Raw genomic sequence first — 72,089 nt, forward strand, 5'->3', positions numbered from 1 at the left:
TTAAAAAAATACATAATAATATTAAATATTTTATCAACAATGCTATATATATCATTTAATTAAACAACTGAAATTGTATTCGCGCCTCAAATCATAACTAGAAGAAGTATATCTACAATAAATTTGACTTTATACATATTAAATATACAATTTTTATAAATTATTTGATTTTATTAATTAAAAATCAAGTGATTTAATAAAATAAGTATACTGATTGAATTTAAAAATACAAATAATAATTCATTGAAAACTAAATATCTTGTTGTTAAAAAATAAAAAATAAAAAAAAATATATTATACTGATATTAATTAACCATTAAAATTATTTTTGACACCAAATAACATACATAGACGAAACTCTAATGTAACTTCCGCTTGTCATTTCATTATCATTTTCTTTTCTTTTATTATTTTGGTGGTAATAATCTTTAATTCCAGTATTTTAGAAAGTTAAATTTTTTTTGTTTTTATTCCTATTATAACTTCTATGGTTATAATTATTTCAGTATTTTGGAAAGTTGAAATTCGTTATTTTAGAAAGTTAATTTTTTTCTTTTTTAGAATTTCTGTTATATGCGTCTTTCTCTTCACATGCTTTATTATTATTTTTTATAATTTATATTTTCTTCTCAAATTAAAAATTCTAATATATCTAGACACGGTAGAGATAACCCTAAACCCTTCGAATGGAAATCTCAGCAAAGATATGACTTTGTCTTTCAAGAGAAACTACGAGGAGAATCTTTTTGAGAGATATTTCTGTGGATAAAGTATAATATAGAACATTGAGAAATTCTAGGAGATGGTTTGTTGGTCTCTATGAAAAATAAGACATTCTATTTTTGAGTTATTTTAAAAAGAAACTCATTTGAAGACTAAAAAAAATATTTTACAAATTAAAAAAAATGACATATAAGAACTAATAAACCGATGAATAATTAGAATATTTTTTAACAGTACGTTATTAGTTCTTTTATGGTTTTTTTTACTTATTATATAATTTGTTTATAAAAAGTAAAAAAATTTCTTGAATAATTATTAAAATTATTATATCAAAATGTATAAAATTATAAAATTATATTTATATTATTAATCAGTAATAATTCTGTTATGGCTGGCCCAAACCACTAGCGGGCCGGCCCGACCCGAGCACCATCCAACTCGAACGGTCAGGAGCGAGGTGTTCAGTCGCCGACCCGGATACGCGTCCCTGACAGCTATGCTACAGCTGTGTGAAGGAAGCATCAAGGAAGGTGAGCCTGTCCTTGATGGGCCTACCTCTGACACGGTATATATGGGGAAGGTCCTACCCTTCTCCCAAGATACGTCACATATCAATCAACTCTTTTTCGCCTGCACACTTTGCTGACTAGAGCGTCGGAGTATCTTTGCAGGTGACACCCCCCCTTTCTCCACACGAAGAGCTCGGGACGTCGACTGCACTCCCTTCAACCCAGCAACCCGGAACTAGGCGATTCCCCTCTCATCAATCGAAGTACCAACCCGAACCGTCCGGTACCCGACCTACCGAACATTGGCACCGTCTGTGGGAACTATCGTCTGAATGGATGTTGTACTGGGCCCAGGAGGAACAAGCCGCGAGACCGAGCGCAGAGGGGAAGCCTCCGCGGCTTCTCCCTGGCAACGCACGAGGTCCCCTCCAAGACGAACCACACGATCTCCCGAAAGGCGCCCCTTCAGGGGAACTGGCGACAACAGCACCAGAATAATGCAAGAACTACGCCACAGGATGCAAGACCTAGAGCGCCGGTTGGCAGACCGAGAACATCGTCAACAAACTCCCGAATCAAGCTACTCCCGCTCCATCTTGAGAAGCCGCTCCCGACGAACAGCTAGCCCACAATCTGAGCCCGAAAATGCCAGGGAGGGAGGACGCGCGAGAAGATGCCGTGACCCCCTCATATACGCCAGGCACGACAGGCGTACCACAGAGCGGAACCGCGAGGACACTCATCAGGAGGACGACGAGGGAAGAACAACCAGAACGCGGGGACCAGTGATAATGGGCGCAACCCCATTCCATCGTTCCATCCTCGAGGTCCGGCTGCCGAAACACTTTGACAAGCCAACGGACATGAGGTACGACGGAACCCAAGACCCGCAGGAGCACCTTACGGCTTTCGAAGCCAGAATGAACCTGGAGGGAGTGGGAGACGAGGTAAGGTGCCATGCTTTCCCGATCACCTTAGCAGGACCTGCAATACGGTGGTTCAATAACCTCCCGCAGGGCTCGGTGACCAGGTTCTCGGACATCAGCCGCGCCTTCCTAGCCCAATTCACAACCAGAATCGCAAAGGCAAAACACCCAATCAATCTACTTGGAGTGACCTATAGATCCGGCGAGCCGACCAGGAAATACCTAGACCGATTCAACGATGAGTGCTTGGAAATCGACGGGTTGACGGATTCGGTTGCAAGCTTATGCCTGACGAATGGACTTCTAAACGAGGACTTCAGAAAGTACCTCACCAAAAAGCCGGTGTGGACAATGCACGAGATCCAGTGTGTAGTCAGGGAGTACATCAACGATGAGGAAGTCAGCCAAGTCGTGGCTGCCAACAAACGGCAGCCCTCTTACAATCAAAACCGGCACCACAGGAGCGGAGAAAGACAGAAGGAACACACCAGGGACGGCGGTCTGAGCAAGGCACCCAGGCCGTTTCCTCGAGTCGGGAAGTTCACTAATTACACTCCCTTCACCGCACCAATCATGGAAGTTTACCAACAAATAGCCGAGAAGGGGATCTTGTCGAAGCCCCGACCATTGAAGGAACGAACAAGGGGGAACCGGAGCCTCTGCTGTGATTACCACAAGGGCTACGGGCACAAGACACAGGACTGCTTCGACCTGAAGGACGCACTAGAGTAAGCGATCAGGGATGGAAAGCTAGCCGAGTTCTCCCACCTCATTAGGGAGCCGAGGAGACGGAACCGTGACCACGAGGGCGAAGACAAGACCCGGGCAGCAAAGCGATGCCAAGAGCCGGAAGACAACGACCACGGCCTTACCATAGTGAACGTGGTAACGGCGAGAAACGTGGCGCCTAGGTCCAAGTTGGCACATAAGAAAGACGCTAAAGTCCTGGCGGTTTCCACATCCTCTGCGCGAAGCCCCAAGAAACTTCCATCCATTTCTTTCGGTCCGGAGGACCAGTGGTTCGACAAGGTCGCGGAAAGCCCTCCCATGGTCATTACGGCCAGAGTGGGAACCGGCCTCATCAAGCGAATCCTTGTAGTTACGGGGGCAGATTCGAACATCATGTTCCGCAATGTGTTCGACGCCTTGGGTCTAAGGGACGCCGACTTAAAGACTCACCAGCACGGCGTTGTAGGGCTCGGCGACCACTTCATCAAGCCGGACGGGATAATCTCCCTGCCGACCTCCGTGGGACAAGGCCAAGGGAGAAGAACGGTAATGGTAGAGTTCGTGATCCTACGAGACTCTACGGCCTACAACATCATCCTAGGGAGGAAGACCATCAACGACGTAGGGGCAGTCATCAGCACAAGGATGCTGATAATGAAGTTCATAACTGAAGAAGGATTAGTAGGGTCTGTAAGGGGAGACCTGGAAACGGCAGTCGCTTGCGACAACGCCAGTCTCTCGTTAAGAAAGAAATCCAAAAAAGCATCAGGAGTTTTCCTCGCCGACTTGGACGCGAGAGTCAGCGACAAGTCGAGACCCGAACCAGAAGGGAACCTGGAGAAGTTTAGAGTCGGCGACACGGAGGAGAAGTTCACCTTCGTGAATAGAAATCTCCCTCACGAGCTGAAAGAACCTTTAATGGAAATGATCAAGGCCAATGGTGACCTATTTGCCTGGACACCGGCCGACATGCCGAGGATAGACCCCCAACTCATGTCACACCATTTGGCCGTCAAGCCAGAAGCCAGACCGGTGGCCCAGAGGAGGAGGAAGATGTCACAGGAAAGAGCAGAAAAGGTGGCCAAGCAGACGGCCAGCCTCCTCGAAGCAGGATTCATCTGGGAACTTGACTACTCGACCTGGCTGTTGAACGTAGTCTTAGTAAGAAAGCATAATGGGAAATTGAGGATGTCCGTGGATTATTCTGATCTCAACAAAGCATGCCCCAAGGATTGCTACCCCCTACCCAACATTGATGCACTCGTCGACGCGGCGGCGGGGTACCGGTATCTGAGCTTTATGGATGCTTATTCCGGCTACAATCAGATACCGATGCACCGGCCAGACGAAGAAAAAACGGCATTCATAACGCCAGGAGGAATCTATTGCTACAAGGTAATGCCCTTCGGCCTAAAGAACGCAGGGGCCACATACCAAAGGTTGATGAACAAGATATTCGGCGACATCATTGGCAAAACGGTGGAAGTCTACGTGGACGACATCCTTGCCAAGACCGCCCGACCCGAAGACCTTCTAAGCGACCTGGGAAACGTGTTCATGGCCCTTCGACGACATGGCATGAGGCTCAACCCTCTCAAGTGCGCCTTTGCCATGGAGGCCGGGAAGTTCCTAGGATTCATGATAACCAAAAGGGGGTGGAAGCCAATCCTGAAAAATTCCAAGCAATACTCCAAATGAAGAGCCCAGGCTGCGTCAAAGACGTCCAGAGACTGGCGGGAAGGCTCACTGCGCTATCTCGCTTCCTCGGGGCGTCGGCAGCAAAGGCCCTACCTTTCTTCAACCTAATGAGAAAGGGAATAGCATTTGAATGGATCCCAGCATGCGAAGAAGCATTCAACCATTTCAAAAAGATACTTGCAACACCACCTGTGCTTGGTAAACCCGTGGTCGGAGAACCGCTTTACCTGTACCTAGTTGTAACGGAGGAAGCACTGGCGGCGGTCTTGGTGCGGGAAGAAGCGAAAGTTCAACAACCAATTTACTTTGTGAGTAAAGCGCTGCAAGGAGCAGAACTTAGGTACAGCAAATTGGAGAAACTGGCACTAGCGCTCCTAACCTCTTCCCGCAGGCTACGGCAATACTTCCAAGGTCACCAAGTGGTCAACGGACCAGGAAATTCGTCAAGTGCTCCAGAAACCCGACCTAGCGGGAAGGATGATGACCTGGGCCATCGAGCTATCCCAATATGATTTAAGATATGAGCCTCGACATACAATTAAGGCGCAAGCAATGGCGGACTTCCTGGTGGAAGTAACCAGAGACCCAACCGAGGACACGGGCACACGGTGGAAGCTCCATGTAGACGGAGCCTCTAACCAGACGTCCGGAGGCGTCGGGATCATCTTAGAAAGCCCAACCGGGGTCATCTACGAACAATCAGTCAAGTTTGAGTTTCCCGTATCGAACAACCAAGCAGAATATGAAGCCCTTCTAGGCGGCTTGATCTTAGCCCGGGAAGTCGGGGCTACGAGGCTAGAAGTATGCAACGACTCACAGATCGTCACGTCGCAAGTGAATGGAAGCTACCAAGCCATAGATTCGCTGTTGCAGAAGTACTTGGAGAGGGTCAAAGAACTGAGCAAACAGTTTGAGGAGGTCACGGTCCAACAAGTTCTGAGAGAGAGGAACACACGGGCAAATCTCCTATCCAAGCTAGCGAGCACGAAACCTGGAACCGGCAACCGATCCCTCATTCAAGGCATCACAAAAGAACCAGCGGTTGCCCTCCACCTGACCAAGATAAGCCCCTCCTGGATGGACTCCATCACCGATTTCTTGCAAAACGGCAAACTCCCTGGAGGTGAGAAGGAAGCTAAAGCGTTGAGAAGGGAGGCTGCCAAATACACGGTCATATAGGGCCAACTATTCAAAAAGGGACTTAGCCAACCCTTGCTGAAGTGCTTACACCCCGACCAGACGGACTACGTGCTCAGAGAAGTCCACGAGGGGTGTTGTGGTCACCACATCGGGGGCAAAGCCCTAGTGAGGAAGCTCATCCGAGCTGGATATTACTGGCTGTCAATGATGGAAGACTCCAAGGAGTTCGTGAAAAAATGTGTTAAGTACCAAGAGAACGCTAACTTCCACAGAGCACCGGCCACCGAGCTGAGCCTGATGACGTCCTCCCGACCCTTCGCACAGTGGGGAGTCGACCTCTTGGGACCTTTCCCGGTTGCCCAGGGCAAGTCAAATATCTCATAGTTGCCGTCGACTATTACACCAAATGGATAGAGGTTGAGCCACTGGCCACCATCTCCTCGTCCAATTGTAGAAAGTTCATGTGGAGGCAGGTGATAACTCAGTTCGGCATCCCGGAGGTCGTCATCTCAGACAACGGGACGCAATTCACCAATAAGAAGTTTGTAGAGTTCCTCGCCGGCTTGGGCATCAAACAGAAATTCTCCTCGGTAGAGCACCCCCAGACAAACGGACAAGGCGAGTTCGCAAATAAGGTCATCTTGCTGGGCCTCAAGAAGCGACTAGACAACAAGAAAGGGGCATGGGCTGATGAGCTCGTCTTGGTCCTCTAGTCCTACCGTACAACCGAGCAGTCCACCACGGGAGAAACCCCCTTTCGCCTGACGTACGGGATAGACGCAATGATATCCGTAGAGATCGGCAAACCGAGCCCACGATTACTTCTCAAGGGGGTGGAAGAAGCTGTAGAGAAGGACCTAGTAGACGAGACCAGGGAGAAGGCCCACCTGTCAGAAGTAGAACTAAAGCAAAGAATGGCCCTGTGCTACAACACCAAAGTGCTCAAGAGGGATTTCGAGCAAAATGACCTCGTCCTACGACGCAATGACATTGGCCTACCGACCTAGAGAGAAGGCAAGATGGCGGCAAACTAGGAAGGCCCCTACAGGGTCAAAGAAGTGATTGGCAAGGGCGCCTACAAATTGGAGAAGCTCAATGGAAGGGAGGTCCCGAGAACCTGGAATGCGGGTAACCTGAGAAGGTTTTACCCCTAGCTCAAGCATGCCGGCCAGGCGATCTAGCGAACTTGATCACTTACCTTTGTATTCGTCATGGTAACAAACTCGTTTAATTACCGGTTAATGTTTGCTTGTCATTTCTACCAATTTTACTTCTATTATATTTTCTTTTTCTACCTACACATCACACGACAACAAGTTCCACGACGCGTTAAACGGAACCTCGATACGGCACCCCGGGACTGATCACCCCGGGAGCCATCTAAATTGAAGCCATAACAAACGGCTACAACGATAACAAGAGGCCATGACCTGGCTTCGCCAAATTACCAACACAACAGTAAATAAACACGGGCGGAAAGCTCATACCGACAAAATGTTAACAAAACAAAACGAAAACGCTAGAGGCAAAAGACAATAATCACAAGTCGACCAAGCGACTCTTAACGTATAACGAAGAAAGCTTCAAAAGTTCTACAACAAAACTGCAAATCCATACAAAAACATAAGGTACAAGAGCTCATTTTTTGGGCATGTCAACAATCTTACCATCCTTGATCGACTTGAAAACTCCAACTGCCGACGTATCGAAATCGGGAGCCACGATCTTCACCTGGGCCTTAAGGGCCTCCTCAGTCATGAAGATCGTGTTCTTTCCCTACTCTCTGGTCACCTTATGCTTCTTCTTAAGCTCCTCAACCGCAGCTTGAGCGGCTTTAGCCGACGAGACGGCCACGTCACGCTCTTTCTCAAAAGCCACCACCCGACCTTGCGCGGCATTAAGTTGGCTTTCCAGAGTCATCTCCTGCTCGGTTAAACGGGACACGGTGTCGTCGGAGGCCTTCAGCTTCTCCTCGGTGGATGCAGTTTTCTCCTCAGCATCCTTAAGCTTTTTCCCCGCCTCAGACAACTGCTCCTGAAGCGTTTCAACTTGAGCTTTGAATTCATTGTTGGCCTTGGCAGCAGTTTCGAGCTTTCTGCGCAGTGACTGCATCCCCGACAACTTGAACTCAGCCTTCCGAGCTATGACAGCTCCGCGGAGGAGCGTTCGGTACATCCACCTCGCTTGCCGCAAGTTCTGTACCGAGGAAGTGATCTTCCGTGCCAGGGATCAGTTGAGAGTCTATGAAAGCCCCAGCGTCGAAGTTCCTCTCCATCACGGTGAGAGCTCCTTCCGGATTGGAGGATGCCCTCTGCCTTTTGGGGGGTGGGGATAAGCTTCAAATCGTCATCCTCTTGCTGAGCAGAGGTCGAGTGCTCGGGGCCGACCGTCTCCTCACAGATTGGAGAAACGCGCGCCCCATCAGAATTCTTATCCGTCATCTCGGTGTCACGGGGTGACGGCGTTGCCTGATCTTTATCCTCAGAAGGGCCCTCCAGTTTCCCGTCAACCTTCTCTGTTTCCTCCTCATCGTTGTCCGCCAAGAAAGTCTTGAACAAGTCCTCAAGCCCTGTCACGGAAGCAGACATCTCCACTGAAACAAACAAGTTAATCGTGAAACCAACACAACCAAGCGAATGAATAAAAACGCAAAAACACAAGGCAAAGCAACTCGCAACTCACAAATATAATTCCTGGCGACCTCCCGTTCACCCATCAAGAGGTGGGGATTCACATGATTCTTCCCAAAAACTGCCAACAACACGTCGGCGACCCTTTTGTCCACAGCGGACATCCCCTTATAAGACACCTTAATGAACGTGTTGGATCCCGCCCCAAAGCTCCAATACGTCGGAATGAGGCGCTCCCCTTCTAACGACAACCAAAAGGGGTGACAACCTTTGACCGGACGCTCCTTAAAATATTTATCTTTAAACCCGTGATAAGAGTCCTCTAACAACCCGAAGATCCTCCTACCCTGGGTAGATCGGAAGGACATGAACCCTTTCCTCGCCTTTCCCTCCTTAGAAGGATTCGTGAGGTTGAAGAAAAAAAGGAAGACATCAACAGATATCGGCAGCTCCAGATATTCGCACACCATCTCGAAACAGCGGATAGAAGCCCAACTGTTCAGATGCAGTTGCGACGGCGCCATGGAGATCCGGTTAAGAAGCGCCATTTGAAAAGGAGAAAACGGGATACGAACCCCCACCTGGGTGAACATGTATTTATAAAACCAGATCCAGTCGGCGACCCGAGGAGAATGGAAGTTAAGCTCATATAGCCGTTCATTGGGGGCAGGAACGAAGACGTCATAATTGGCTTCCTCGTCTGTCCCTCCGCACAAGTACTCGCCTTGACGGAACTCCGTTAGCTCCCCCTTGTCCATTTGATTTGGCGAGTCCTTCACGTCGGAAGTCACCCAGGCATAGGGGTCGTAATTCACGGCGGAGGAGAAGCCCGAGAAACGATGCAAGGCATACCTACAGTGGGGGTACCACTCCGTTAGTCTATGAGGTCAGGAGTCCGGAAAAAGTCCAGAAACTATATTTATCTTATTCAACAGCTAAGATCAAGCATGGCTAAGAGCTAAATCCAAACAAAGCCTACCCTGGAATGGTAACCCCCCTAACGCACCTACTTGACACTAAAAAGCCATCTATTATACAAAATCAAGCAAACAGCATGCAAAACCAGGCAAACAGCATGCACACAGAAGACCGAACAATAAACATGAAGCAAAGGACGAAAAGAATGCTTACCTGAACTAATTATGAAGATTCGAAGGAAGAGGAGGAAGAGCGAATACGCAAGAATGCAAAAATAACACTCCGGGAATTCAGAAGGAGAAGATGATGGAAATGGTTGGAGTAAGGATATGAGAAGAGAACGAAATACGAAACTATTTAAAACTGCCACTCAAGAAGCGCGAAAGGCCTGGGGGCAAAATAGTCTTTGCGCACAAGGTTTTCCAACCCATTATGAGCATTTAATGCTTCGCATGAGGAACGAGGCAACAAACGGTCACCTCAGCAACAAACAGACACGCGCGCAAGAGGCACGTCCCCTCCACGGGCGGCCAACCTGGCAACAACACACGGAATAAGAGATAACACGCTACCAACCACCTTCACGATCATTGTTGGCGCGTTGGGGACACTGTTACGGCCTGGACCAAACCACTAGCGGGCCGGCCCGACCCGAGCACCACTCGACCCGAACGGTCAGGAGCGAGGCGCTCAGTCGCCGACCCGGACACGCGTCCCTGACAGCTATGCTACAGCTGTATGAAGGAAGCATCAAGGAAGGTGGGCCTGTCCTTGATGGGCCCACCTCTGACACGGTATATATGGGGAAGGTCCTACCCTTCCCCCAAGGTACGTCATACCAATCAACCCTTTTTCGCCTGCACACTTTGCTGACTAGAGCGTCGAAGTGTCTTTGCAGGTGACACCCCCCTTTCTCCACACGAAGAGCTCGGGACGTCGGCTGCACTCCCTTCAACCCAGCAACCCGGAACTAAGCGATTCCCCTCTCATCAATCGAAGTACCAACCCGAACCGTCCGGTACCCGACCTACCAAACAAATTCATTTGTGATATATGAAACTAAAACTTATTTCGATATAACGTCTACTTGAAACAAGGATGGAATGATAGACAAAGAATTTCAATGCAAACAATATATATGAATTTAACAACAATATATTTGGAGTTTTGAAACAATGTTATGTTAGAATTTTATTCTAATTGTGATCCAATTTGTTAATATAGAAATTTCTTTGGGTGGTGTTGTAATTATTAATTAATTATATTAGGAGTCGGTCTATTCTTTGATAGAAAGAACACCACTGTTTATAAACTTTATAAAATTTGGGTCTCCAAGTTTGATCTCAACAACAAAAACAAACACATTTTGATTCCATCTGGCTGTGATTCAAGAATTGGAAGTTTCAAATTAAATCAAAGAATTTAGAGGCAATGGCTAGAGGTATGTAAATTACTGGTTTTATAAAATATCTAACATGTGGTATCAGAGCAAAATTGTCTCTGCCTTACCATTTTAAAATTTAATTACTGTGCATTATTTTGATTAATTGTTTCCTAAGGAAAAATGCATAGTATGAATTTTGAAATAAGTAAGAAAAACCATTGAAATTAAAATTGACATACTATAAGAAGAGGGAATAATAAATAATACTTCCAAAAGGAATCTTCTAAATTTGTGTCGTAGTTGTTCTTCATAATAGTATAATTTTTCGTAATTCCCATAAGTTTTCTTATTCTTGAATAAAAAAAAAGGGAAAAGGGAAGAGCGAAGACCGAAAGAACTTGTTTCAATGGATGAATTTTGTTTGTTATATAATATTGAATGCTTGCTACCTTCACGTTGAAGTTGTTGGATTTTAAAAGTTAAATTTGTTATAAAAAATTCAAACTTTGATAGGAGTGAGGTTTGAACTTGAATCTTCTAAATATTGCCAAAGTATTTGTCCACTAGATCATTTTCACTTTTGATATTATTTATGTCATTGAATTTATTTATTTGATGATTATATTTGCATGCAATATAAATTCTTCCGCTGCATATCATATTGTGATTAATATATAGTTTATTGAGGAGTAGCCACAACATTCTTGATAATAATTACATTTAAAGAAATTACATAAATATTAATATGATATATTTGTAATTGTTGTGAATTATATAATAAACTTACCCACAGAAATTTATTATGTTATTCACATATAATTAGGTTAAAATAGAAAATATTTTTACTTCTTAATTAGCCTACAGGTATTAAGAAGCAGCATTTTACTTTCTAGTTTTAATACTTTAGTTAATATAGTGAATATTATGTGTGTTAAAATCTTTGTCCCTAGATAGATTTTAATGACACTATGATTCATATTTATTTTTATATGACTTGCATTGGCATGTATTATCATATGTTATGGATTTTGATGTGCCTATTTAAAGTTGAGTAATGTTAGCATGATTTATTATTTGCAGCAATAATGATATCTGAAACTGTATCTGAAGTTCATTTGTTAAGTGGTGACAACTATAAATAATGGAAAGATAAGGTTCTCTTTCACTTAGGGTGTGCAGACCTTGACCATGCTCTTCGTAGGGAAGAGCCTCCGACACCTACTGATGCTAGTTCTCAAGTTGAGGTAGCATTATACGAACGATGCGAGAAATCTAACCGTTTAAGTATGATGTTTATTAAATCTCGTATCTCAACTAGTATCCGAGGTTCAATTCCTGATTGCGAGAATGTCAAGGATTACATGAAGGCTATTGATGAACAGTTTGAGTCTTCTAGTAAGGCACTTGCAAGCACCCTAATGGCACAATTGTCATCCATGAGACTTACCGGCCTAAGAGGTGTGCGTGAACACATTATGATGTTGAGAGACATTGCAGCAAAACTGAAAGCTTTAGAGGTTGAAATCTCTGACTCATTTCTGGTGCATCTTATTCTAAATTCTCTTCCTGCCCAGTACGGACCATTTAAGATTTTTTATAAGACACATAAGGAAAAATGGTCCATTAATAAATTACTGGTGATGTGTGTGCAAGAGGAAGGAAGGCTAATTCAAAAATTTGGTGAAAGTGCACTATTATGACAAATGAAGGTGGTAAAAAGCAAGCTCATAAGAAGAAAGAAAAGGGTATTGCATCCTATCCTATGAAGAAAGAAGGTGCACGATGTTTCTTTTGTAAAAAGAAAGGACACATGAAGTGAAATAATTTCTCTCTAGACATTTTGATATGAAAGATATGGGTGATGCATCTTATGTCATTGGCATAAAGATTCATAGATATAAACATAAAGGAATTTTAGGTTTATCTCAAGAAGCCTATATTAATAAAGTTCTTGAAAGGTTTAAAATGCAAATTGTTCACCGAGTGTTGCACCTATTGTGAAAGGTGACAAATTCTGCTTAGATCAATGTCCCAAAAATGAACTTGAAAAGGATCAGATACAAAATATTCCTTATGCTTCAGCCGTTGGAAGCCTAATGTATGCTTAGGTCTGTACAAGACTTGACATTGCTTTTACTGTTAGCATGTTAGGAAGATATCAAAGTAATCCAGGAATTATCCATTGGAGAGCTAAAAAGAAGGTCTTAAGGTACCTTCAAGGGACCAAGGACTTCATGCTTACATATAGACGAACTGACAATTTGAAAATTGTTGGATACTCAGATTCAGACTTAGCAGGATATATTGATTCTAGCAAGTCAACGTCAGGATACATCTTTATGCTTGCTGATAGAGTAGTATCTTAGAAGAGTGCAAAACAATCACTTGTAGCCACTTCTACCATGGAAGCCGAATTTATTGCTTGTTTTGAGGCTACATCACAAGGTGTTTGGTTAAAGAATTTCATATCTGGGCTTAAGATTATGGATTGTATCTCTAGGCCATTGAGAATATATTGTGACAATTCAGCTGCTGTATTTATGGCTAAGAATAATAGAAGTAGTAGTCGAAGTAAGTACATCGATATTAAGTACTTAGCCATTAAGGATCGAGTTAGGTCTAATGAGGTACAGATAGAGCATATTAGTACTAAACAGATGATAGCTGATCCTTTGACAAAAGGCATGCCACCAGGATTGTTTAAGGATCATGTTACTAGTATGGGTTTATGTTCTGTAACGTCACTTATATGACTTATGTTATATTATATGACATATTTGGATATGAAATTCTTATTATTGTTTGTTTCTCATTTGGTTAGTATATATGCGCATACATGATTGAGAATGACAAATAAAATTCAGTGAAGGACTTAGAATAAGTATGGGGCTTATTCCTACAGAAATACCACATAAAGGGCTTATTCAATTAGGAGATGTTACATTGTAATATATAGAAGGTAATACTCGATTAATGAGAACCTACCGCTATGATTCGTGTAATTTGTCTTAATTGTTTAAGCATAGCATGTAATTACAAACTATACGTAACAAATGTTGGACCAAGTGGGAGAATGTTAGAATTTTTATTCTAATTATGGTCCAATTTGTTAATATAAAAATTAGTTTGGGTGGTGTTGTAATTATTAATTAATTATATTGGGAGTTTGTCTGTTCTTTGATGGAAAGAACACGGCTGTTCATAAACTTTATAAAGTTTGGTCTCCAATTCTGATCACAACAACAAAAACAAACACATTTTGATTCCATCTGGCTTTGTGATTCAATAATTGAAAGTTCTAAATTAAATCAAAGAATTTATAGGCAATGACTGGAGATAAGTAAATTACTAGTTTTATAAAATATCTAACATGTTAAGAAACGACAAAAAAGCACCTATAATTGTTGATGTTTATTAATCAGTATATTTTTAAAAGAATGTATCTACGATAGTTGCTTTTTTGAGATAGTGCTTCACAGGAAAAAAAATTTTCTCTTAAAAATTATATAATAAAAAAATAATTGGTAAAAAATGAGATTTTTTTAATATATATGACTTTTTATAATGATAAGATAAAATAATTTGATATTTATCCTACCGAACCTTAACCCGACAAAACAAAGAGAATTGTTTCCCACCAGTTTGTAGAAAAAGACACCTATTCCCTATCCATTAAGGCTCGCCACTTCTGTCGTATCACTCCGCCGAGGACCACTCTGACAGGCCACTGCAATGTCAGGTGCTTCTGAAAAAAAAAAAGATAAAAGCAAATCTCAAACCCAAAACTCTTACTCTTTTCTTCTTCCTTCCTAAAAAAAAAAAAAGCAAAATTAGAAAAAAAAGAATTAAACTAAATAAAAGCAAAATTGGAATTTAGATTCCAAATTCCACATATTCCCCAAATCCAGTTCACCTTCATTTTTATTTCCATTTCAATTTTAATTTAATTTAATTTTCCGTTCAGATTGAGCTGAATTTGTTCTCCATCGTCGTTTTGTTTCGCACCGAAATTGCATGAATCTGCTATTCTAATAGCAGAGAGCTAACAACCAACCACCATGGCCAGAACCTCCACGACGCCGGAGAAGTTGGCAACGGCGATGGCGCTGATGTCTCCGACGACCTCGCTGTCGGTGACGCAGGCGGTGAACAGCTCACATAAGTTTGTGATCCAGGTTACTCTTTGGCGAAGGGTATGGGAATCAGAAAATGAATAATAAATTTGGTTGAATATTGGTGACTATTAAGTTGCTGGTAAACAGGTATATAATGATGTATAATAATTTTTAGATGTTTTCTTTTTTGTATGAATAGGGTACGAGAGATTAAATTAAGGTCCATGAAAAGCAAAGTAATTTTTTAGTGTATGTGAATAATTAAATATATTTTAGTTTTGATTTTTAAATTTTTAAAATTTAAAAATATAAATTAAAATTAATTGAATTTTAACTAAATTAAAAGGATTAGAGTAGTTTTTGTTTAATATAAAAAATATTTAATTTTTTATAAAATTAAATAAAAAATATTTTTTATTTTTATTAAAGTATAAAAGTAGTTTAGTTAAAGTATTGATATAATATATATTTAAAAAAAGAAAAATTAATTATTGACGTAAAAAATATAATCCACGTGTCATGTTTAATTTGTCCATATTTTTATCGTATCGGTACGTATAAATTTATCATCAAAGTAAACACTTTCTTTTATTGAATTAGGAAACATATTGTGGTGCCCCTTATGTGGTTTAACCGTTGAGTTAATACTCAAAATGGCCCTTGAAATTTGACTTCGGATTCAATTTAGTCCTTGGATTTTTAATTGACCCAAATTGTACCCTGAAATTTTAACGTGTGCCTCAAATTGGCCCTTCTCTCCATTTCCGTCACCGAAAAGCTGACCTGGCACAATTAAACGACGTCATTTTACTATTTATTCCAAAACGACGTCGTTTGACTCTCCTTCTTCTTCTTCCTCCTCCTCCTCAAGCAGCCATGGCTTGGGTACTGCTTCAAGTTTCAGAAACCTCAAGTATGATCTCATCCTCAACTTTAGACTCATCTCTTCTTCTTTGTTCATTCTCCCTCTGTATAGCCGTTAAATCCATCACTCGCACTCTTTCCTTTTCTCCATGGCTTCTCTTCAACCCAATTTCAGTGATCAAGTAATTATCATCACCTTCATCTACACACGCCTGAGCAACTGCTTCATTCATAACAACAACCACAACCACAACCTCTTCTACATCCTCCATTTCACTTCAAACTAATTCTTAATTATCATTATTATTGAAAAAAATACAGAATGGGCTAGGGTTCCAGTGCAACACTACAACCTCAATTCACCTTCTTCCTTCATCGAGAGTCCCTCCACATTCTTAAAGTCGTCGACGCCAGAACCATTGCCCCCTGCCCCGTTATTCTAGAAGCTTTTCATGTTATTGAAGTAGCTGATTCAAAGGCTAATTATTCTGGCCAAGGCAAAATGGATAAGAGAAAGAATAGGAAGATACAGTATAAAAAGGAGGAGGAGAAGGAGGGGCCGACGAACGGTGCACATCGGTGCAGTGGCCAAGGTTGCACAACCAAGGAAGAGGTGGCAACGATTAGGAATACGGCGGTGGTGGAAGGATGTAGCCGGAGCTTCTTGTTGGTTTGTTTGGATTTGGCACCATAGAAATTTGACCCCCCATTTCAGTGATGAAGGAACAAGGAATTGGGATTTTAAAAAATGACGTCGTTTTTCTTGTGCCACTGCCTGGACGAAAGGATCAATTTGAGGTACGCGTTAAAATTTTAGAGTACAATTTGAGTCAATTAAAAATTCGAGGATTAAATTAAATCGGAGATCGAATTTCAGGGGCCATTTTGAGTATTAACTCTTTAATCGTTTAACTTCGTCGAGTTCCACCATGTGGACAAGATATATAATGTGTTAGTTAGGTGACCACTATTTTTTCTTATTTTTGTCTTACGTTTAAACGGTCAATGGTGCACGAAATTGTGATCACACTTTTCACAACTCCGCACAACTAACCAGCAAGTGCACTAGGTCGTCCAAGTAATACCTTACATAAGTAAGGGTAGATCCCACGGAGATTGTCGGCTTGAAACAAGCTATGGTCATCCTGTAAATCTTAGTCAGGCAGATTCAAATGGTTATGAGGTTTTGATAATTAAAAGATAAATAAAACATAAAATAAAATAAAGATACTTATGTAATTCATTGGTGGGAATTTCAGATAAGCGTTTGGAGATGCTTTGTTGCTTCTGAACCTCTGCTTTTCTATTGTCTTCATCCAATCATGTGTGCTTCCTTCCATAGCAAGTTGTATGTTCCTCTCGGATGAAAAATACTAGGTACGGTTTCTGCACGGCTAATCAACTGTCGGATTTCTCATCTCGAATGAAAAATACCAGGCACAGCTACCGCACGACTAATCATCTGTCAGTTCTCACTAGCATCGGAATAGGATCTCTCTATCCTTTTGCACACTGTCACTGCGCCCAACATTTGTGAGTTTGAAGCTCGTCACAGTAATCCCTTCCCAGATCCTACTCGGAATACCACAGACAAGGTTTAGACTTTCCGGATCTCAGGAATGCTGCCAATTGGTTCTAGCCTATACCATGAAGGTTCTAACCTCATAGACTCGGTCCATGGATTAGAGACCCAAGAGACTATACTCCGGCTGTCGTCCAATGACTACGTTGAACATCATGTAGACTGCTTGTGGTTGTCAGGCACGCGGATCTTGGCTAAGCGAGTAACGAAGATAGTGGGTGATTGTTATGGGTCACCCCTTCATTCTGACTTAACTGAATTAAGTACGAGAGTATATCTTGGAGAAGAAGTAAGCGAGAATTGAAAGAGAGATAATAGTACTTGCATTAATTCATGAAGAACAGCAGAGCTCCGCACCTTAATCTATGAGGTGTAGAAACTCCACCGTAGAAAATACATAAGAGAAAAAGGTCTAGGCATGGCTGAATGGCCAGCCTCCCCAAATGTGAATAATGGCATAAGCTCCTGAATACAATAGTAAAAAGTGTTATTTATACTAAACTAGTTACTAGGGATTACAGAAAATAAGTAACTAAGTGCAGATAGTGCAGAAATCCACTTTCGGGGCCCACTTGGTGTGTGCTTGGGCTGATCATTGATATTTACACGTGCATAGGCCATTTCTAGAGTTAAATGCCAGTTTGGATGCCAGTTTGGGCGTTTAACTCCAGTTTTGGTGCCAATTCTGGCGTTTTACGCCAGAAAAGGGTCTCTGGCTGGCGTTTAACGCCAGTTTGGGCTATCAAATCTCAGACCTATTGGACTATTATATATTGATGGAAAGCCCAAGATGTCTACTTTCCAACGCAATTGAGAGCGCGCCAATTGGGCTTCTATAGCTCCAGAAAATCCACTTCGAGTGAAGGAGGGTCAAAATCCAACAGCATCTGCAGTCCTTTCTCAGCCTCTGAATCAGACTTTTGCTCAGATCCCTCAATTTCAGCCAGAAAATACCTGAAATTACAGAAAAATACACGAACTCATAGTAAAGTTCAGAAATGTGATTTTTGCATAAAAACTAATAAAAATATAATAAAAAGTAACTAAAACATACTAAAAACTATATAAAAATAATGCCAAAAAGGGTATAAAATATCCGCTCATCTCAACACTAAACTTGAATTGTTGCTTGTCCCCAAGCAACTAAAAACAAAATAGGATAAAAAGAAGAGAATATACAATAAATTTCAAAATATCAATGAAGCTTAGTTCCAATTAGATGAGCGGGACTAGTAGCTTTTTTGCTTCTGAACAGTTTTGGCATCTCACTTTATCCTTTGAAGTTCAGAATGATTGGCATCCATAGGAACTCAGAATTCAGATAGTGTTATTGATTCTCCTAGTTTAGTATGTTGATTCTTGAACACAGCTACTTTATGAGTCTTGGCCATGACCCTAAGCATCTTGTTTTCCAGTATTACCACCAGATACATAAATGCCACATACACATAACTGGGTGAACCGTGTCAGATTGTGACTCAACTTTGCTAGAGTCCCAGTTAGAGGTGCCCAGAGTTCTTAAGCATACTCTTTTTGCTTTGGATCACGACTTTAACCACTCAGTCTCAAGCTTTTCACTTGGACCTTCATGACACAAGCACATGGTTAGGGACAGCTTGATTTAGCCGCTTAGGCCAGGATTTTATTCCTTTGGGCTCTCCTATCCATTAATGCTCAAAGCCTTGGATCCTTTCTACCCTTGCCTTTTAGTTTAAAGGGTTATTGGCTTTTTGCTCTTGCCTTTTGGTTTAAAGAGCTATTGGCTTTTTCTGCTTGCTTTTTCTTTTTTCTTTCTTTTTCTTTTCTTTTTTATTTTTTTCCACAAGCTTTGTGTTTTTCACTGCTTTTTCTTGCTTCAAGAATCAATTTTATGATTTTTCAGATTATCAATAACATTTCTCTTTTTTCATTATTCTTTCAAGAGCCAACAATTTTAACATTCATAAACTTCACTATAAAAAATATGCACTGTTCAAGCATTCATTCAGAAAACAAAAAGTATTGCCACCACATCAAAATAATTAAACTATTTTCAAGATAGATTTCGAAATTATGCACTTCTTATTCTTTTACAAATAAAAACATTTTTCATTTAAGAAAGGTGAGAGATTCATGGAATCATTCATAGCTTTAAGACATAGACTCTAAATACTAATGATCATGTAATGAAGACACAAACATAGTCAAAATATAAAGCATAAAAACCAAAAACAGAAAAGAAAATAAACAAGGAGATTAAAGAACGGGTCCACCTTAGTGATGGTGGCTTCTTCTTCCTCTTGAAGAACCAATGGAGTTCTTAAGCTCCTCTATGTCTCTTTCTTGCCTTTGTTGCTCCTCTCTCATGGCCTTTTGGTGCCATTAATGGTTATGGAAAGCAAAAAGCTGAGCTTTTCCACACCAAACTTAAAAGCTTTGCTCATCCTCGAGCAAAATAAGATAGAAGGGAGTAGAAGAAGAATGATGCAATTAATTTTGAAAACTTATTACTGTATGCAAGAAAAATTAAAAAGAGTTGAAAAAGAATTTGAAAAGACCTGTAAGTTTGAAAACGTTTTGGAAGAAATTGAAAAGAATTGAAAAAGAATTAAAAAGAATTGGAAAGATTATTAATTTTTTGAAAATAGAAATTGAAAGATGAACGTTTAAAATATGTTTGATGCAAAAAAAAATTATGAATTAAAACATGAAAAATTAAAAAAAAAATCGAATTGGAAACAAAATTACCTCCCTTGTGTCATCCTGGCGTTAAACGCCCAAAATGCTATCTGTTCTGGCGTTTAACGCCCATTTGACTACCTCTTTGGGCATTTAACGCCCAGCCAGAGTAAACGCCAGGAATCCTTCTTTACTGGGCTTTTTTCTGAACACCCAGAATGTTGTCATTTCTGGCGTTAAACGCCCATTTTGCTATCCTTACTGGCGTTTAAACGCCAGTAAGCCTGTCCTCCAGGGTGTGCTATTTTGATACTATTTTTTTGTTCCGCTTTAATTCTGTAGCTATTTTTATGACTCCACATGATCATCAACCTAAAGAAAACATAAAATAATAATGGAAAACAAATAAATATAATTAAATAAAATTGGGTTGCTTTCCAATAAGTGCATCTTTAATGTCAATAGCTTGACAGTGAGCTCTTAGAGAGTTTCACAGAGACTCGGAGCATGATGGTGGCCTCCCAACACCAAATTTAGAGTTTAAATGTGGGGGCTCTGCTTGACTCTGTATTGAGAGAAGCTTTTCATGCTTCCTCTCCATGGTTACAGAGGAAGATCCTTGAACCTTAAACACAAGGTAGTCCTCATTCAGTTGTAGGACTAACTCTCCTCTGTCCACATCAATCACAGCTCTTGCTGTGGGTAGGAAGGGCCTTCCAAGGATGATGCATTCATCCTCATTCTTCCCAGTGTCTAGGATTACGAAGTCAGCAGGGATGTAAAGGCCTTCAACCTTCACTAAGACATCCTCTACAAAGTCCATAAGCCTTTTTCATTGATTTGTCTGCCATCTTGGTGCACGAAATTGTGATCATCAACAATGGCACCAAATACTTGGAGCTCTCAAACTTGAATCGTACTTTGTCACAATTCCACACAACTAACCAGCAAGTGCACTGGGTCGTCCAAGTAATAAACCTTACGTGAGTAAGGGTCGATCCCACGGAGACTATCAGCTTGAAGCAAGCTATGGTCATCTTGTAAATCTCAGTCAGGCATATTTAAATGGTTATGGAGGATTGATAATTAAAGATAAATAAAACATAAAATAAAGATAGAGATAGAGATACTTATGTAATTCATTGGTAGGAATTTCAGATAAGCGTATGAAGATGCTTTGTTCCTCCTGAACCTCTGCTTTCCTATTGCCTTCTTCCAATCATTCATACTCCTTTCCATGGCAAGCTTTATGTTGGGCATCACCGTTGTCAATGGCTACTTCCCGTCCTCTTAGTGAAAATGTTCTACGCATGCTGTCACCGCATGGCTAATCATCTGTCGGTTCTCGATCATGTTGGAATAGGATCCATTGATCCTTTTGCATCTGTCACACGCCCAACACTCGCGAGTTTGAAGCTCGTCACAGTCATCCCTTCTCAGATCCTACTCAGAATACCACAGACAAGGTTTAGACGTTCCGGATCTCAGGAATGGCCGCCAATAATTCTAGCCTATACCACGAAGGTTCTAATCTTAGATTAGAAACCCAAGAGATACACATTCAAGCTTGTTTGCATGTAGAACGGAAGTGGTTGTCAGGCACGCGTTCATAGGTGAGAATGGTGATGAGTGTCACATAATCATCACATTCATCATGTTCTTGGGTGCGAATGAATATCTTGGAGAAGAAATAGACTTGATTTGAATAGAAAAATAATAGTACTTTGCATTAATTCATGAAGAACAGTAGAGCTCCACACCTTAATCTATGGGGTGTAGAAACTCCACCGTTGAGAATACATAAGAACAAAAGGGTCTAGGCATGGCCATGAGGCCAGCCCCCAAACGTGAAAAGGTCTATCAAAGTCTATGAAAAAGTATTTGAAAAAGTCTATGAAAAAGTATGAAAATATAATAGCAAAAGGTCGTATTTATAGAAAACTAGTAGCCTAGGGTTACAGAAATAGGTAATTAATGCAGAAATCTTTTTTCGGGCCCCTTGGTGTGTGCTTGGGCTGAGTATTGAAGCTTTAATGTGTAGAGACTTTTCTTGGAGTTAAACTCCAGCTTTTGTGCCAGTTTGGGCGTTTAACTCCAGCTTTTGTGCCAGTTCTGGCGTTTTGACGCTAGAATTCTTAAGCTGACTTTGAACACCAGTTTGGGCCATCAAATCTTGAGCAAAGTATGGACTATTATATATTTCTGGAAAGCCCAGGATGTTTACTTTCCAACGCAATTGAGAGAGCACCAATTGGGCTTCTGTGGCTCCAGAAAATCCACTTCGAGTGCAGGGAGGTCAGAATCCAACAGCATCTGTAGTCCTTTTTCAGCCTCTGAATCAGATTTTTGCTCAAGTCCCTCAATTTCAGCCAGAAAATACCTGAAATCACAGAAAAACATACAAACTCATAGTAAAGTCCAGAAATGTAATTTTTATTTAAAAACTAATAAAAACATAATAAAAACTAACTAAAATATACTAAAAACATACTAAAAACAATGCCAAAAAGCGTATAAATTATCCGCTCATCACAACACCAAACTTAAATTGTTGCTTGTCCCCAAGCAACTAAAAATCAAATAGGATAAAAAGAAGAGAATATACAATGAATTCCAAAAACATCTATGAAGATCAGTATGAATTAGATGAGCGGGGCTTTTAGCATTTTGCTTCTGAACAGTTTTGGCATCTCACTTTATCCTTTGAAGTTCAGAATGATTGGCTTCTATAGGAACTCAGAATCTAGATAGTGTTATTGATTCTCCTAGTTAAGTATGTTGATTCTTGAACACAGCTACTTTATGAGTCTTGGCCGTGACCCAAAGCATTTTGTTTTCTAGTATTACCACCGGATACATAAATGCCACAGACACATAACTGGGTGAACCTTTTTAGATTGTGACTCAGCTTTGCTAGAGTCCCCAATTAGAGGTGTCCAGAGCTCTTAAGCACACTCTTTTTGCTTTTGGACCACGACTTTAACCGCTCAGTCTCAAGTTTTCACTTGACACCTTCACGCCACAAGCACATGGTTAGGGACAGTTTGGTTTAGCCGCTTAGGCTAGGATTTTATTCCTGTGGGCCCTCCTATCCACTAATGCTCAAAGCCTTTGATCCTTTTTATTTTACCCTTGCCTTTTTGGTTTAAAGGGCTATTGGCTTTTTCTGCTTGCTTTTTCTTTCTCTTTTTTTCTCTCTTTCTTTTTCGCATTTTTTTCTGCAAGCTTTTTTATTCACTGCTTTTTCTTGCTTCAAGAATCATTTTTATGATTTTTCAGATTATCAAATAACATTTTTCCTTTTCCATCATTCTTTCAAGAGCCAACAGTTTTAACATTCATGAATAATCAAATTCAAAAATATGCACTGTTCAAGCATTCATTCAGAAAGACAAAAGTATTGCCACCACATCAAAATAACTAAACTGTTTTAAAATTCGAAATTCATGCACTTCTTTTTCTTTTTCAATTAAAAACATTTTTCATTTAAGAAAGGTGATGGATTCATTTTCATAGCTTTAAGGCATAGACACTAAGACACTAATGATCATGTAACAAAGACACAAACATAAATAAACATAAAGCATAAAAATTCAAAAAACAGAAAATAAAGAACAAGGAAATTAAAGAACGGGTCCACCTTAGTGATGGCGGCTTGTTCTTCCTCTTGAAGATCTTATGGAGTGCTTGAGCTCCTCAATGTCTCTTCCTTGCCTTTGTTGCTCCTCTCTCATGGTTCTTTGGTCTTCTCTAATTTCATAGAGGAGGATTGAATGCTCTTGGTGCTCCACCCTTAGTTGTCCCATATTGGAACTCAATTCTCCTAGGGAGGTGTTGATTTGCTCCCAATAGTTTTGTGGAGGAAAATGCATCCCTTGAGGCATCTCAGGGATTTCATGATGAGGATTTTCCTCATGCTCTTGTCCATGAGTGGGATCTCTTGTTTGCTCCATCCTTTTCTTAGTGATGGGCTTGTCCTCATCAATGAGGATGTCTTCCTCTATGTCAATTCCAGCCGAATTGCAAAGGTGACAAATGAGATGAGGGAAGGCTAACCTTGCCAAAGTGGAGGACTTGTCCGCCACCTTGTAGAGTTCTTGGGATATAACCTCATGAACTTCTACTTCCTCTCCAATCATGATGCTATGGATCATGATCGCCCGGTCTATAGTAACTTCAGACCGGTTGCTAGTGGGAATGATTGAGCGTTGGATGAACTCCAACCATCCCCTAGCCACGGGCTTGAGGTCATGCCTTCTTAGTTGAACCGGCTTCCCTCTTGAATCTCTCTTACATTGAGCGCCCTCTTCACAAATGTCTATGAGGATTTGGTCCAACCTTTGATCAAAGTTGACCCTTCTAGTGTAAGGGTGTGCATCTCCTTGCATCATGGGCAAGTTGAATGCCACCCTTACATTCTCCGGACTAAAATCTAAGCATTTCCCCCGAACTATTGTAAGCCAATTCTTTGGGTCCGGGTTCACACTTTGATCATGGTTCTTGGTGATCCATGCATTGGCATAGAACTCTTGAACCATTAAGATTCTGACTTGTTGAATGGGGTTGGTGAGAACTTCCCAACCTCTTCTTCGAATCTCATGTCGGATCTCCGGATATTCACCCTTTTTGAGTTTGAAAGGGACCTCGGGGATCACCTTCTTCTTGGCCACGACTTCATAGAAGTGGTCTTGATACACCCTTGAGATGAATCTCTCCATCTCCCATGACTCGGAGGTGGAAGCTTTTGCCTTCCCTTTCCTCTTTCTAGAGGTTTCTCCAGCCTTAGGTGCCATAAATGGTTATGGAAAAACAAAAAGCAATGCTTTTACCACACCAAACTTAGAAGGTTTGCTCATCCTCGAGCAAAAGAAGAAAGAAAAGAGTAGAAGAAGAAGAAATAGAGGAGATGGAGGGGGCTCAGTGTTTCAGCCAAGGGGGAGAAGTAGTGTTTATGTTGTGTGAAAATGAAGGGGTGAAGATGGGTTTATATAGGGGTGGAGAGAGGGGTAGGGTTCGGTCATGTATGGGTGGGTTTGGGAGGGAAAGTGGTTTGAATTTGAATGGTGAGGTAGGTGGGGTTTATGATGGATGGATCTGGATTGGTGAAGGGTTTATGGAGAAGAGGGTAAGATTTGATAGGTGAGGGGTTTTTGGGAAAGAGGTATTGAGTTGATTGGTGAAGGATATTTGGGGAAGAAGATTATAAAAAGGTGTGAAGAAGAGAGAGAGTGAGTTAAGGTTGGTGGGGATCCTGTGGGGTCCACAGATCCTGAGGTGTCAAGGATTTTTCATCCCTGCACCACTTAGGCATGCAAAACGCTTTCTACTGCCAATCCTGGCGTTAAACGCCAGGTTGCTGCCCATTTTTGGCAATTAACACCAGTTTCTTACCCTTTTCTGGCGTTAAACACCAGTCTGGTGCCCATTTCTGGCATTAAATGCCCAGAATGGTGCCAGACTGGGCGTTTAACGCCCATCCTGCTGCCCTTACTGGCGTTTAAACGCCAGTAGTCTTCTCCTCCAGGGTGTGCTGTTTTTCATTCTGTTTTTCAGTTTGTTTTTGCTTTTTCAATTATTTTTGTGACTTCATATGATCATCAACCTACAGAAAACATAAAATAGAAATTTAACATAGATAAGTAAAATTGGGTTGCCTCCCAACAAGCACTTCTTTAATGTCAGTAGCTTGACAATGGGATCTCATGGAGCCTCACAGATACTCAGAGCATGATGATGGCCTCTCAACACCAAACTTAGAGTTTGAATGTGGGGATTTTGTTTGACTCTGCATTGAGAGAAGCTTTTCATGCTTCTTCTCCATGATTACAGAGGGAAATCCTTGAGATTTAAACACAAAGGAGTCCTCATTCACTTGAAGGACCAATTCTCCTCTGTCAACATCAATCACAGCTTTTGCTGTGGCTAGGAAGGGTTTGCCAAGGATGATGAATTCATCCATACACTTTCCAGTCTCTAAGATTATGAAATCAGCAGGGATGTAATGGTCTTCAACCTTTACCAAGACATCCTCTACAAGTCCATAAGCTTGTATCCTTGAATTGTCTGCCATCTCTAATGAGATTCTTGCAGCTTGCACCTCAAAAATTCCTAGTTTCTCCATTACAGAGAGAGGCATAAGGTTTATGCTTGACCCTAGGTCACACAGAGCCTTTTTAAAGGTCATGGTGCCTATGGTGCAAGGTATTGAGAACTTTCCAGGATCTTGTCTCTTTTGGGGTAATCTCTGCCTAGTCAAGTCATCCAGTTCTTTGGTGAGCAAGGGGGGTTCATCCTCCCAAGTCTCATTACCAAATAACTTGGCATTTAGTTTCATGATTGCTCCAAGGTACTTAGCAACTTGTTCTTCAGTAATATCTTCATCCTCTTCAGAGGAAGAATACTCATCAGAGCTCATGAATGGCAGAAGTAAATTCAATGGAATCTCTATGGTCTCAGTGTGAGCCTCAGATTCCCATGGTTCCTCATGAGGGAACTCCTTGGAGGCCAGTGGACGTCCAGTGAGATCTTCCTTAGTGGAGATCACTGCCTCTTCCTCCTCTCCAGATTCGGCCGTGTGGGTCATGGTGATGGCCTTGCACTCTCCTTTTGGATTCTCTTTTGTATTGCTTGGAAGAGCACTAGGAGGGAGTTCAGTAACTTTCTTGCTCAGCTGACCTACTTGTGCCTCCAAATTTCTAATGGATGACCTTGTTTCAGTCATGAAACTTTGAGTGGTTTTAATTAGATCAGAGACTACAGTTGCTAATTCAGAGTGGCTCTGCTTAGAATTCTCTGTCTGTTGCTGAGAAGATGATGGAAAAGGTTTGTCATTGCTAAACCTGTTTCTTCCACCATTATTGTTATTGAAGCCTTGTTGAGGCCTCTGTTGGTCCTTCCATGAGAGATTTGGATGATTTCTCCATGAAGGATTATAGGTGTTTCCATAGGGTTCTCCCATGTAATTCACCTCTTCCATTGCTGGGTTCTCAGGATCATAAGCTTCTTCTTCAGATAAAGCTTCCTTAGTACTGCCTGGTGCAGCTTGCATTCCAGACAGACTTTGAGAAATCATATTGACTTTCTGAGTCAATATTTTATTCTGAGCCAGTATGGCATTTAGAGTATCAATCTCAAGAACTCCTTTCTTCTGATTTGTCCCATTATTCACAGGATTCCTTTCAGAGGTGTACATGAATTGGTTATTTGCAACCATGTCAATGAGTTCCTGAGCTTTTGCAGGCGTCTTCTTCAGATGAAGAGATCCTCCAGCAGAGCTGTCCAATGACATTTTGGACAATTCAGACAGACCATCATAGAAGATACCTATGATGCTTCATTCTGAAAGCATGTCAGAAGGACACTTTCTGATCAATTGCTTGTATCTTTCCCAAGCTTCATAGAGGGATTCACCTTCCTTCTGTCTGAAGGTTTGGACTTCCACTCTAAGCTTGCTCAATTTTTGAGGTGGAAAGAACTTTGCCAAGAAGGCATTAACTAGCTTTTTCCAAGAGTTCAGGCTTTCTTTAGGTTGTGAATCCAACCATGTTCTAGCTCTGTCTCTTACAGCAAAGGGAAAAAGCATAAGCTTGTAGACCTCGGGATCAACCCCATTGGTCTTGACAGTGTCACAGATTTGCAAGAATTCAGCTAAGAACTGATGAGGATCTTCCAATGGAAGTCCATGAAACTTGCAATTCTGTTGCATCAGAGAAACTAATTGAGGCTTAAGCTCAAAGTTGTTTGCTCCAATGGCAGGGATTGAGATGCTTCTCCCATAGAAATCAGGAGTAGGTGCAGTAAAGTCACCAAGCACCTTCCTTGCATTGTTGGCATTGTTGTTGTTTTCGGCTGCCATGGCTTCTTCTTGTTTGAGAATTTCTGTTAGGTCCTCTATAGAGAGTTGTACTTTAGCTTCTCTTAACTTTCTCTTCAAGGTCCTTTCAGGTTCAGGATTAGCTTCAACAAGAATGCCCTTGTCCTTGCTCCTGCTCATATGAAAAGATAGAAGAAGAAAATATAAAATCCTCTATGTCACAGTATAGAGATTCCTTGAGGTGTCAGAGGAAATAAGAATAGAAGGATGAGGTAGAGAAGAGAGAATTCGAACTTATCAAGAGAGATAGAGTTCGAATTGTACATTGAGGAGGAGTGTTAGTCCATAAATAGAAGGATGTGAGAAGAGGGGAAGAATTTTCGAAAATAAATTAAAAATATTTTGAAATAAAGAGAAATTTGAAAATTTTGGTAAATGATTTTCGAAAATTAAGATTGGGAAAGAAATTAAGTGATTTTTGAAAAAAAAATTTTGAAATTAGAAACAAAAAAGATATGATTGAAAATTAATTTTGAAAAAGATGTGATTGAAAAGATATGATTGAGAAGATATGATTGAGAATCAAATTTAAAAGAAGAAAGTTTTTAAAATTTAAGTTAATTACTTGACCAACAAGAAATTAAAAGATATGATTCTAGAATTAAAACTTTTGATCCTTTCTTAATAGGCAAGTAACAACTTGAAAATTTTGAATTAAATCACTAATTGTAGCAAGGATTTTCGAAAATAGTAATAAATAAAAAAAATGGAAAGAAATTGATTTTGAAAAGATATGATTGAAAAGATATGATTTGAAAAAAAAATTTGATTTTGAAAAATTATGAAAATTTGAAAAAGATTTGAATTAAAAACAAAATCTTTCCTCTAGTGTCCTCCTGGCGTTAAACACCCAGAATGGCATCCATTCTGGCATTTAACCCCCAAAATGCTACCTTTTTGGGCGTTTAACGCCCAGCCAGGTACCCTGGCTGGCGTTTAAACGCCATTTTTCCTTCTTCACTGGGCGTTTTGAACGCCCAGCTTTTTCTGTGTAATTCCTCTGCTGCATGTTCTGAATCTTCAATTCTCTGTATTATTGACTTGAAAAGACATAATTTTGAAAAAAATTTGGATTTTTAATGATGAGGAACAATCAAAATGCAATTAAACATGGAAAACTAAGATCAAATACATAATGCATACAAGGCACCAAACTTAAAAGTTTGTATACTAAGGACTATAACAATTTGAAAAATGCATGTGAGAAACAACTAAACACACAAAACAAGAGAATTTAAAGATCAGAGCAAGGAAATCATCAAGAACATCTTGAAGATCAATGACAAACATAATGCATGTAAATTTTCAAAAATTAGAAGAATAAAGACATGCAATTGACACCAAACTTAAAATTAGACATTAGACTTAAACAAGAAACATAGAATATTTTTTATTTTTATGGTTTTATAAAATTTTTTTGTGATTTTTCGAAAATTGAGTGGAAAAGAAAATAAAGGGATTCAAAATTTTTAATAAGAATTCCAGGAATCATTGCAATGCTAGTCTAAGACTCTGGTCCAGGAATTAGACATGGTTTACTAGCCAGCCAAGCTTTCAAAGAAAGCTCCGGTCCAAAACACTAGACATAGCCAATGGCCAGCCAAGCTTTAGCAGATCATTACTTTCAACAGCAAAATTGATAGAAATCAACAAGCTCTTGTGATGATAAGTTGAAACCTCGGTCCAAAAGATTAGACATGGCCTCACAGCCAGCCAGACTTCAACAAATCATCATGAAACTCTAGAATTCATTCTTAAAAACTCTGAAGAACAAAATAGAAAATTTTTTTGTATTTTTGAAAAAAAAAATTTCGAAAATAAAAAGTAAAAAGCTTAAACATAAAATAAAATTACCTAATCTAAGCAACAAGATGAGCCGTCAGTTGTCCAAACTCGAACAATCCCCAGCAACGGTGCCAAAAACTTGGTGCACAAAATTGTGATTATCAACAATGGCGCCAAAGACTTGGAGCTCTCAAACGTGAATCACACTTTGTCACAATTCCGCACAACTAACCAGCAAGTGCACTGGGTCGTCCAAGTAATAAACCTTACATGAGTAAGGGTCGATCCCACGGAGACTGTCGGCTTGAAGCAAGCTATGGTCATCTTGTAAATCTTAGTCAGGCAGATTTAAATGGTTATGGAGGATTGATAATTAAAGATAAATAAAACATAAAATAAAGATAGAGATAGAGATACTTATGTAATTCATTGGTAGGAATTTCAGATAAGCGTATGAAGATGCTATGTTCCTCCTGAACCTCTGCTTTCCTATTGCCTTCTTCCAATCATTCATACTCCTTTCCATGGCAAGCTTTATGTTGGGCATCACCGTTGTCAATGGCTACTTCCCGTCCTCTCAGTGAAAATGTTCTACGCACGCTGTCACCGCATGGCTAATCATCTGTCACTGCGCCCAACATTCGCGAGTTTGAAGCTCGTCATAGTCATCCCTTCCTAAATCCTACTCAGAATACCACAGACAAGGTTTAGACGTTCCGGATCTCAGGAATGGCCGCCAATAATTCTAGCCTATACCACGAAGGTTCTAATCTTAGATTAGAAATCCAAGAGATACACATTCAAGCTTGTTTGCATGTAGAACAGAAGTGGTTGTCAGGCACGCGTTCATAGGTGAGAATGGTGATGAGTGTCACATAATCATCACATTCATCATGTTCTTAGGTACGAATGAGTATCTTGGAGAATAAATAGACTTGAGTTGAATAGAAAAACAATAGTACTTTGCATTAATTCATGAAGAACAGCAGAGCTCCACACCTTAATCTATGGGGTGTAGAAACTCCACCGTTGAGAATACAAAAGAACAAAAGGGTCTAGGCATGGCCGTGAGGCCAGCCCCCAAACGTGAAAAGGTCTATCAAAGTCTATGAAAAAGTATTTGAAAAAGTCTATGAAAAAGTATATGAAAAAGTATGAAAATACAATAGCAAAAGGTCCTATTTATAGAAAACTAGTAGCCTAGGGTTACAGAAATAGGTAATTAATGCAGAAATCTTTTTTCGGGCCCACTTGGTATGTGCTTGGGCTGAGCATTGAAGCTTTCATGTGTAGAGATTTTTCTTGGAGTTAAACGCCAGCTTTTGTGCCAGTTTAGGCGTTTAACTCCAGCTTTTGTGCCAGTTCTGGCGTTTTGACGCCAGAATTCTTAAGCTGACTTGGAACGTCGGTTTAGGCCATCAAATCTTGGGCAAAGTATGGACTATTATATATTGCTGGAAATCTCAGGATGTCTACTTTCCAACGCAATTGAGAGTCTGCCAATTGGGCTTCTATAACTCCAGAAAATCCACTTCGAGTGCAGGGAGTTCAGAATCTAACAGCATCTGCAGTCCTTTTTCAGCCTATGAATCAGATTTTTTCTCAGGTCCCTCAATTTCAGCCAGAAAATATCCTAAATCATAGAAAAACACACAAACTCATAGTAAAGTCCATAAATGTGATTTTTATTTAAAAACTAATAAAAACATAAAAACTAACTAAAATATACTAAAAATAATGCGAAAAAGCGTATAAATTATCCGCTCATCACATCTCTAGTGAGATTCTTGCAGCTTGCACCTCAAAGATCCCTAGTTTCTCCATTACAGAGAGTGGCATGAGGTTTATACCTGACCCCAGATCACACAGAGCCTTCTCAAAGGTCATGGTGCCTATGGTACAAGGTAGTAAGAACCTTCCGGGATTCGGTTTCTTCTGAGGTAATTCCTACTGAACCAAGGCATTCAGTTCATTGATGAGCAATGGAGGTTCATCCTCCCAAGTCTCATTACCAAATAGCTTGGCATTCAGCTTCATGATTGCTCCAAGATACCAAGCAACTTGCTCTTCAACAAGAGCTTCATCCTCATCAGAGGAAGAATCTTCATCAAAGCTCATGAACTACAGCAGTAAGTTCAGTGGAATCTCTATGGTCTCTGTAGGAGCCTCAGATTCCTTTGGTTCCTCATTTGGAAACTCCTTAGTGGTCAGTGGACGTCGATTGAGGTCTTCCTCACTGGAAATCACTGCCTTTCCCCCCTCTGTGCATTCGGCCACTTTGGGTATATTGATGGCCTTGCACTCTCTCTTTGGATTCTCTTCTGTATTGCTTGGGAGAGTACTAGGAGGGATTTCAGTAACTCTTTTACTCATTTGACCCACTTGTGCCTCCAAATTTCTGATGGAGGACCTTATTTCAGTTATGAAACTGATAGTGGTCTTAGATAGATCAGAGACTATGGTTGCTAAGTCAGAAAGGCTCTGCTTAAAATTATCTGTCTGTTGCTGAGAAGATGATGGAAAAGCTTGCTATTGCCAAACTTATTTCTCCCACCATTATTATTATTAAAGCCTTATTGAGGCTTCTGTTGATCCTTCCATGAGAAATTTGGATGATTTCTCCATGAAGGATTATAGGTATTTCCATGGGATTCTTCCATGTAATTCATCTCTTCCATTGCAGGATTCTTAGGGTCATAAGCTTCTCCTTCAGAGGAGGCTTCTTTAGCACTGCCGGATGCAGCTTGCAATCCAGTCAGATTCTGAGAAATCATATTGACTTGCTGAGTCAATATTTTGTTCTGAGCCAATATGGCATTCAGAGTATCAATCTCAAGAACTCCTTTCTTCTGAGTCATCCCATTATTCACAGGATTTCTTATAGAAGTATACATGAACTGGTTATTTGCAACCATCTCAATGAGTTCCTGGGCTTCTGTAGGGGTTTTCTTCAGATGAAGAGATCCACCAGCAGAGTGGTCAAATGATATCTTGGACAATTCAGACAGACCATCATAGAATATACCTAAGATGTTCCATTCTGAAAGTATGTCAGAAGGACACCTTCTGATCAATTGCTTGTATCTTTCCCAAGCTTCATAGAGGGATTCACCTTCCTTTTTCTGAAGGTTTGGACTTCCACTCTAAGCTTACTCATCTTTTGAGGTGGAAAGAATTTGGCCAAGAAAGCATTGACCAACTTTTCCCAAAAGTTCATGCTTTCTCTAGGTTGTGACAGTGTCACAGATTTGCAAGAATTCAGCTAAGAACTGATGAGGATCTTCTAATGGAAGTTCATGAAACTTGCAATTCTGCTGCATTAGAGAAACTAATTGAGGCTTAAGCTCAAAGTTGTTTGCTCCAATTCCAGAAATTGATATGCTTCTTCCATAGAAGTTGGAAGTTGGTGCAGTAAAGTCACCAAGCATCTTCCTTGCATCTCTAACATTGTTGTTGGGTTCGGCTGCCATATCTACTTCTTTTTCAAAATTTTCTGTTAGGTCCTCTCCAGAGTGTTGTGCTTTAGCTTCTCTTAGCTTCCTCTTCAGAGTCCTTTCAGGTTCAGGATCAGCTTCAACAAGAATGTCTTTATCCCTGTTCCTACTCATATGAAAAAGAAGAGAACAGAAAAGAAGATGAATCCTCTATGTCACAGTATAGAGATTCCTTTATGTGTCAAAGGAAAAGAAGAATAGAATGAAGAAGGAAGAAGAAGAAATTCGAACACAGAGAGAGAGAGAGAGAGGGTTCGAATGTTAATTAAAAGAAAAGAAAAATATTTTTGTTTTTATTTTAATTATTGGTTAGTATTCGAAACTTAAGAAAGGAAATAAAAGCAAATTGAAAACTAAATAAATTAATTAATTAAAAAGATTTTTGAAAAAATTTGTTAGTTAGTTTTCGAAAATTAGAAAGAGAGAGAAAAGTAGTTAGGTGGTTTCGAAAAAGATAAGAAATAGTAAACTTTTAAAATCAAACAAAAAGTCAAGTAGTTAATTGAAAAAGATTTGAAAATAAATTTTGAAAAGATAAGAAGTTAGAAAAAGATCTTGAAATTAAAATTTTAAAAAGATATGATTGAAATTTATTTTGAAAAAGATTTGAAAAAGATCTTAAAAGGATTTGATTTTTGAAATTAAAGTTGATGACTTGACTAACAAGAAACTAAAAGATATGATTCTAGAAATTAAAGATTGAACCTTTCTTAACAAGAAAGTAACAAACTTGAAATTTTTGAATCAAAACATTAAATGTTAGCAATAATTTCAAAAATTATGAAATAAAAGTAAGAAAAAGATTTTGAAAATCAATTTTAAAATTTTTGAAAATATTAAGAAGAAAAATGAAAAAGATTTAATTTTTGAAAAAGATTTGAAAAGATAGAATTTTTAAATTGAAATTTTAACTTGACTAACAAGAAACAACTAAATTTTAAAAATCTTTGACTAAGTCAACCCAAAATTTCAAATTTATGAGTGAAATAAGGAAAAGATATTTTTTTTTGGATTACTGAAAAAAGAGAAAAACAACAAAATGACACAAGACATAAAAATTTAAGATCAAAACAAATAATGCATGCAAGAACACTTTGAATGTCAAGATGAACACCAAAAACACTTTGAAGATCATGATGAACATCAAGAACATATTTTTGAAAATTTTTAAGAAAAGAAAGTCATGCAAGACACCAAACTTAGAAATTTTTAATGTTTAGACACTATTAATTCGAAAATGCATATGAAAAACAAGAAAAGACACAAAACAAGAAAAATTAAAGATCAAACAAGGAAAATCATCAAGAACAACTTGAAGGTCAAAGAAGAACACATGATGAATTTTTGAAAATTTAAGAAAAATTAAAAACATGCAATTGATACCAAACTTAAAATCTGACACAAGACTCAAACAAGAAACACAAATTTTTTTTTGTTTTATGATTTTATTAAATTTTTTGTATACTTTTTTTCGAAAATAAAAATAAAAAGCTTAAACATAAAATAAAATTACCCAATCTAAGCAACAAGATGAACTGCCAGTTGTTCAAACTCGAACAATCCCCGGCAATGGTGCCAAAAACTTGGTGCACGAAATTGTGATCACACTTTTCACAACTCCGCACAACTAACCAGCAAGTACACTGGGTCGTCCAAGTAATACCTTACGTGAGTAAGGGTAGATCCCACGGAGAATGTTGACTTGAAGCAAGCTATGGTCATCCTATAAATCTTAGTCAGGCGGATTCAAATGGTTATGAGGTTTTGATAATTAAAAGATAAATAAAACATAAAATAAAATAAAGATACTTATGTAATTCATTGGTGGGAATTTCAGATAAGCGTTTGGAGATGCTTTGTTGCTTCTGAACCTCTGCTTTTCTATTGTCTTCATCCAATCATGTGTGCTTCCTTCCATGGCAAGATGTATGATCCTCTTGGATGAAAAATACCAGGTATGGTTTCTGCACGGCTAATCAACTGTCGAATTTCTCGTCTCGTATGAAAAATACCAGGCACAGCTACCGCACGACTAATCATCTGTCGGTTCTCACTAGCGTCGGAATAGGATCTTTCTATCCTTTTGCACACTGTCACTGCGCCCAACATTCGCGAGTTTGAAGCTCGTCACAGTCATCCCTTCCCAGATCCTACTCGAAATACCACAGACAAGGTTTAGACGTTCCGGATCTCAGAAATGCTGCCAATTGGTTCTAGCCTATACCACGAAGGTTCTAACCTCACGGACTCGGTCCGTGGATTAGAGACCCAAGAGACTATACTCCGGCTGTCGTCCAATGACTACATTGAACATCATGTAGACCGCTTGTGCTTGTCAGGCACGCGGATCTTGGCTAAGCGAGTAACGAAGATAGTGTTCACCACTTCATTCTGATTTAACTGAATTAAGTACGACAGTATATCTTGGAGAAGAAGTAAGCGTGAATTGAAAGAGAAACAATAGTACTTGCAATAATTCATGAAGAATAGTAGAGCTCCGCACCTTAATCTATGAGGTGTAGAAACTCCACCGTAGAAAATACATAAGAGAAAAAGGTCTAGGCATGGCTGAATGGCCAGCCTCCCCAAATGTGAATAATGGTATAAGCTCCTGAATACAATAGTAAAAAGTGCTATTTATACTAAACTAGTTACTAAGGATTACAGAAAATAAGTAACTAAGTGCAGATAGTGCAGAAATCTACTTACGGGGCCCACTTGGTGTGTGCTTATGTTGAGCATTGAGCTTACACGTGCATAGGCCATTTTTAGAGTTAAACGCCAGCTTGGATGTCAGTTTGGGCGTTTAACTCCAGTTTTGGTGCCAGTTCTGGCATTTTACGCCAGAAAAGGGTCTCTGGCTGGCGTTTAACGCCAGTTTGGGCCATCAAATCTCGGGCAAAGTATGGACTATTATATATTTCTGGAAAGGCCAAGATTTTTACTTTCCAATGCAATTAAGAGCGCGCCAATTGGGCTTCTGTAGCTCCAAAAAACTCACTTAGAGTGCAGGAGGGTCAGAATCCAACAGCATCTGCAGTCCTTTCTCAGCCTCTGAATCAGACTTTTGCTCAGATCCTTCAATTTCAGCCAGAAAATAGCTGAAATTACAGAAAAACACAAAAACTCATAGTAAAGTCCAGAAATGTAATTTTTGCATAAAAACTAATAAAAATATAATAAAAAGTAACTAAAACATACTAAAAACTATATAAAAACAATGCCAAAAAGGGTATAAAATATTCGCTCATCAGTCAACTCTCCACTTTTTTAATAAAAGTATTGTCATGCTAGCATTTTTAATAAGCTTAAAGACTTTGTTTGAATTTGACTCCTACATTTTTGAACTCATTAGTGGTTTTTTTTATTTAACGAATATTACTCATAATGGACAATTCTTAAAATATAATATTTTTTAAGGTGGACTAAATTATCATTTCAGCTCAATAAAAATTTATACATTGAAAAAATTAATCATAATAGATTAATTTTATTCTAATTTTTACAAAAGGTAAAATTTGTTTGATGAAACTGATTCGTTTGATGGTGGTGGAGGAGATGCTTCTCCTTATGTAAGATCAATAATTTCAGGAGGCACCATTTTGGTAAAGAGAGAAAGAAAAGAGTAGTACTATAATGAGAAAGGGTGAGAGAGAGTGGGCAGAAAACACAGAAAGGGGTAGACATAGGAAACAAGACAGAGATCTAAGAGTTTAGAATCGAGAAGAGTGTCGAAGACTTGAGAATGAGTCTTTTTCAATCTTTGTGGATAACCTTCCTAAAGATATATCGAAGAGAGAACTGTTTCAACTGTTCAACGGGACGGGAAGTACAAATGATATATATTTATCACGAAAACAAAAAAGTGATAATATATATTTTTGCATTCATACGTTACACCATGAAGGGAGGGGCCTTAAAGGCTATAAGGAATATGAATCAGATGAGGCTAAGAGGTAAAGTGATTTTCGTGGGGGAAGAAAAATACAAGAGAACGTTGGGTACGAATGAATTGAAGAGAAATCAGAGCGCAAGGAGGTCCAGGTAGAAGCCCAGAGGAATACAACCGAACCAAGAAAAGAGATGAAGACCTAGTTCCACATGGAAACGGATTGACAAAAAAGGTGGAAGTAGCTGTGGAAAAGAAAATTTTGGATTGGTTACAGAGAAGCCTCGTGGGAGGGACAACAACTGCTATTAATTTTAACTCATTGAAAGATCATATTGGGAAAAATTTGCCTCAAGTTACCCAGGTTCGAGAACTGGACACATACAAAGTCTTACTGACCTTCGATAGTGTATTGAGAACTGAAGAGACATACACTTTTAAAATGAACAGTCTGCTACAATTTTTCCATTGTGTGTGGATATGGGAGGAGTCGAAATGAAGTGAAACCAGAAGAGTGTGGTTAGAATGCTTTGGAGTGCCGTTGCATGCCTGGTCCATTGACACATTAAAAACCTTAGGAGGACAATGGGGTGAAGTAGTTGGATGTGATACGATGACAGAATCGTGCAATTACTTCAGTGTTGGATGAGTGCAAATTGATACCTGTGTTATGGACGTGATCAACGAATGAATTCATATTACAATAGGCATTAGCGGGTTTGATGTTTTGGTGAAAAAGGTGGGGCACGAAACATACGGAAGAGATGAAAAAGTACTACAGGGAAGTGTTCAGAGGTGGCTGTCAGATTGGTGGGGCGAACAAATTTACCGGATTGCGTAGACCATGCGGTAGAACTGATGATGGTGGTGACGCGGGGTAGCGAGGAAGATAAGGATAGAATGGTAATTTCAAAAAATATTTTGAACGAGTGGTTAATGAAAATTTAAAATAAAATCATGTTAATTTGGTAACCTACAAATCAAATAATGATGTTAATGAAGGGAGTGCTAATTTTGTGGGGAAATTATTATGAGAAATAGAGAAGATTCAGATGAAAATATGTCATGGAATTTTCGCAAATTGAAATGTGGGCTTCAGGGGAAACTCATAAGGAGAAGAAGAATACACACTCGCAATAAGAAAACAAGGCCCATGTATGCTAGTCATTCTAATATGGGCCACACATTGCAGACAGACAAATTCAGGTGCCAGTGCGGGTCTTGTGGAACCAGGTCTTGGGGAGCTCAATACCCTAACGCTGAGCCAACCCGTCCATAGTACATCAATGAGACGAAGGAAGGTTAGGGGAGGGGGCGCTGATTGGTCCCAAGACGCACGATCACGACCATCTGGAAAAGCGTGGAGAGGACTACACTGTAGGAGTCATGGCTTCAATAACTGTGTGGTAGTCACTATTAGTGGCACTGCGTTAGAGCCGATGACGAATGCTGGGTGTGGGGACGCAGTGGTGGTTGGGGATGTCGACGAAGCGGTGATCCGGGCGGAGGGGGACGATGGAAGCTTCAGAGGGTTTGAGGGGACTGAAAACGTGGGATTCGGGACAGATAGAAGTTATGGAGATGACGGTGTTGTCAGTGATAAAAATGGTGGCAGTGGGAAAGCGTGGAGATGAAGGGAACTTTAGGGATGTCGACGGGAATAACGATTAAATGGGGAGAACAACACTGTCAGTAAAGCTGATGATCAAAACTGGGCAAATAATGAAAGAGAGGTCTTTGATGCTAAAGGGACGTGGTGGATCAAAGGCATGTCAGAGAATGATGGTGCAAGGAGGGGATAGAGTTGGAGATACTCAAAGGGAGAAAGGCAGAGATGAAAATGATGAAGATATCGGTGATAACTAGAGTGCAACATCGGAAGAGCAAATGCTGGAAAATAAGAGGGCATGGAAAATAGCAGCGGAGTCCGGTGCAGTGTTGTACAACGAAGAAGATGATATCATGGCTATCCTTCAAGCTCAAAATGAAGAGATTGCTTAGAAAAGAAGACTAGCGAAACAAAAGGCGAAGGCTAGACGATGTAGACCTAAGAATAAAAATAAGGTGTGTAACAATCTTTTAAAATGATCTTTAGCTCATGGAATGTTAGGGGGTTGAGGGGGGATGGTAAGTTGAGAATGGTTAAGGACTTAAAGCAAAAATTTAGGCTGAATATGTTGGGTTTGATTGAGACTAAAAAATATGTAGTGACAAAATTTGATGTAGCTAGAATCTGGGGGTGTGATAGTGCAGGCAGGGACGGATCCAAAAATGTTATTATGGAGGGGGGACAATAACACATATAATATTAAAAATTATGTAAAAAATTATATAATATAAGATGTATTATAAAAATATACCGATAGAGAATATATTTTAAAGTACAAAAAAATATGTGTGTACTTTTTCTAACGAAGTGATCGATTCTTTGTAACATAAAATTCATCGATAATAGAATTTGTGTCAAAATTTTCAACAATTTTCTTTTCAATATAAATTAAAGACAATTAACAAGAAATTCATCTTTTATTTTGTTTCTGAAATATTTTTTACAATATTCATAGTTAAAAAAGATTTCTTAGTTATAGTAGTTGAAATAGAGAGAATTAATACTAAATGAAAAAAAACGGTCACAAGAAGAAAAAGAATTCACTTTATGAGATTTAAAAATTTTTATTTAATTAAAAAATATTAATAATAATACCTTTTTCAAATTTTTTTAATATTGTTATTTACTTTTTAGATATTAAAAATCATTAATATTTAAATTGAACTGAACTTTTATTTATACTAGACTAAATACTAAATAATTTTTTAAAAAAATTAAATTATACATAATAACTTATTACTATTAATTTTTTAAAAAAAAAAAAAGCTGGGGAGGCCGAGGCCTCCACTCGCCTCCCCTTGGGTCCGTCCCTAAGTGCAGGGTGGGAATATGTTGAATCTCACAGTGCATCGGGTGGATTGCTGATAATATGGGATGAAATATTTTTTTAAAATGAGTAATTGCTATAAAGGGGAGAGGTGGTTGTATGTGGAAGGGGCCATATTGAAGAATAATTTCAACTGTGCTTTTTTTCTGGTATATGGTGCTCATACTAGAGATGAAAACTTGTTGTGTGGGAGAAATTGAGCTATATACCAGGATTATGCCAGGTTCCTTGTTGCTTCATGGGAGACTTTAATGAGATTGTTCAAGTGGAGGAAAGAAAAGGTACTAATAGCTTAACAGCATCTGCTGAAGATTTCAAGAATTAAATCCAAGATATGCACTTAGAAGACTTGCCGCTTAATGACCGCAAGTTTACTTGGTTCAGAGGCCATTCCTGCAATCAGATTGATAGAGTTCTGCTCAGTCTAGAATGGGTTGATGAGTTCCCAGATATTTGCTTAAGAGGAGGACCAAGTGGGCTGTCAGACCATTGCCCGATGATAGTGGAAGATACAAGGTTGAGATTTGGACCGAGACCGTTCTGAAGCCTTGACTCGTGGTTCACACATGAAGGTTTTCTTAGAATGGTTAAAGAGGAATGGAAGGGGCTAGGGGAGATACAATTCACAGATAAATTGAAGGCCTTGACCGTTCCCTTGGGGAGATGGCACAAAGACAACTTTGGCGATATGGATAAGAAAATTATGAATTTTGAAGAAAAGATCAAGAAGATAGATAACATGGTTATCAATGGGGTGTATGACGGAATGATGGGGGCAAGAAGGAAGGCGTTAGTGACTTGTTGTCAGAAGTGGTATGTGAGAAAGGAAGTGTATTGGAAACAGATGTCACGGTCCTGACTCGCCAAGGACATGGACAAAAATACCATGTACTTCCATAACATAGCTTCAACAAGAAGGAGGCATAATAGTATTGATGCACTGGTAATTAATGGTAGATTAGTAAGAAATCAATCTAGAATAAAAGTAGCTATCAGAGAGTTTTACAAGAAATTATATCATCAGAATGACTCTTCTTTGATAGGCTTTAGGGATGGATTGGTAGATACGATAACTGAAGAGGAAGCTGCGACTCTAGAGGTATTGCCGTCGGTTGAAGAGATCAGAGATGTAGTGTGGGACTGTGAATCCTCTAGAGGACCTAGAAGTAATGGGTACAACATGAATTTCATTAAGAAGTGCTGGGATGAGATTGGAGCTGAGTTCACGGTAGCCATGCTGGGATTCTTTCAGACATCCAGGTTATTGACAGATTCAAATATCACATGGGTTGCATTAGCACCAAAGTTCATTGGCGCTAAGGAGATTAAGGACCTTCGACCAATTAGCATGGTTGCTTGTGTATATAAGGTGATTTCTAAGGTATTGGTCAAGAGGATGAGATCAGTTATGCCAGGCCTAGTTGGAGAGACTCGGAGTGCATTTGTCAAAGGTCAGAAAATACATGATGGGACTCTTATTGCATGTGAAACTATATATTGGCTTAAAATGAGGAAAAGGAAAGCGGCAATAATCAAACTGGACTTTCAAAAGGCATATGATAGGGTCAAGTGGAGCTTCGTGGACATTGTCTTGTAGAAAATGGGTTTTGGGCAAAGGTGGAAAGAGTGGGTTATGGAGTGCGTAAGCACAACTTCTATGTCGATTTTGATAAATGGTTCACCAACAAAGCCGCTCAAGATAGAAAGAGGTATGAAACAAGGTGATCCCCTATCTCTATTCCTGTTTGTACTTGTTGTTGATGTACTACATAGAATGATTGGAGAGGCAGTTAGAAATGGCCGGATATCTCATTTATTTGTTGGGAGAGATAATATAGAATTGTCACATCTCCAGTTTGCCGATGACACTGTCTTGTTCTGTCCGACAGAGGAGGAGACTATTAAGAACTACAAGAGGCTCCTACAATGTTTCGAGTTGATGTCGGGGTTAAGCATCAATTTTGATAAATCCAGCTTGATCCCAATCAATTGTGAACATCAGTGGATTCTAAGCATGTGCATCTTGTTAGGGTGTAAGGAAGCTTCTTTGCCGGTTAGATACCTTGGAATTCCTTTAGGAGCTAACCCGAGGTTGATCAAGACTTGGAAGTCAGTTATAGACAAAGTGGAGGAGAAGCTCAGCTTATGAAAATCGAAGGTTCTAAACAAAGCGGGAAAGTTGGTGCTCATCAAAGCAGTATTAAACAGCTTGCTGGTTTATTATTTAAGCTTATATAAGATGCCGAAAGCCGTGGCGGAGAAACTGATTTCATTACAGAGAAGGTTCTTGTAGAGTAAGGAGGATGGAAGGAAGGGTATGGCTTTGGTTAGATGGGGAGTGGTCGAAGCTCCGAAGAAGCTAGGGGGCTAGGAGTCAGAGATGCGATGATTCGTAAAGCCGCACTCTTGTTTAAGTTGTGGTGGAGGTTCTCAAAGGAATAGTCTCCGTTGTGGAAGAAGGTGGTATGCTCTTGTAATAATCTGTCCCTAATGAGCTGTTGTCCACCCAGGCCTTACCTACTAGAGGGGGTCTATAGAAGGACATATGCCAACTACAGATTAAGGAGTAACATATAAGAGAAAATATCATAATTGGTTTGTCCATGGAGGTTGGTGATGGGAGAATAACTCATTTTTGGGAAGATGTCTGGTTAAGTTGTGGTCCTCTAAAGGATAGGTTTCCAAGGCTCTTCTCGGTTTCAATTCAAAAAGGCTCTGTCATAGGGGCTTATGGGTTCTGGGATGGGTTATAGTGGATATGAAACTTTCAATGGAGGCGTGAGCTATTCCAATGGGAGTTGGAACTTGTGAATCAATTACACAACACCTTGAGACCGGTTAAATTAGCCTTTGATAAAGAGGATAGAGTTGTTTGGAAGTTTGACAGGCAAGGTGTTTTTTCTACTAACTCCTTTGCGCAGGTGTTATAGGCGGAAACGCTTCCAGATGACGTAACAAGCTATAGCTTTACGAAGACTCTTTGGAAAGGATTAGTGATAAACCCCGATTTCGTGGTTTATTTTGTGCTTATTTTGGGGGATTTATCCACCTTTTCCCACATTTATTCAATGGAATAGCATGATTTTGTAATTCTCCCTTGAATTATGCTTAAATGTAAAAACATACTTTTTAGGCCCTAATTTGGTGATTTTAGATCCACCTTAATTCCATTCGATGCCTTGATGTGTTTGCTAAGTAATTTCAGGTTCATAAGGCAAGTATTGGATAGAAGAAATGAGAAGAAAAGCATACAAAGAGGAGAATGCATGAAGAAACAAAGAATTAGAATGTACCAACGGACGCGCACGCGTACAAGGCGCGCACGCGCAGAAGTGGTTTTCCACAAGGACGCGCCCGTGTACATGCCGCTTCCGCGCAGATTAGGAATTTGCCAGCGACGCGCACGCCCACATAGCGCACGCGCGCCGATACTCTTACTTGGCCCACTTAATGGCAAAATGCTGGGGGCGATTTCTGAGCTGCCCAGGCCCAAATCCAACTTGTTTCTGAGTGTATTTCATGCACAATTGAAGTCCAAGCAAGGGGAGAGCAATTAGTTTAGCCAACATGAGCCTTTAGTTAGTTTCTAGAGAGAGAAGCTCTCTCTTCTCTCTAGAATTAGGTTAGGATTAGGTTAGATTATTTTATTTTCATGTTTAATTACTTGATCTCATTTTGTTCCTTCTAAAATTTCTCTTTTCTACATCATAATCCTCTTAGTTTTTATGTTAACCTTTCCTTTTGCTCTCTTTTGTGATGATGAACTCATGTTGCATTTGTTTATATTTAATGCAATTTTAATGTTGATGTTTCTTTAATTGATGTTGATTTGGATTGTGATTTTACATTACTTGTAATTGATAGTTAGTAGATTTGCATTTCTTACACTTTCACTAAGTTTTTCTTTACTACCCACCAAGTATTTGACAAAATGTTTGGTTGGACCTTAGAGTAGATTGTGAGCATTCTTGGCTTGGAAGAGTGATTGGGCAATCTTGAGTCATGGAAACCCAACCTACATTGATGATCTAGAATTGTTAGCTAGTATTGTTTCCATTAACGCTAACCTTTTGCTAGTTTAATTAGTAAGTTGGTTAGGACATTTGGATTGAGAATAGCTAGTCTCATTAGACTTTCTCCCCATTTTTTGGAGACGACATAATGAGATAAATTCTTGTCTATAATAGTGACTCGATTAATTGGTCTTGTTTGACATTCTCCCGATGTGTGAGTTAACTAAACAAGATAAATTAATCATGCATGACTAGGATAGAAAGCCTGAGATCTCAATTCAATGCCATGAATGTCTCTCTTCTTTAATTGCTTCTTTTAATTGTTTGCTAGATTTACTTTCCTTGCACAATTAGATTCCTTGTCGATCATCAACCAAAACCTCCCTTTTTCCCCTCTATAGCCAATACGCATGCACTCCATTGGTTCCTAGGGAGACGACCCGGAGTCCAAATACTCCGGTTACTTTTCATTGGGGATTGTACTTGTGACAACCAATATTTTTGATGTGAGAATTGTTTGTTGGTGTAGAACTATACTTTACAACGAGAATTTATTTTCATTTGAGGAAATTCTATACCGACACGACAAATTTCTTAAATCAAAATGGCGCCGTTGCCGGGGAAGCCAATGGTGCTATGTTAATTGGCTATTGTAAATATTGTGAATAGCTTTATCTTTGGTTTATTTGTTGATTTTTGCTAGTTTTAGGATTTAGTCTTCCTCATTTATTATTGCTCTTTGTTTTTATTTCCCACTTCAATATGAATTCTCACTTTGGCTATGAGTGTAGCTCAAACTATGTTGTAGGAGATGAAAGCTTCAATGAAGATGTGCACCAAGGAATCGAAGATCAAAGGTGGGAGGAGCCACAAATACTTGATCAACCTCCATGGCAACAACCCCCACCAATGCACTTTGAAGAAGAGCCGTTCTATGATGCATGTCGATCCACTAGCTATGGTGAATTCCCTTGTGATTTTCAAGAACCACCACCATATGTCTATGAGCCATATCCTCAATATAGCCACACGTCATACTCACAAGCCTCATACTACCATTCACCTCCATATGACCATAACTCATACACACCATATCAACCACCATTAGAATCACATGTAGCACAACCACCATCCCAACCCCAATACTCTCAAGAACCACAAATTCCACATACACTACCTCAAGAACTTCACCAATATGAACCACCTTCCAATTACAACAATCTTTCCCTAACTGATGAATTTTCTCTTCCAATGCCAACTCCTGATGAAGCCTTCATGTTAGAATTGAGAGACCTTGAATCTCGTATTTTAAGGCGACAAGAGGAGGATGAAACCAAGTTCAAGGAGTTAAGAGTAAGGGTGGCCGGCATAATAGAAGCTGTGGGTCACCTAACATCTCACCTAAGCTCATGCGCCATAAGTACCCCAATTGTTGAAACAACCCAGGAGCTTAGTGAGGATATGAACTTGGAAATCCATGGTGAGGAAGAAGAATTGAAGCAAGAAGCGCAACAAGAGGAGAAGATAGAAGTCGGCGAACAAAAGGAAGTAGTGGGCGGATGTTTAGGACATGTTGAGTACATAAAGGAGTCTCAAGTTGAGGAACCCCCCTCCAAGGAGCGTGGAGGGAATATCAAAGAAACGAGCAATATCGTGAGAGTAAACAATGAGTTAAAGGAAATTGACAGAGAAGTGGATTCCATCACTAGTGATTTTTTGTCCACCTTGATCAGTTCCCTTGACGATCCTGTTGAACCCTTCCCCAGTACATTGGAAAGCAAGGTTGAAAAGGACGTACAACCTCCAAGGCCTAATGCGAGTGAAGAACTGGGAGAAGTATTCCAAGCAACAAACGCTCCTATTTATGATGATTCTGAATCAACATATGATCCTTTTGAGTTTGAAGAATCCTCCCCCAAATTGCTTAGACTTGATGATGAGATAGACTTCACTAGACCTCCTATCTACGATGAGAGTGAGGGGGAAGAACTAGAAGAAATTGGTGAAGAGGAATGTGAACTTGAGGAAGCTTGGCATGAGGAGGAACTTGAAGAACCTCGCCAAGTGATGGAAACCTCTAGAAGAGGATGGACGGGAGTAGAGCATGCTTTGTCACAATCCTTGGAAACTCCTCCACCTAGTTCGTCATCCAATCCTCAGCTTGAGTGGGTAAAACTTCTAACTCTCATCTTTATTATCCCACTTGAGTATGGTTTGCTCGAAACGGATGGCCAACTTAGGGCGCTTTGTGGAATCAAGCGGAAAAGGAGGATGTTTAGTGGTTGGCGTTCTAAGTCTAGGCTCATTATGGTGGGAAGCTCGAAATTAGAGAGCATGGATTGGTGTAATGCTAAACTAAATGGGTCTAGGAGAGTAGTTTGGTGCTTCCATGAGAATTCCGTTTTCTCGTCACCCGGACAAAGTCAAGACAATCAACTAGAAGATGGGTGCGAAGACAAGATATGGGATCCGGGATTATCCTGTGATAGTTATTCTCAGGAGCTCACATCTTGGAAACAACCATACCAAAGCTTAATGAAAAAGGTTGGAACTTCTGACAACCGATTGAAGGACAAGCACTTTTGGAGGTTCAAGGATGGGTACAAGCATAAGCCACCTTGACAAGGAGCCTCCCAAGGTCCAACTTAAGGACTTAAACTAAAAGTGCTTGGTGGGAGACACCCCACCATGGTAAACTCTTTCCATTCTCTTGTAGATATAATGAATGAATGAATTGGGTTCCATTGTATATAGTTTCTTTGCTTCTTGGCATATTTCTCTTTGTTTAACTAAGGTGTTTATGCATTTTGTGCTTTAATGAGGGATGAATTTTTTAATTGAGTTTTTGCTTGAATTACAAGTTTTCTCAAGTTGTTTGAAACTTACCCCTATGTCTCAAAATGTGCTTAATCTTGCATCTTAGCTAGTTCTAGAGTTTTAGAGAAAGATGGGAAGTTATGAGATCTTTTGATGCTCACCAAAAAAAAGAGAAAGAGGAGAAGAAGAGCAAGCCATGGGCAAGCACAAGGCGCGCGCGCGCGTCGGCTGCGCATTTTAGTTTCGTGGGCCAAAAACCAGAGAGTTGCGCCACTTTTGGGCCAACTCTGTGCCTCAACCCACGCGGACGCACGCTGTACGCGTCCGCGTCAGTCCCTGTTTCCCTTTTCACGCGTTGGCGTACTATACGCCTCCACGCCCATCCAATAAGCTCAAATCATCCACGCGAATGCGCACACTACGCGCGCACGTCGATGCATCTTAGCATCATCCAGGCCAAAGACCCGAGAGTTATGCCAACTCTGGGCCCCTTTTGTGCCCTCAACCCAGCACATCCGCGCCGACGCGCACTTTACGCGTCCGCGTCCCTTTCAATCCCTTCATCCATGCGCAAGCGCGCATGGTGCTTTCGCGCCGTTCTTCCATTTCGCCCACCCACGCGAACGCGCACAGTGCGTGCGTGCGTGAATTCGAATTTTCACTTACCCCAGAGACGCGAGCCCTAGCGCATTCGCGCATCTCACCCCTCTCTCTCCAACGTTTCATTTCTTTCTTTCCCCCCTCCATCTTCAAACTTCTCCCAACAACCACCTCACCTCCGGCGAGCGTTCCAACCCCGTCGCCGCCGTCGACCATCATCACCTCGCCCTCTTCTCTCCCTTCTCTCATCTTTCTTTCTCTTCCACTCACCCCTCCTCTCTATCTCTGCCCTCTGTTCCGCCCAGCACCACCGCGACCACCACTTCGCCGGCGCAAGCTCAGCGGTGCAACCCGACAGTCGCGCTGCTCTGGCCAGTTCTCCCTCTCACTACCTCACTTCACTTTCTTCTCCTTTTTTCTCTGTTCAGTCTCTGCAACCAGGTTCATACCCTCTCCTGTTTTGTTTCTTCTTTTGCTGTTTACTGTAATTACAGTAGCTTAGTTAGGATCAGTTTAATTAGGTTAGATTAGTTAGTTTAGTTTGAATTAGGTTGTTAGCGAATCTGGGCTGAGTAGTGGATTTAGGTTTGTTTGAATTTTTACTGCTCTGTGGAATTGCTCTGTTTCACTGTTGTGCCATATGCTCATTTGGACTATTTGATGCTGATGCATTAACTTGATTTAGCTTGATGTTGTCAAATGTTGCTTTAATCATGGATATTGGCTACTCATTTGTTCATAATTGTTTCTTGGTTGGTTTAGTTTGAAGTATTTTCTATTGCTCTGCTGCTGCTGTTTGTGCTGCATTATTGGCTTGTTCACCCATTCATATGGATTCAAACCTGATTTCTATGTTTCTGGTTCCCTCATGAATCCATATGGAGTTTGTTGCGCTTATTTAACTTTGGGGATTAGCCAATGTGCTGCTGAAACGCTGCCGGATTTTCATTAACCACAATTTTTGTGTTGATCTTGTTTGATGAATGTAACAGCCCCTAGTTGATGAATTCTGCTCAACTAGAGTGTTGTTGCTTAAATGGTTTTCGAAAACTCCTCAAGAACAAGTTCTTTGGTCATGCCTTTCATGTTCTTACTTGTTATTCATGCTGATTTGCTTCTTGGCATTGCATGGTTGAGTAAGCTTTTCGATTGGCCATTGCTTGTGATTCTTCTAAGGATTCATACCTCTTTTACATCAACACACAAGTTGAAGATTTTTAATCTATGAGGCTGGTTTAATTCGTGTTATTCATGCACAATTTGCATTAAGCCACATAGACCACAAGGTTTTCCACATTTCTCTCGACGTGTGACATTGATGCTTCATTGAATTTATTGTTGAATGCCTTTTGATTGGTTCATTCCTTGATGAATTGATTTTACCAACATAAGTTCATGTGATTTTAGTAATCTTCACATTGATTGATGGTTTGTTTCCTATTAGTTGCTCTATAGCAATATCATATTTCATCATCAATGACTTGTTGTAATTCATGATTGTGAACGTATTAACTGCCTTGTTTTGTGCCTTACTTTCAAATTGAGATGATAATCACCATATCACTAATTTTCAAACTGAATTCTAACTCTAACCTGTTTAACCAACTGACTTCTTTGGTTTTCAACCTAACTCTTTTGTCATTCTTTTAGATATGGTGTTTTCTGAACTCAGTAAACGAATAATGTGCAAAATATGGTTTGAATTCTTGGTTTGAAATCTGAGTTGAATGTTGTATTTTGTTGCTTGCATTCCAAGAAATCTCCTTTCTCCATTCACTTCATGAAGATGCTTTGCTTTGAGTGCTTTATATCTACTTGGCTATGTGTTTATATTATATCACCTTTGTTTTCCAGGATGTCGGATAAAGGAAAAGCCATAGCCACCACTTCCAAAAAGAGGAAGCGCTCCAAGACTTCTACCCCCTCAATGTATGCTAATTATGCAAAGAACCCGCTGAATGATGAAGATATAAAAAATCAGTCACTTCCATCTACTGATTCAATCAAATTCCCCAATCTCTACTGCGAGCTACGTTTCTCCCGTTATACAAAGAAAAACTTGAACATTGAGAAGAAGCTGAATCTTCCCAATGACGTGAGGCGTGCTATAAACGCCCGTATTTTAGAGTTAGGGTTGGATTTTGTTGATAGGGACCTAGGAAGGATCAACATCTCATGGGTTAAGGAGTTCTACTGTAACTTCTTCCGAGTAAACTTGGAATCAGTGCATGTAAGGGGTAGAGAGATCATGATCACTAAAGAGGCTATAGCGGATGCACTGCTTTGCAGGGTTGGTACTTCTGAGACTTGTGCCTATCAGCAAGCAGATGTGGCTATCCTTTCCATGACCTTTGACTATGAGGCGCTTAAGCGCGTGATTGCTACACCGGATGCTCCTTGGGTGATGGATGCGAACAACAAGAAGCCTAAGGGAATGCTATTTGCATATCTGACTAGGGAGGCTAGGACCTGGCAACAGATCTTCTCCCACTACGTCATGCCTACTACTCACTTCTCAGAGATCCCGATGGATATGCTGACTCTGATTGGATGTGTCATGGAAGGAAAAGAGGTGTATTTCTCACGGCTGATTAGGCATAGCATGTGGAGAGCTCATATCCGCGGCTTGCTACCATTTCCGACACTGATTACTAGCTTAGCTGAGCTAGCTGATGTCCCATGGGAGGACGATGACGTGACACCACCATCTCCAGATGACGACGCTAAGGAAGTTACTATTCCATGGGGTGGATGGGTGCACGAGAAGCCCTCGACCAGACGTCGTTCTCGGGCTAGAGCTGCAGTTGAGGCAGCAGGACCTTCATCCTTACCGCCACCGCCACCAGCACCTAAGCCGACTTATTTGTTGGTGCAGCACCTTCTTCGCTTCATGGTGCGCTTTGAGCGTCGTGTCATGCGACGTCTCGACCGCTTAGACCAGGCGTTTGCATCACAGGGCATTGAGCTTCCTCCACTTCCAGAGTCTCCCGCTTCTGATGAGCACGATCAGGAGGAGGAGCATACTGAGGAACCTATACAGCAGGAGGCACCACCAGAGACGCAGACCACCACTGAGGTCCAGCATGACATTCCGGAGCCACAGCCAGTATTTGAGCCACAGCCAATGCCACCTCCAGTTTCACAGCCTGAGCCTGAGCATGAGCCACAGTCTGGTGCGATTGTTGACCCCCATCCCGAGCTTCAGTAGTAGCATCGAGGATGATGCTCAATTCTAAAGTGTGGGAATGTCACCATTCCTGACCGGTGTTTGCACTTATGTGGTGAACTTTCAGACTTTTATTTCTATTCGCTGCTACTCTATTTTGTTTTATTCCGCACTTTATGTTTTAGATCATTTTGGGATTACTGTACATATTCATGCTTTTGTAGATACTCTTATTTTGGTTGTTGCACACTTTTAGTATATATATATATTTTGCATCTCAGTTGTTGATTGTGATTAGAAAATTAATGGATTGCTGAAAATCTAGTTGACCCTTCTTATAGAAGAAATGTGTTTTGATTGAAAAAGGGGTAAACTAGGAGTTTTTTTAAAAAATTTTTCTAAATCACAATTTTGCATTAGAATAAGCTCAATCAATATGATGGAAATTTCCAAGAAACTCATTTTTAGGGCACCACCCCAATTGGTTGAAAATTTTTTGTAGAACTTGCTTGAAATATATACTTTGTGGATCATGTTTTGAGCTGAGAACACAAGCATGTGAGGTTTGAGCCTAATTGTGTGGTTACATCATATATAACCACTTATTTTCATTCTTGTGTGCATTATTCTCTCTCTATGATTGTAATCTTTGATTTGTTTGATTCTATATGTCCATTACTTTGTGCACACATGCATTTATATGATTGAGGCCATTGTTCAAATAGCTCACTTACCCAAATAGCCTACCTTTTATCTTCCATTGTTAGCCAATTTTGAGCCTATGCTTAACCCACTTATTCTTAATTGTAACATATTACAAACCTGAGTGAAAAACAATAAATATCCCTTGTTTGGATCTTTGTTAGCTTAGGCTAGTGAGGGTGTTCATTATTTGATTTTGGGAAAAGTTGGGAACATTGGGTAGAGATAAAAGTGTGCTTGTATTTTTGTTGAAAAATCTTGGGAATTGGGTACATACTCATGTAGTAATCAAATCTAAAACCGTATGCACTGATATCCTTGTACATATACTCAAAAAAAATTTATTTATAATAAAAAAAAAAAGGGACAAAATGCCCCAAGTCGAAGTTCAATAAGAGCCAATGCATACATGTCATGATCAAAAAGAGAATGCATGAGTGTGTGAAAAAGTGAAGAATGGGTAGTTAGGTTTGTTTAGAATTATATAAGTTATCATAGGTTAGGTGGGAAGTTTAGGTTAATCAAAGATTCAAATTTCTAGCCCACTTGATCATATGCATCCTACCTTGACCCTAACCCCATTACAACCTATGGGAAAGCCCTCATGATATTTGTATGCATGCATGATTTGATTATTGATTGTTAGATGAAAAACAAATCTTGGAAAGCATGATTAGGGGAGAATTGAGTAAATCAACCCTATACACTTGAGTGCCTAGAGCGGATACACATCCGGTGAGGGTTCGATCGCTCAATTACATGTTTTCACCCTTAATAATCTACTCTTGCAAGTTTGTAAACTCTTTCGATGATTCAATCCAATTGTGGTTTGCTTGATTGCTAATACCTTAGCCCTTGTGCTTATATGTGTACTCTTGGAAATTAACTTGTTTTGACTGAGCCATTGCATTCATGTAGATAACTTGCATATAGATAGATTGCATTTAGTTAGTAGTTTGCATTGAATAAATGTGATACCCTTTGCTTCTTTCTTAATTTTAGCATGAGGACATGCTTGGTTTAAGTGTGGGGAGATTTGATAAACCCCGATTTCGTGGTTTATTTTGTGCTTATTTTGGGGGATTTATCCACCTTTTCCCACATTTATTCAATGGAATAGCATGGTTTTGTAATTCTCCCTTGAATTATGCTTAAATGTAAAAACATGCTTTTAGCCCTAATTTGGTGATTTTAGATCCACCTTAATTCCATTTGATGCCTTGATGTGTTTGCTAAGTAATTCCAGGTTTCATAAGGCAAGTATTGGATGGAAGAAATGAGAAGAAAAGCATACAAAGAGGAGAATGCATGAAGAAACAAAGATTTGGAATGTACCAACGGACGCGCACGCGTACAAGGCGCGCACGCGCAGAAGTGGTTTTTCACAAGGACGCGCCCGCGTACATGCCGCTTCCGCGCAGATTGGGAATTTGCCAGCGACGCGCATGCGCACATGGCGCGCGCGCGCCGATACTCTTACTTGGCCCACTTAATGGCAAAACGCTGGGGGCGATTTCTGAGCTGCCCAGGCCCAAATCTAACTTGTTTCTGAGTGTATTTCATACAGAATTGAAGTCCAAGCAAGGGAAGAGCAATTAGTTTAGCCAACATGAGCCTTTAGTTAGTTTCTAGAGAGAGAAGCTCTCTCTTCTCTCTAGAATTAGGTTAGGATTAGGTTAGATTATTTTATTTTCATGTTTAATTACTTGATCTTATTTTGTTCCTTCTAAAATTTCTCTTTTCTACATCATAATCCTCTTAGTTTTTATGTTAACCTTTTCTTTTGCTCTCTTTTGTGATGATGAACTCATGTTAGATTTGTTTACATTTAATGCAATTTTAATGTTGATGTTTCTTTAATTGATGTTGATTTGGATTGTGATTTTACATTTCTTGCAATTGATAGTTAGTAGATTTACATTTCTTACACTTTCACTAAGTTTTTCTTTACTACCCACCAAGTGTTTGACAAAATGCTTGGTTGGACCTTAGAGTAGATTGTGAGCATTCTTGGCTTGGAAGAGTGATTGGGCAATCTTGAGTCATGAAAACCCAACCTACGTTGGTGATCTAGAATTGTTAGCTAGTATTGTTTCTATTAACGCTAACCTTTTGCTAGTTTAATTAGTAAGTTGGTTAGGACATTTGGATTGAGATTAGCTAGTCTCGTTAGACTTTCTCCCCATTTGTTGGAGACGACATAATGAGATAAATTATTGTCTATAATAGTGACTCGATTAATTGGTCTTGTTTGACATTCTCCCGATGTGTGAATTAACTAAACAAGATAAATTAATCATGCATGACTAGGATAGAAAGTCTGAGATCTCAATTCAATGCCATGAATGTCTCTCTTCTTTAATTGCTTCTTTTAATTGTTTGCTAGATATACTTTCCTTGCACAATTAGATTCCTTGTCGATCATCAACCAAACCCCCCCCCCTTTTTCCCCTCTATAGACAATACGCATGCACTCCATTGGTTCCTAGGGAGACGACCCGGAGTCCAAATACTCCGGTTACTTTTCATTGGGGATTGTACTTGTGACAACCAATATTTTTGATGTGGGAATTGTTTGTTGGTGTAGAACTATACTTTACAACGAGAATTCATTTTCATTTGAGGAAATTCTATACCGACACGACAAATTTCTTAAATCAAATAGTTCCTTCAAGAGTAAAGCTGTTTGCCTAGTTTGTCTTGATAGGCAGGTTGAATACAAAGAAAAGGTTATGTCAGCTAGAAATTGTTAATCAGGGTGATAATTTGTGTGTATTATGTAACAAGGATGTTGAATATGTTCACCACTTGTTTCTTGACTGTGAATTTACTTGGCATGTGTGGTGTGCTTGGTTATCTGATTTTGGTAGACAATGGTCATGTCCAGGTATTTGAAGGAACATTTTCAAAACTGGACAAGTGTTATGAGTAGGAAAGAGGAGTGTAACAAGTGGTTCATAAGTTACTTCGCGGTTGTTTGGAACGTCTCGTTGGAAAGAAACAGGAGGTTGTTTCAGAACATAGGAAAAGGTGCTGAAAAAATCTTCAACATATCTCTAATTCACTACAAGGAGTGGGGGTGCGACGATTCCTTTTGTTGTTAATGACAATGCCGGAAATGACATTGAAATAGCTATTGGTATGAGATTTACTAGGTGGTGTTGCTTTTTTTTTATTTTTTTTAAATTTTTTGCTCCACTTGTGTGTTGAACTTCTTTCGTTTCAAAAAAAATATATTAATTACGTCTTAACTTCATTTATAAAATGCATGTCTCTTTCTCTGCGTTTTTTCTTTTTTTGACAATACTTTTATTATCAATTTCACTAGCATTATTATTATTATTATTATTATTATTATTATTATTATTATTATTATTATTATAACTACTCATCGATAATATTTGTTGAAAATTTTCAAACTTTTACTCATGAACTTTTATTGATGGCTAAAATAGATTATCGACTCCTTAGTCGTCAGTAAAGACGTCAATAAAAGCCAATATTTTTAGGGTCCGTTTGAGAAGTTTTAAGAGTAATTTTTTTTAAGCTTTTGATTTATAAAAAGTAGTTGTATTAATGTCTTATGTAATTTTTAAAATCAAATTGCAGCTTTTTAAGAAGCTATTTAGAAGTTTATAGAAAAGTTAAAAAAAATGACTTCTCTTATAATAAAAAAAATTTTATTATATTTTTTTTAAAATAAACACTTTAGAACTAAAAATTTAAATATAAAATAATTTATTTATAAATTATTTTTTAAAAAAAATTAATTAAATTATTTATCCAAATTGAACTTTAATGTAAGAACAATACATATTATATTATGCTAATTTTCTATAAAACAAATACGTATAACTAAACATTTAATAATTTATCCCATATCTCGTCGCACAGTTAAAAACTAATAATTAAAAATTTACACGCAGCAAAACAATTTATTTCTACATACAATTTATTTCTTGCAACTTACTTTCATATTCTCATAAATTATACTCTGCATTAACTGATAAACAACAATGTATAATAGGACACCAGCCAAAAAGTAAAATTATTAATGAGAAAAGCAAAAGAGTGGTATATTCTAAATTCTCCTGTTATTCTACTCTGATTCTTAGCTTTTTCTCTTCATCTTTCAACCTTCATCTAGCGGAACCCAAACAACTCAAAACGATCCCTGCAATATTTTGAATTTTGATTGTTACTATTCATTAACAAATTTAGATAAGGATTTCTTTATTCAGTAGCTATAAATATATACTTCAAAATCTTAAAATACTAGATATGAAAAAGACTGCATGAAAATTTATATGCTCATTACCATTCATGAAATCATGCAGATATCCACCTTAGAGTTCTGTACTTGTGTTGCCCATGTTGTTCATATACAAAATCAAGCTGAGGAATGATCCTCCAAAGCAAATCATCCACATGCTTCCAATACCACAATCTCCATTTCTTCCAGAAGATAAGGGGAAGAATGATAACACCAATCCCAAAAGTGAATCCCAATTCAGCACTTAAGAAATTCCAATCAATTGAGTTTTGTGTTTCAGAAGATGCTGATGGTGCTGGTGGCAACCCTTGAACTCCATCATCACCACAATTATTAGTTAGAGGAGGTCCACATAAACCTTCATTGCCTTCAAAGGAATATATATCAAAAGATTGAATTTGTGTTCCTGTTGGAATTTTTCCCTCCAAATGATTGAAGGAGAGATTCAACACTGCAAGGAAAGTTAAACTTGAAATCTCTGTTGGAATCTCTCCAGACAAAGTGTTATTTGATAGGTCTAAAGACTCAAGCGCAGTTAAATTTCCTAAGGATGATGGAATGTGGCCAGAGAAAGCATTGTGTGACATGTTGAGTACATTCAGAGCTTTCAAACTCATAAGCTCTTCTGGTATTGGACCTTCAAATTGGTTGGATGAGAAATCCAAGGAAGTGAAGATTGAGAAAATTTTGACCAACTTCATTTGCATCCCTTTGTTGACAACTGTAACTGAATCCAGGTAGGTTCCACCATATGGCAATTGATTGCCTTTGATAGCATAATTCAACATGTCATCAAATATATAAGGAGGGTCATTTGCAAAGATCTTGGCCAATCTTTTGACAATAGCAATGTTGATCAGTGCTAACATATCCTTGTAACGAATATAATGACCAAAATCATACATGTTAAAATACAAGTAGATTCCATTCTCCTTAGTGTAATTTCCATCATCCATCATAGCTGTCCAACTTTGCAAGAGTTTTCCAGGTAGTGTGCCGACGAATTTATTCGAGGCTAGATCAACAACACGAAGCATCTTCCAATGACTTGTGTTGTGGCTGCAATCAATAGGTCCATGCAGTTTGTTCGACCTCAAAACTAGAACTTGCAGGGTGGTAATGTTGCCCAAGAAGCAAGGAAATTCATCACTCAAACTATTGTTTCCCAAGTTTAGTACCTCTAACTTTTGGCAATTGGCTAGTGAATTCGGTATGGTACCTCTAAGTAGATTTGCATTAAGATCAAGATACCTTAAATTACATGTACTTGAGAATATTGTGTCATATATATGACCTGTGAGTTTGTTTCCAGCAAGATTCAGTAATCTAAGAGTATTATTTCTTGCTATCAAACACTTGGGAATGGGACCATCAAAGTTATTATGTGAAAGATCAAGCATTCTGATAGAAGAACAGTTACAAAAGGATTCAGGGATTTTTCCATGAAAGCTGTTGTTTGTTAAGGAGAGGTAAAACATGAAGGGAAGGTACTTTTCAATGTTAGGTGGGATAAAGCTGAATTCATTGTTTGAGAAGTCCAAATGTACCACGTATTTTGTGAAATATGGAATTGACCCGCGAATTTGGTTGGAGTGAAGATCAATCATCAAAAGACTTGAATTGGGATTTTCCAAAGGACCTTCCAAATCTGTGAGAAGATTGTTGGAAAGATTTAGGGAAACCATGGAATCAAATTTCCAAATCCAATTAGGTATTGGTCCTTGAATCAAGTTGTTGGATAGGTCTAAATCAAATAACTTGGGTTGATTCTTCAAGAAACTTGGGAATTTCTTTAAATTGCAAGAAGCCAACAATACATTTGTCAGGTTAGGGAAGAATGAAAGACTAGGATCATCATCAGTTATTTCAACTGACAATTTATTATTTGAAAGGCCTAATACACGTAGATATGGCAATTTTTTGTGAATTGTATCTAGATGTATAGTTCCATTGAATTTATTTGATGAAAGATTGAGGAGGCTAAGTCTTTTAAGACCAAATAAAGACAAAGGAACAGGCCCTTCTAATTTGTTGATACTCAAATCAACCAACTCTAATGTGGAAGCTGTTGCATTTTGGAATTCATCCAAGAGACCCTCAAAACCATTATCAGATAGAGTAACTTCTTTTAGTGATGGAATTGTAAAGAGACTTTTGGGAATCTTACCACTAAAGAAGTTATCTCCTAAATTGATTATGCAGAGGTTCAAAAGTTCTTCCCATTGAGTAGAAAGAATTGATCCAGCCAGTTCATTTTGAAGAAGAGACAAATATTGGAGATTCTTGGACTTATTGAAAGATGGAAGAGGACCACTGAATCTATTGTATGACAAGTCTAGATGGACCAAATTGGTGAGTTCAGATAAAGAATCAGGAAGTGTCCCATTGAATTGACAGTTAGAAAGATCTAAAGTTGACAACTGCTTCAAATTGGAAATAGAACTTACTAACTGTCCAAAAAAATTTGTGTTGCTGATAATCAACGTGTCAAGTTGTCCATGTTGTGGGAATTCTGGTAAGGATCCCTCAAGTTCTTCATTGTTTGATACATCAAGCGTCTTCAGAGTTTGAATTTGGAAGATACCCTTTGGAATTTGGCCGCAAAATCCAGCATTAGATAAGTTCAAATGCCTCAAATTCTTCAGCTTTACAATATCTGATGGTATGAAAGAGCCAAAGTTGTTGAAAGCCAAATTCAAGCTATGCAAATGTTCAAAGTTGAAGAGACTTGAAGAATTGTATAGACCTCCAGAAATAGATTCTTGGCTCAAGTCAAGGCCAATGACATGACCATTATTGCATGATACTCCATTCCATTGGCAGCAATCAACAACACCACTTTGATTCCAATGAACAAGTTTTGTTGATTTGGAAGGGTTGTATATGAGGTTGTGCTTCATGTTTAGCAACATGAATTGTTGATGACTTAGGCATTGGCTTGTAGTAGTGGATGCATCGATATTGGTAATCAACCTCATCATGCATAAGTTTATGAACAAAGAAAATAGAAGCTTTTGAAATGACATCATTATTTTGTTTTGGCGGTAAGTGTTTGAACCTTGTATGACTGATTTTCATGTAGGGTGAAGATTGTGTATATCATTGATCGAAGTTATTCCTTTTATAGCCGAGTGTTTGATTAAGTGAAGTATATTTGAATGTGAATTCGTTGATCCATGGCACTGAAGCTGTTTGACAGATTCAGATTATATGAATATAGATATAAGAAAAACAATCCCGCTAGGTAATATTTCTCTTTAATTTCATTTAATAAAATTCTTTTTTCTATGTACAATAATAATTCACATCCTTAACATTTTATCATTACTATTTTATTGGTTAAATGATGATTAAAAAAATTTGATTTCTTGAGAAAACGCACAGATATAATACACATGATATCTACCGAGATATATTGACCAAATTTTAAAATATATACTTTAAAAAATTTTTAAAATAGTAAAATAATACATCAATTTCCTTCATAAAATAATTGTTACCATGTGTAAGATAGAATCTGATGAAAGATAATACACATGAATTAATATGTTTTTCAAAATTTGTATATATGAATCAGTAAAATTTATTTATTAAAAATAATTTAGTGTTTATATTGGCAAAATGATAACTAAAAATTGTTAGCATCGCAGCAAGGATTTATTTTAAATAAATAAAATAAATATTAAAATTGCTGAAATAGTTAATTTTTGAAATTTTTACTGTTTTTTATTTTTAATCTTATCTCCTTTATAATGTAAACGAGATAAGGTTAAAAACGGAAAACGATAAAAATTTTAAAAATGATATATTTCAGTAATTTTAATATTTATTTTATTTATTTAAAAAAAATCTTGGCAGGAAGAGTTTCTCTTAATGAATATTAGAATATATAATCAAATTTAATTGTATTTAATTTCTAAAACAATATAATATAATAATAATAATAATATATGTAAGAATAAAGAGTTATAGTGACATATCAAATTCTTTCAAAATTTATGAAATTGCCATAGCCAGTTTTTTCAGAGTCAACCCCCTACTTTTCACGGTAGAAGAATCCCGGAACTCGTGACTTAGCTTGTTTGTTGAATTGCCTTATGTTATGTTTAGTGCTTCAAATTGTGGATGCGGACGGAATTCATGACTTGTTTCTTCAATTGCCACATATTTCTTTCTCTGTGACCAACCGTCACTGTTTGCAATTGTGGATGCGATCGAATAGGGATGTCATGAGAGTTGATCTTGGAATATTGCTGCCCATAATAACATACATTGTGCCGTAAAACTTGTGTTTGTTATTACAACTTAATTAAAAATTTGTCTTTAAACTAATTTGGATTGGTCTAGTAACTAGTCAGTAACAAACTCTTAAATAGAATTCCGTGACTTGTCGGATTATAGGATAACGTAGGCTACTAAAAAAATTATTCTTAAAAGCTCTATCTAATTATGTTACTTAAGAAATAGTTAACTCAGAATGGTTGGTATTTTGATTCATATGTGCATTGCATCTCGAAAAAAAAAAATAACAGAAATAAAAATAACAAGGAAGGAAAGTAGGAAACAAGTTAAAGAAGGAAAGATGCAATAATAAAAAGTCTAAAAAAATATATGATGTTTTAGAATGAATATTTAATTTATTTCTCATATTGAGATAATATTAGTTTTTTTTTTTTATAATTCTGTAACACTCTTAGTTTAATTGTAATAGTAATCAATAAAGTATTAATTATACATATATTTACTTGTTTAAGATCGTTTTTTGAGTAAATTTAAGTATTACTAAGATTCATTTATTTATTACATTTTTTATCTACTGCTATTACTTCTATTTTTAAATAATCTTTTAAAATGAAGGGAAGTTCTCTAATAATAAGATTTAAGGGTGAAAAAAACCTTAATAATCCATTAAATATTTAACTATAAATCAAGTTAACATCTAACGATAATAAAGTGAATATGATAAAATAAGATTGTGGATATTAAAAAGAGTCCTGCTAGGGAGTTAATTATTTGTATAATGTGTACGACTATATGAATTACAAAAATGAACATTACTCATAATATTCAGAATAACTATTCGGATACTAGGTATAATAAATATCTCATGTCATAAAACGACTCATCCAAAAAACTTAAGCTAATTTTGGAGTTCAACAAAGATAGAACTCTTGACCTTTCGAATTTAAAGTTCTAATACTATGTCATAATACCACTCATCTCAAAAATTTACACTGATGAAAAAAGATAACACTAATGGTTATATTTCTAATACTCCCTAAATCTCTATTATACGCATTGTACTATTCCATTGGCTCCCCATACTTTTTCTATTAAAAAACATTTTCCAGTATCTTAGTTTCACTTTTTTTCATAGAGGTAAACAGAGCTAGCATGGTAAAATTTGTTGATTGGCAAGTCTTGAGGGGAAGGAAAATGTTCCCATAAAAACGCGTAAAACATTTTTTTTTATAAAGACACGTATATATCGTATTATTATTGAACGTATTAATGAATAGGTTATTTTTAAATTTTTTAACAAACTAGAATAAAATTGATTTTTTTATAATAATAACAATAAACCAAATTGTTATCAAATCTAGTCAAACCGACCAATTTACATAACCCACTAAATCATGATTTTTTTTTGTTTTTTTTTAAATAAAAATAAGGGATATATTTATCTTTTTATCAAAAAATTTAAACATAATTCGGTTTAGATTGTGTAAATCGATCGGATGATCAAATCGGCTCTAATAATTATAATGCAAAAAATTAGGTTTATTATTGTTGCCCGATTTTGTTCTGATTTAAATTAAAAAATAAATTATTAACCGATTTAATAAATATATCTAATAATATTATGACACATTTTTAATGTTTTTATCGAAGTGATCTCCTAACGAGAATATGTTGTTCAAATGTCGTATTTTGACAAATTCAAAATTAAATATCTCCTAGTAGTGGAGAGAAATTTTTAGCCACAAAAAATTATCAAGGTAGATAATTCTGCAGACAAAAACAATACGTATGACTTATGTCATGTCTTTCATTTTCCGTTTTTCTTTTGGTTAGAACATTTTGTTTAGACGTGCTTTCTACTTCTTAGTCCAACCCTGTGCATACGTTTATAAACTTCCTTATTCAACAAATTATTGGAGTGTCATCATTGATTGGATATACTCTTGAATTCTAGGCTAGACAGATTGACCTTGCTTGCATAAATACATATTTAATGCATTATTTGAATATCATTAATCTGTTGACATACGATCACAATAAAAATGGGTTTTACTTTCAGAGAAATAATAGGTCAAAAAATTATCTTTTTAAACCAAATTCAACTATTTTTTTTTATGTTTTTTTTTAACTAATGAGTTCCACTACTGAGGTACGATGGAGTTAAATGCCTATTTAGAAGGGGTGCAGAAAGGCAACAGACATGCAAACATGAGAATGAGATACACGTAATGATACGGACTAAATAATTGTTTTTAACTATTAAAAAAATGAGAAATGCTAGGACCAGTAATTTTTGTAATTTGTAACCATCAAATAGCCATTAAAATAGTTTTAATGGTGTGAGATTGGTGTAAGATTTCATCCAATAGCTCACTTTTCTTTGCTGGTTACATATTGGTCAGAATTTAACAAAATTAGTTGCTGGCCCCTAAATTTTTCCTTCAAAAATTATATACTAATAAAATTAATTTAATAGACATGAATTAGTAAAAAAAAATAATTAAAATTTATCTTATTTAATATTTATTAATTGCTGTAATAATTAATAAATATAAAATCAGACAAATTCTAATAGTTTTTTATATTCTTATTTATTATAGGAGCAATTGTTTTCATTAAAATCAATGGAATGCTATATAATAATGATATTTATGTGTCTTTAGGTCAGAATAATTTGTTATGTTATCAGAATTTAGAGTTGTCAAGTTGATCAATTCACGAGTTTTTTTTTTTTTTTTGTGGCCGAAAATTTTAAACCAGGAGTCCAGGATTGTTTATGTCCAGTCCGACTAATTATATGGGTTAATCTGTTTATCTTTTATTTTTATTTTTTAAAAAAAATTGATAAAAAATCCAACTTAAGGCTAAAGAAAATTTGAATAAAAAAATGTTACTTTAATTTTATAATGCTTTTGTTAGTTTAGTGGATCGAATTTTCAAATTGGATAAAGAGAAATATTGAAAAAAATTATAATTTTTTAAAAAATATAAGAAAAATAAACAGGCTGTATGTTTATTTCGTAGGTTAATTTATTTTACTTGTTACTTTTTCGGGTTAATCGAACTTAGTTCGTTTATCCTAATTTTTAAACGGGTCTGATTTAGAGCCAAAACCTATCCGTTTAAGCGAATAAACGCATTAATTCAACGGATTTGACCTTTTTTTACAGTTTTATAAAATTTTATATTAAATTTATTATAAAAATTATTTATTAAACTTATATTTTAATATTAAATTTTAAGAAGAAAAACTAATAAAAACATTAATAATACATGTTAACTCCTTTGTAAATTTTGTTTAATTTCCGCAGAATAAAGATACATTAAAATTATAGTTGCCTGCATGTAAATTAAAGTAAGTAGAAACTTTTTTCATGGGAAAGATTACCGTTAAGAAAATATTCTTTATGATAGACCAATTTTTTTTTGTTATCATTTTTAATGGTATTACTTTATTTTCTGATTAAGATAGAAAAAGATTATCTTTATATTTAGGGTAATTTATATGTTCAGTGAACTTAGTTACCTCTATTTGTAGTTTAAGGAAAATAACCAATAGGAATTTAATGTGTGTGGTAAAATTTATATGTGTGCTGGGATTAGTTTAGTTTATAGAATTTACGTTAGAGTGGATAATTTTTTCGTTGGTGTGCTGCTGTTAGTTTTTAATTGAAATTTATACATTATTTATTATATATTTAATTTTCAACAAAGTCAGAAAACTCTATTTCTAAAGAGAAATAGGGTCAAAATTTGTTTGAGTGGTCATCTGATGCACTACTATTTTACTCGGAGGAGGTAGGTTTTTCTCATATTGCAAAGTCAAAGATTTTCACTTTGACAATGCACTACTATCAACTTCTGTTAAGAGATCGCTTTGAAACACACTTTTTATATGTCTCCTTTCACTTCACCGTATCGCCCTACTCGAGAACCATAATTCCATAGTAAAAGGAGAGTTTATAAAGTAGTATTTGGTAGAGACACAGAGACAAAAAGACTGAGACTGAAAGAAAGATTAAAAAATAGAAATTGAAATAAATCTCAGTATTCTATCCAGAAATTGAAATAAGAATGAAACTCTAATTTAATTTGCATAAAAGGTAAAATTAGAATTAATTAATTGAAATAAAGATATTTTAGGTATAAAATGTTATTAAAATTTCAGTCTCTATCTTTAAAAATTTTAATTTTCTGTGTCTTCACTTTTTGAAGATACTAAAATATTAAATTTTTAAAAATAGACACAAAAATTTTAATATCAGTCTCTAAACCAATAAACATGATATTAAATTTTAATTTTTCAGTCTCTATCTTACTACCTCAAAACAAACACTATATAATAGAACACATTTAAGTGGTCAATATATACTTAACACTTATAAAATGGTAATATAATTATTTATGTTTACATGTGTTCTCTTTCAACATGTATGCAAATTCCGTATAATATAATATATGAGTAAATTATAGTTGCATGTTATACTGTTTATGGTTATAATAATGATTATAGTAGTTATACAATTCTAGTAATATTTTTAAGTGTTGTTTTAATTTTAATAATGTACGGTGTCACTATAAAATAGATTTATACGTGTATTCTAATTACATAATACTATATCAAAAAATAAAAAAAAAATAACCATTTTTTACATTAGGGAGCCACTCAGATAAAAACGTTTAAAACGTCTTTTTTTTAAAGATTTTTTTTAATAATTAAAATTCAACATCAAATAAACTGTTATCTTTATCAAAATTAGACCAAACAAATCGATTGACCGAAAAACAACAGGTGAATCAAACTTTGAACTGATATAAATTAATTTTTTTATAAAAAAATGACTACTATACTCTTATTATAAAAATAACTAAAATACTCCTATTATAAATATTAATTTTGAAAATCCTAAATCCTAACCCTATGACGCATAGAGATAAAAGAAGGGTTAGGATTTAGAGTTTTCAAATTTAATAAAGGAAAAGTCTAGGGGCCAGCAACTTTATTAAATTCTGGCCAGCATGTAACCAACAAAAGAGAAGTGAGTAATCCTACACCATTGGATGAAATCTCACACCATTAAAAACATCATTGATGGCTACAAATCACAAAAGTTGCTGGCCTGCTAGCACTCCTCTTTAATAAATATATATAATAGAAATATTTTAGTCATGTTCTATAATAGGGGTATTGTAGTTATTTTTTATAAAAAAATATTAGTTTAGACCAATTCAAAATTTAATTTACTAATTTGTTAGCCAAACTGATTTATCCGATATAATTTTAACAAAAATAATACAATTTAATTGATTACATGTGTTAAATTTTAATTACTAAAAAAATATCTGTTTTGAAGGTTACCTGAAACTGGGTTGTCTTTGCGCTTGTATGTGAGGTCAAAAACTTCAAGGGAGCGGTTTCCGACTTAGCCTTCGCCGAGAAACCGTCGTCCGAGTTGTGTGTTGAAAAGGATGGGGGTGGTACCTACAAGACACTTTAATGTCTAAGTTAGCAAGGGAGTAAGCATGTTTTAGTGTATTGGAACTTAAATAATGTACCTGAATGTGTCAGGATATTTATAGGAGATGAGACAATAACCACCGTTTGAATAGTTCTACTTCTGATGGTGGATAATTGTCCCTTTATCTTAGGGTTGTTAGAATCTCTTCTAGAAGTCGGTGAGAGATTCGGGGAGGCGGTTACGTATTTAGATGAGCATAAGCTTCCCATTTTCCTCGGATCCGACCTTCTTAAAGAGGTCGGATACGCGGTAGAGGCCATTCTCTTTATTGGGCCTTTCGACTTTAGTAAGGCCTGACTTATATTTTGGGATAGGGTATGAACAATATCTTTAAAAAAATATATTTTAAGTGTGTTTATGTAAGTGGCTCCCTTCACATTAACCGCATAAATGGTCATCCAAAATAACAGATGTGATTGTACGACTATGTAGTCAATGCATCAAATTTTTTCTTAAGTTAAGAGTGAAATTCGAATCCGTAGCCTTTAGGTATCCAAATTAAACTCTAAAAAGACATTACTAAAATTAAAAAAAAATTAATTCTAGTAATATTTATAAATATTAATAAAGTTTTTTAATCACCGTAGGCACCATATAATTATAAATATCATAAATTCTACCTAAATTATGTTAAACTCATATTTAGATACGTGAGTGTAAAAAATAATGTATAGAATATAAAAAATTTAATGTATTAATCAATTTGCCTTAGCTTCTAGAATTTCTCCTTAAAACGTACCACAATGTGCTTTTCTCATTAATACTTTTTAACATTTTGTCCGGTGTCCTATTAACTATACACTGTGTTTTCCTTACTATTTCAAAAATGTAGCATGATCTATTATAACTGCTTGTTGTTTATACTTATACTAATTTATCCTAAATAAAAAGATATTGAGAAAAAATTTTAACTAGGAACCTATTTGAAGAATAGCAGCAATTTTTTTTATTTTTGAATTATGAAAAGTCATAATATGTATATTTGGTATCATTTTAAAAAAAAATTAATTTCTCAAAAAGTTAATTCACAATTTTTTTAAAAAATAAAAATATATGACTTTCTGCTTCTCGATACATCATTCTACCACTTCCTTAAAAAAAATTTAATTTTAAAACAAAAAAAATCTATTTTCCTTTTTGACTCTGTGAAAAATACACTAGAAGGGCTTTCCACAATCATTCTCACGCAATATTTTATCTACTAGAAGTACGGATCCTCCATCACCATTTTCACGTAATAATTCATCTGTTGGAAATATTGATCTTCCACCACTATTTTCAAACAATATTTCATCTGAACAACTTACCACATATATTCCTTTTAGGTTTTTTTTTTATCATTTTATCACTCTATTTTTATATTAAATTTGTATTTAACTTTGGTATAAAATTTTAGTTTTAATTTTATTTTTTTTACATGTAATTTTATAGCTTGCTATTATTTTCATAGTTAATTATAGTAAGTTCTTGACCTCAATAAAGGAGAAAGGAGTTCTAATAAGAGTAAAAAAAATATCAATAAAATATACATTGACATACATTTTATATTTTTTATTTTTACTTACCATATTATACATAATATTAGTATTTAGGTTATGTAAAATCAACATTTAATATTAGAAAATATTTGTTATTATCGTTATTTTAATATTCATTTTCTTGTGTAAAAAATTGTATTTTTTAAATTATTTATCTAAACACTACAATTTTAAAATAAGTATTTTTATAAATAAAAATCTAAATACAAAATAATTTATTTATAAGTTGTTATTAATAAAAGTCTTTATGCTTTAAACTTTCTTTTTAAAAAAACTTATTTAAATTATTTACTCAAACTCCTTATTCCTTAACGGCGACGCAAAATGACTTTTGATTTTTAAATACAAAAGCAACGACTTACAAATATAGATACAGATATGGTTACATCTACAAAAGTATATTATTTGTGCTGAATTTTTTCCAGGACTAACCGTCTCACACTCTAATCCCATGACATCCGTGTTCGTATCCACAATTTTTGAAACACTACGGCACTTGAATAGTGTTGTGCTGACTGATGATCATAGAAAAAGAAACAAGAAGTCATGAATTCCGAGACCGATATCTACCGTGAAATTTAAAGAGGTGACTTTGAAAATATGGCTAACAATCATGTTGAAATATTTTCTTTTTGTTGCATGTAAAGATTGAACCACCTGTTCATAGCACTCAACTGATTGGCCTATCCCAAAATTTGTCATAGTTGGGATGGATCTTTTTCTGGAATAAATTAAAAAAATATTATTTAAAAAAAAATATTTTAACTTTAATATTAATATAAATTTTTTTTGTAGTTTTAGACAAGTTTGTTGCACTCCCAGAGAATTTTATAATATTAATAAAGTTTACCATAATTCTCATCAAACTTCATGCTGATTTTGTCGCACTATATAAATCCGTGAGACCTTTATTTGATGCTTTCACAATTTCTTCTCTCCTAAATCTTATTTCTTTCGACCTTCATTTGTTTCTTTCATACTATCTTCTCTTTAAAATCTTCTTTTTTCTGACGCTTGTAAAATTTTTTATTTGATCTGTCATCAGTTTTAGGTGAGTATTGTTATCGCTTTTAATTTGAGTTGTTGTTCATAACATATTTCTCTATAGTTAGAGCAACTTATTAGTTAATTGTTAGTTAGTTTAATCAGAATGGTTAATTTAAATTGTGAGTTAAATGTTAATTAGTTGAATATGTAGTTAGCTTGGAATATGTATCGCTAGTTAGTTAAATAAAATTATCAATTAATTATTAATTAGTATGATTATGAAGTTAGTTTATATGATCATGTAGCTAGTTTACATGTTAATTAGTAAATTTATAAACTAATTAAGATGTAAGATAGACAATTAGTTTAAATATGTCTCATAAAAATTTAGTTAATGTGAAAGAAATTAAATTCAGTTTATTTTATTTTATTAGAGTGTAGTTCGATGGAGCAGCAGCTATTGGGGTACGGGAATATCCTTTATAGATAAGATCAGGTTGACCCCAGCAAGCATGCAGACTTGATCGAGTGGTACACTTTTATAACTATTGTTTATTATATTGTAATAAAATGTGAATTTGCCAATGAGTTATAGCTCAAATGGCAAAATCTCTCCATATTCATATAAGAGGTCGCGGGTTCGAGTCTCCTAATGTGAATTTATAATTTTATGTGTTGACCCCCTTTTTTTTAACTTGTCTATTTTGTTCGGTAGGCGTCTCGGATCTTGCACACCAGACGTAATTCGATGAGACATCCGCCTGAGCAGATTAGGTCATATCTTAGATGAGCTAGGTTTGAACATGACTGGCGTTGGTGTCAGCTTTGATTGAGAGATGGAGATCTAAGTCCCATATATTTTATCTGCCATGCGGGGAGATGACTATCATCTTGCATGATGTGGCGTACCAGTTAGGACTCAAGATTGATGGTGATCCCGTCAGTGGCTGACTGGCTTTATTTGTGGGTGGGACTTGGGAGAAGCACCATGAGGTACGGTCCATCGAAGACTTCTGCCAGTAGCTACTGAGTGATGTTCTGAGCCCACACGATAAACAGTCACAAACGAAGTGGACTGTGAAACTTAGCTGGTTTCAAAATACAGTTTGCAGAGATCTGGAGGAGGACGTGATTGAAGAGCGCTTGTTGCGCTACACCAGAGGGTATACCATGCAGGTGATCAGGGGTATCCTAGTCAAACATAGTAAATTACATGGTACAACGTTTTATCCAAATCAAGTAAACGATGCTTAGAATACAAAACTTATCGATCAGAAATGACACTTATAACTAATGTCGACTAGACGATGCCCCACCACCGTCAAGAGCAGTATAAGTCCTATGTGTGTGACCAACCTGACGACACAATCCGCACCTCTTCTCCCCGCTATGCTCAACATCATCCATGTTGTTACGGATCCTGGAGCTGATGGGCCGACCTCTCTTTGCTCTCATCATTCTAGGGTTGGGCCAAATACGGGCCCTGTCATAGGATGGCCAGTCATCCTCGTGACCTATAGGCCTAAACTCTTATCTATAAATATTAAAGACCGACTCCATGCGATACATGGGATGAACATACCGCTTCCAATCAAGTCATGCATGAGAGCAAGCTGCTAGAACGTAATGGCATGGAACATGAAAAGCCTGAAAATACCCACAATTATACTTGCCCTCATTAAGTAGCACTTGATAATTCTGTTGCCTGGACCCGAGCACTGCTGCTAACTCTTCAATCGTGAACGTAGTCCTCGACTAATCAAACTAATAAACATTCATAGTATCGACATGCTTTGAGTTGAAATCTATGGCTTTCATTAACGTCTGTGAGATTTTAGCGCTGACTTGAAGCTAGGCAAGGGCCTCTGAACCCTTCTTAGCAAAAATTTCACCCAAACAGAAATAAGTTAACTTAACAAGAGCAATGATGGACAAATTACGAGAACCCTTCATGACAGCATTAATGCATTCCGAGATGTTTGTCGTCATGTGACCAAACCGACGACCATCATCCGCATACTGTATCCAATGTAAACGAGGCATTTCTTCGAGCCAGTTTGTAATTGCGACATTCTCGCCCCTTAGACGACCAAAATAATGAGTGAACTCCTGCTGGGACTTCGAATATGTTGCGTTAACCAAAACCTTCTTCAAGTCCTTGTTTTTGAAGTGAGTCCTGAAATTGGCAGCAACATGTCTTGTACAAAATACCAAGAAGGCATGCGGTGGTTTCTATAAACTTCCATCGATGTTCAACGCAGCATCAATTGATTTGTACCTGTCTGAAATCGATAAGACGTCAGGTTGTGGTGGGACATATGATGCAAGCCTAAAGTGGGTTCGGAATTTATCTCAAAAAATAAAATCGGCGTTGCAAGTATAGTTCAAAACCCAACAATTGACCAATATCAAATTTCAATATGAAAATGTCACAATCAATACAAAATTAACCGGGAGTTTTAAGTCCCGGGTCGTCTTTCCTAGGAGTTGCAATGAAATGTACAATTATTGGCTATGAGAGAGAGCATAGGAAATTGGGAAATTAAGAGAGCAATAGACGTAAATAGCAAGGGAGCAAATGATCATGCAAGAAATTAAAAGGGAAGCAATTAAAGCAATGGGAATGGAAATCAAATACTAAAAAGAGTTCTTGGTGAGAATTGGGGAATTTAGGATTCCTATCCTAGTTAGGGACCACAAACATGGCAATTGTGTGGAATCAATCCAAATTAGTCAATCCTCCTTGAGAATTAGTCAAAAGAGCATAATTGATCTTAATCCATAAGTCCTAGTCAACTCACTAATTACTTAGTGAAAGACTAGCGTCAATGGAAACCAAACCAATTAACTATTCTCACACAATGCGGAATGGACATCCACAACTCAATTCCATCCAGACATCCAATTTCTCAACCAAGAGTGTGAAAACTAAACATGCAAGAATTTAAACATCAAAATAATAAAAGTCAAAGCAATTAAATGCAAGGAAAAGAACCTTCAAATGCAAGAAAACACCTTGGCAAGTAATTGAGAGCTAAGGCTACCTATCCTAGCCATTGACTACAAACACATGATGATTATGAAGAGTTAATCCTACTTAGTCAACCTTACATCGAAGATAAGTCAAATAGGCATAGTTAATTTCAATCCCTAAGTCCTATGTCAACACTAATGGGTCACATAGAGTCAAGAGATACCAAATCAACTTACTACTCTAATATATCAAACAAGAATAGACATCAATGACTCAAGGATCACCAAAGTCATCAATTTCAAACCAAAAGTGTAGAAAAAACTAAGTGAAAACTAAGCCAAGCATTTTATCAAACACTTGGTGTGCATGAAAATAAAATAATATTAAATTGCATTAAAAATAAAATCTAAAATACCAAAAGTAAGAAAATGACAATAACAATTAAGGAAAGTAATAAATGAGCATAAAACATAAATTGCATTAATTGAAAATTAAAATGACAAGAGTGTTCATAAAACATAAAAAATGATAAAATAGAAGAAATAACAAAAGAGATGAAGAAGATAAAGGTGCCATAACAATAAATGACAAGGAAAAGTAAATAGAAACAAGAATTAAAAGTAGAAATTACAAGAAATTAAACTAAAAAATCCTAATTCTAGAGAGAGGGGGAGCTTCTCTCTCTAGAAACTAAGAGAAAACATGATAAAAACTAAACCTAATTGCCTCCCCCCTTTCATTCCTCTTCACTTTGGCCTTAAATAGCTTCAGAAAATGAGTTGGAATGGGTTTTGGAGGCCCAGAATTCGCCCCAGCGATTTGCATTAATGACCTCACACATATGCACGCGTGCGTACGCACGACCTATGGTGCGTACGCACAGTTGCGCAGAATTCCCATCGTGCGTACGCACGACATTTTGTGCGTACGCACAACATTTTGTGCGTACGCACCTTTGCAGCAGCTTCCAAACTTCATTTTCTTCATGATTTCTCCCTTTTGCATGCTTTTCTCTTCACTTCTTCCATCCCATACTTGTCTTGGAAACCTAAAATCACTCAACAAATACCTCAAGGCACCAAATGAGATTAAAGTGAATTAAAATTGACTAAATTAAGCACAAAAGAGCATGTTTTCACTTTCAAGCACAATTGAGGAAGAAAACACAAAAGCATGCCATTTAGATGAATAAATGTGGGTTTATGTGATGAAATTCACTCAGATCAAACCAAAATATATCGTAAAATAGGGACTCATTAACATACTACCGCAAATACGAAAGAAAAAATGACCAAGCCTCCTTCGTCTCACCTTCAACAATGGAAAATGCAATAGGCAATATGTTTGCATTGCCATCTTGAGCAATAGCCATGAGTAACGTGCCTCTGTATTTACCATATAAGTG

General features: G+C 37.6%; 2 protein-coding genes and 1 non-coding gene across 3 annotated transcripts; 2 read left to right on the forward strand and 1 right to left on the reverse strand.

The window, feature by feature from the left end:
* The first annotated feature begins 1,564 nt into the window (after positions 1–1,564).
* On the forward strand, positions 1,565–5,097 carry LOC148568891 (uncharacterized). The gene is made up of 3 exons (XM_088484809.1): positions 1,565–2,886; positions 2,935–4,173; positions 4,311–5,097. The coding sequence occupies exons 1-3, from the start codon at positions 1,565–1,567 to the stop codon at positions 5,095–5,097; spliced, it is 3,348 nt and encodes a 1,115-aa protein (XP_088340935.1).
* A 22,121-nt stretch (positions 5,098–27,218) lies between these two features.
* LOC148568892 (small nucleolar RNA R71) lies at positions 27,219–27,326 on the forward strand. Its single transcript, XR_015881889.1, has one exon. It is a non-coding gene; the product is annotated as a small nucleolar RNA R71 (small nucleolar RNA).
* A 27,796-nt stretch (positions 27,327–55,122) lies between these two features.
* LOC107636935 (receptor-like protein 49) lies at positions 55,123–58,502 on the reverse strand. Its single transcript, XM_016340406.3, has 2 exons — positions 55,470–58,502; positions 55,123–55,325 (listed from the first exon to the last, which is right to left on the reverse strand). The coding sequence occupies exon 1, from the start codon at positions 58,451–58,453 to the stop codon at positions 55,481–55,483; it is 2,973 nt and encodes a 990-aa protein (XP_016195892.3). The 5' UTR covers positions 58,454–58,502; the 3' UTR covers positions 55,123–55,325; positions 55,470–55,480.
* Positions 58,503–72,089: the final 13,587 nt, after the last annotated feature.

Source organism: Arachis ipaensis, chromosome B4 (assembly GCF_059453495.1).
Source record: "Arachis ipaensis isolate K30076 ecotype BB chromosome B4, ASM5945349v1, whole genome shotgun sequence".
Classification (NCBI taxonomy): domain Eukaryota; kingdom Viridiplantae; phylum Streptophyta; class Magnoliopsida; order Fabales; family Fabaceae; genus Arachis; species Arachis ipaensis.

Excerpts from the sequence above, each read along its gene's own strand:
- LOC107636935 (XM_016340406.3), bottom strand. The coding sequence starts at position 58,453 with ATGATGTCATTTCAAAAGCTTCTATTTTCTTTGTTCATAAACTTATGC.
- LOC148568891 (XM_088484809.1), top strand. The coding sequence starts at position 1,565 with ATGGATGTTGTACTGGGCCCAGGAGGAACAAGCCGCGAGACCGAGCGC. Across the intron at positions 2,887-2,934 it reads GACCTGAAGGACGCACTAGA|GGAGCCGAGGAGACGGAACC; the intron begins GTAAGCGATCAG and ends CCACCTCATTAG. Across the intron at positions 4,174-4,310 it reads GACGCGGCGGCGGGGTACCG|GGGCCACATACCAAAGGTTG; the intron begins GTATCTGAGCTT and ends TAAAGAACGCAG.